Here is a 71,604-nt window from a genome sequence, read left to right as displayed (position 1 = left end):
TCCTCCTGGCCATTCTCGACATTACTCTCTAAATGAATACATTTCTCTTTTTATTTGAAGCTAGTTCTCGGAGTCTTGCATTCTTGCAGAAGGTATCCTTCCCGAACCCCAGGGGGCACCTCTTCACCCCCACAACAATAACTATTATTATTTTATATTATTTTAGAAATGCCATAGCAATAAGAAAAGAAAAATAATAATGCTTTAAGGTTTGCAGAGCAATTTAAGAATATCATATATCATTTTATCCTCACAATAATCCTGGGAAATAGGCAGTACCATTTCTCCACCTTATAAATGAGGATCCTGAAGCAGATAGAAGTTATATGACTTACTCAGCATCACACAGTGCCTGAGGCTAGATTTGAACTCAGGTCTTCCTAATCCTGGGTAAGTGCTATATCATCCATGCCACCGAGTCTACCAAGAAATTGAGAATAAACAAAGGCAAGGTTGAAACAAACCAAAAAATATTTGAGATTTCTGTATTCCTTCTTGGCAGCTGACGTGATCATTTACTTAAAAGGTCCCAGAGATTCAACTCAAAAGTCATTGAATCAATAAAAAGTTCGGTAACGTCACAGAATAAAATAGACTCCAAACAGCACTTTTTCCCTATACATCCTCATCAAAAGCCACCAGAAACAGAAAATGACTGCCGAATGGATAAGATCTTTAGGAATCCTCTTACCAATTCCCACAGAGAAATGAGATCACAAGTTACAAAGCCCTCTTTACAGAAATAAAGTATAACGAGGGACCGGCCAATGGAGGCTCCGTCCTTTGAGGATTCAGCGTGCTCAGCTTGCTGCCAAGCTCCCGATGGAGCGGGCTTGGGGGATGGTGGCGTCCTCCCTAAGCCTGTTTCCAGGAATGTGGACTAGAAGGAAGGCCCTTCCCTCAACTTCAGAGCACTCACAGGTATTCTTTGACTGTTTCCTGTCTATTTACTGGGGGGGGGGGGGAGGGGGCGGGGGGGGTACTTTTATTTGGCTGCCAAACTGGAACCGAGCATGCTTGCAAAAACAAAACAAAAACCTGCCAAGGGGAGAACCCATCCGCTCTTCCTGATAGTTTCCAAGTAGGAAAGAGCTGCCCTTAGCCTCTGCAGGGGGCGAGACACAGTTGCTGAACCTCATCCTCACCCTGGGGGCCTTTCCTAGGTTTCAAGGGTTTCCATTCCTTCCCTCGGAGGCCTGAGGGAGACAGAATGATCTTGTCAGCTTTGAAAGGTTGGAAAAACCAAAGGTCCACTAATGGGAGTTTATGGCAAAGACTTAAGAGTCACTATAGCTGAGTCAATAAGGAGCTAACCTTCAGAAACAACTGCATGGGGGTGGCTAGGTAGCTTAGTAGTTTGAGCACTAGTCCTGGAGTCAAGAGGACCTGGGTTCAAATCTGACCCGGGCACTTCCAGCTGTGCGGCCTTGAGCAAATCACTTAACCCATTCTTACGACTGTTATGTAGTATTGTTATGGTGAAAATCAGTGTAATCATTAAAATGCTACATGTAATATTTATCAATGGGTTTTGTTCAATAATATTAGTAAAAAAAGTTGTTGTGGTCACTGTTTATAAAGTTAACTCTTCATCACGAGGATGATAGTAGCTTTTAAAAAGTTCATTTACTACAAGTAGAGTATAGGAAAGAAATAAGGAAGGAAGCAGACACTGATTTCCTAGCCCCCACTCTAAAGTCTGGTCCATAGAGTTTTGGCTTGCTCCCCGACACGGTTCCAATCTCCACGTGCAAGTCCAGTAGTCTCTTCGGAACAAGAGGCTTAGCAGCCCACAAAGGGGTCATCTGCCTGAGCCACCAAGGCCAAATGGAGTAGAAGAATCAATCCCAGAAAACTCACGCCAAGGACTTGATCTCCTCCACGGTCTCATCTTTTATAGCCCGTTTCTCCATGGCCCTGCCTGTCTCTCTGAGCTGGTCTATCGTGTCTCGGGAACCAATCAAAATCTCTGCCCCGACCTGTACCTCTTAGTTCCAGCTCATGCTCTTAACCTGTGAACTCTGTTTGGAGCATTCTGGTCACACTAATGGGATGGGTGAGACAAGAAGAAAGTTCACGGCCCTGGGAGGAAGGGGATCCCTTTCCACGGTATCACTCTAAGTCCAAGAGTAAGATTTTTCAAGAGGAGCAGCAGCCAGCACAACCTAGCTAAATCAAACTAAGTCAGCCGAGAATCCAAGCCAGTGTGCCCAGAAATCAAGAGTGTTTCACCACATTCAGATGGGACCTTCATGGAGTTATGCTGGTAGCAAACTCTAAGTCTGAGTCTGCTCTCTCCCAGGGTCAATGAGAAGAGAAATGGGAAGATGCCCCTTGGGAAATGCTTTTGGGTTATGTTCCTTGCAGAACATAAAACATTTGTAAAAGCTAATGGATGCAAATTGCCTTTTTCCCCCAACCCCGACCTTCTGTCTTACAATCAATACTATGTACTGATTCTAAGGTGGAGTAGTAGGTAGGCAATGGGGGTTAAGTGACTTGCCCAAGATCACACAAGTAGGAAGGGGCTGAGGTCAAATTTAAACCCAGGATCTCCTGTCTCTGGGCCTGGTTCTCAATCCACTGAGTCACCCAACTGCCCCCACCAATTGTTTATTGAATATATCAGGATGTTCAAAAGTGGCCTTAGATACCTCCTAGCTGTGTGACTCTGAGCAGGTCACTTGACCCCCACTGCCCAGCCATTACCGCTCTTCTACCTTGGCACCAAAACACAGTATTGATTCCAAGATGGAAGGTAAGGGTTAAAAAAAAAAGAATTAAGACCTTTCCTTAGTCTCATTCTAGGCATACTTCTTTGTTTAAGGTCCTGTTATATTATTATGAAATTGACAAGCATCAACAAACATAAATATTTCCTTATTTAAAAAAAAATCCACAAAAATAATGTTGTGGAAGAGCTTTAAGGTAAAACCCTGGATCTGGATGGTTTGCCTTTGTTAAGAATGATAGACTCCAGGGGCAGCTGGGTAGCTCAGTGGATTGAGAGTCAGGCCCAGGGAGGTTCTGGATTCAAATCCAACCTCAGACACTTCCCAGCTGTGTGACCCTGGGCAAGTCACTTAACCCCCATTGTCTAGCTCTTACCCTTCTTCTGCCTTGGAGCCAACACAACAGTATTGGTTCCAAGACAAAAGATGAGGGTTTGTTTTTTTTTTAATAAATTTTAAAAAATGATAGACTCCAATAGCTAGCTCAAGAATAAAAGAGATTTATTCATTGAATATGCCAGATGAGATGGCTGAAGAAGGCAGAGTGGGTGGAATGCTGCCTCCTAGAAGAGATATGTTTGGGGCTATACCCTTTTGACACCAGGGCCTATGTGACTAGAGGTAGGATGATGGTGGTGTGCTACTGGCTCTCTGGAATCCAAGATTGGGGTGTATGGGGTGCTCAGGGAGGGGTAGTATCTCTGGTATGGAGGGCTTGTCGTGCCTTCCTAGGGCAGCTCTCCAGCCTCTGACCCCCACCTGACACCCAGCTCTCACTGGTGGCTCCCAGTAGCTCCTAGCATGCGGCAGCGGCCACACCCCGGGCAACGGCTTCAACAGGCCAGCTAAGCCTTATGAGGGCAGCCATCAGGTCCTCGCCGACCCCTGGTGAACCCGGGCTTTGCTCACCCAGCATGTGAAGAAAGCGCACAAAGACAATCTTCGTCCTCGGTTACCAAGAGACTACTAGTACTATTGGAATCCAAGATGGGTCAAGTGGTTGTGTCCTATGCCTCGAAGCCAAAAGGCAGTGAACCGTTCAGTTTAGAGGATAATCAGATATCTGGGATATACAGTAGAAGCTAGTCAGGAATAAGCTGGGAGGTCCCTCTCTGGGCTCATCAAGAATGAGGGGAGAGGCCAGACAGGATCTTAGCACTATAAGAAGGCGAGGAAAAATGGGTCTTTTATGTAATCTCCGACCTGGGACAAGATCTGGGGCTTGGGGGTGTCCAGGAGAAGCCTGTACCCCTATCAAGAAAGTTACACGTGAAACTGCGAATATCACGCACAACTTGTAGGTTTTAAGGTCTATATTAAATATACTAAAGGAATTCCAAACTACCCTTTTGCCTGAGCCTGTCAAACAAATGAATTTGAGTGAAAATTTCCCACAAAAATGATGCCTATGAAAATGTCAAGGAACGCTAGAAAGACTTGTGTGAATGGATATAGAAAAATGGACAAAACCATTTACACGGTGCCCAGATCGGGTAAAGAGAGCAGCTTTGAAAGAGGCAAAATTCTGATGAACCCAATAACTGATCTTGACTTTAGAGGCTGAGGATGAAACAACAAGCAAAAGATGCCTTCAATAAGGAATTAAACAACACACCGAAGAAAACAAGCTTAGAGCACATGCATAAATGGCCATCTTGCTACTACCCGCTTGATTTTAACATATTATTAACAACATACATTGATAGTTCCATTCCAAATCCTTTTATCTGTTATGTGTTGGAATTTGTCTTTGTTGAAGATTGTCAGTTTAAGACAAGAAAAAATGAAAAGAAACAGAGGATAAGACGGGAAGGGCTATATTTGGGAGGAGAAGAACCAAGGGCTGACTTGCCAGGTATAAAGCCAACACGCCCTTTGGACAATAGACTAAGTTTTTTCTCTTTATATTCATTCTTATAATTGCTGACCATTTTTTGGTTAAAATGAACTTTTTGTAAACTATCAGCATTAGAAGGGATGTTCGGCATCATCTCGTTGAATTTCCCACTAAAAGCAGAGCATTAGTCCATTGCTAGAAGTAATGATTTATTTCTTTTAACGATTATACATTTTAAAAACTTGATCTCTCTATTTTACTGGCTATTAGAATGGAAGGCAGTGTGTGGAAAATCTTTATCCCATTGTCTGAGGGAATGAAAAGGAAGGAAATAAGTTGGAACTCAAAAAAATTTTTTAATTAATGTTAAAAATGATGTTTACATGTAACTGGAGAAAAATGAGAACGGAAAAAAGGAAGACAATTAGAGCAGGGCCATTAAAAGACCACTATATTCCTTGCAGAAGAAGGCAGTGAGTCCTAAGAATGTTAATCCACCCTGGTTAAATACCTCAACTTCGCTGTTTCTAGGACCCAAAAATGTAAGAACTGCATTGCAGGCTTCTTATCAATGTATACGTGTCTGATCATCATAATGGCGTGGTTCCGTTCTCATAACTTATTCTCAAATATAGCCTTCCTGGATAACTTTCTTAGAAAGTTCTGGGAGAAAGCAAAGAAAACCCACTTTGAATGTAGGAAATGACCATACCCACCCAATGGACAGAAAACTAGATTTGGAGTTAGAAGAGTCCGATTCCGAGATTCGCTTTGCCAGTTTATCGCCAATGAGAACTCCTTCAGCCAAGATTTTCTCATTTGCCAAAGGAGTCGGAGCAGCTAGCTAATACTTTGTGGCGTCACGGGAGACATTACTGGGAAATAAACAAATCGCCCACTACTTTGGGCAAGGGAGGAAACGATCACCAGTAAGGGCTGTCCACCACAGCGCTTACGTCTTTTTAATACTCAGCGTCCAGAAAACGAATCCAGGATGGATGGTGGATGTCAATCAAGCAAATCGCCCCAATCCCAGTGAAAACAAATGAGGAGACACTCGCCCAGATTCCTCACCAAGGGGAGGGAGGGGTAAGCCCTTCTCCACCAACCGAAGGATTTCAGTTAGATATGCAAAGCTCTTGAGCACCCGAGTTTGATGGGGAAATGTGGCTGCGGAATGTAGTCAGACCCTGGGAGCGCCAGTTGGGCGGAAACAGAATGGAGTGAATGGTACAGCCGGAGAAAATAGTCCGCGAAGCGCTCGCTTTTCAGCTAAACAGGGTTCGCACAGGAGTCTTGCCTTCAGTGGTATTTCCTGCAGGGCATCTGGGCATCTGCCCATTTCCGAGGACTCTGAATTTTGCCTTTTAGACTCATCCAGGGAGACGCGCGCGCGCGCGCTCTAAAAGGGAGAAGAGAACATTCTTCCCGTGGACAGCAGGAGGCGCTCCTACACCAGGAGTGACATTCGGAGCCCACCACTGCGGCAGAACCCAGAAGTGGGCGTTTCCGAGAGTCTGGCACCAATCACAGACGAAGGGCCCAGGACCTGCACCGGCAGATTTCAGGAGAAACGAGTCCAACGGATTCGGTGTGCGCCCGCCCGGTGAGAGGATAGCGGAGAGGAAGGAATCGCCGTAGAGGGGGCACGTTCTTGGGCTCCTGCAAGTTAGCGAAATGAGGGAAGGGGGAGCTCCTGCTTCTTTCCTCGGAGACGTCTACGTTTCGTTCTGAAGGTAACGCGCCCGTTCATCTGCGCTGCTGGACTGCCAGCTCCGGCGGGCTCGCAGCTGTGCCTCCAGAAGCTCCTCCTCGCCCCCGGCCTGCCCCGCTCGGAGCAGCGTTCAGAAACAATCGAGCCAGCTCCATCCCGTGAACTGAGAAGTGCTTTGGACCAAGACAGGGATTTGGCTGAGCCTCGGATCCCGTAGAAGCCTGTGAAATCGGCCCGCGCGGAGAGCCCGCCAGTATTCCCACAGGGAAAATGCTGCTTCTGGGAGCTGGGCAAAAGCGCGCAGCGGCAGTGCCTGCACCGTTGAGTCCATGCCACTCCCCAAACCAGCGAGAGCAGAAGAGTCTACATTTGTTTGTACAGAAAGGCAGTTGGGATTCCTTATCATTTACAAAGGGTTGGGCGGCTCTTCCGACTAATCGATGTGCTGAGCACTGTAATAACAAGGGACCGCATCCCGATCGGTGGTCCATACTAACAGATCAGGCAGTCACCTTTCTGCAGTCTTTCCCTCCGCCCTCCCTCTTCCTCCCCTCCCCCCTTCCTTCTTCTTCTAGTTTCTCTAAATCTCTTAGGGGTGAGCTTAGGGTGTTTCACATGAAATCCTTTCTCTTCTCTATCTTAAGCGTTTATTTGGGGAAGACAGGGAGGGATGAGGAGTGGAGGTAAGAGGGTTGGGGATGTCCCTAATACTACAGCGAGTTGTTGGAATATGGTTCAGGTGGGAGAAATGGCTGATAGGTCTGGAAGTTCAGTCACTGTCACAACAGAGCAAGTCAGAGAGATAGCTGGACTTCTGTCCTTCTCTCTTCTGCCTTCAAAGTCACCAGACCTCCTCCTGTCTGTCTTCCAGGTTTGTCTCTTCTCTTCTTCCCTCTTTCCAGGTAACCAGGTTCCACCAAGCAGTTGGTTTGCCTCTGTTTCTCCTGGCACTGATCAGCCTCCACCGCTTCTGTCTTTTTGCATACTTTCCCAATTTTTCTCTTCCACAAATCCTCCCTTACCTATTACAGCACTTATGTTATTGATAGTTTAGTATGCTGTGTTAGTTTTAAAAGAGATTCAGAATTGCATAGTGTCTCATTATGCTTAGCACTTTCTTTTTTTTTTTTAATAACCCGTACCTTCCGTCTTGGAGTCAATACTGTGTATTGGTTGCAAGACAGAAGAGTGGTAAGGGCTAGGCAATGGGGGTTAAGTGACTTGCCCAGGGTCACACAGCTGGGAAGTGTCTGAGGCCAGAATTGAACCCAGGACCTCCCCTCTCTAGACCTGACTCTCAATCCACTGAGCCACCCAGATGCCCCCTATGCTTAGCACTTTCTATGGTCTTAATTTATGGATTTTTTTGTAAGAACAGAATCAAGAGATACCTTTCTGACTTTAAAGTTATTACTAAAATAAACTTTTGTATGGTTTTATTAATCTGTAAGCCAATCTTAAATACAAAGTAAAAATAATCATCTAAAAGACATTTTTATTATGAAATGAGCATATTAATGTATTGGCTGGGTGTAGTTGTCTGTGTAAGGATAATTTAGGGTTGTGACCTAATCTAAATTTGATTTTTCTATCACCGGGGGATATTCCAAATAAAATACCCAGGTCAGTTTGGAAATATATGGCGGTTTAATCAATATAGAAGGAAGAAATCAAGGAGAAGAAAGAGGGAAAGGTGTAGGATTTCTCCCGCTTGGCCTGTGCCAGGCGAGTTCAAAGTCCTCAGCCATGAGGTCCTTGAAGATTAGAGGCTTTCTCTCAGAGAATAGTGTTTGGAAGGTAAAGGAGAGAAAAATCAGCCTAAACTCCAAGAGAGCTCAGAGAAAACACCTCACCTGAACTAGGTTACTAGGCTTCCTCTAGTATGGTATCAAGGAAAACTCATTGCTAAACCCAGACAATAGCTGCTGCCACACCAAGATGCCGACATACTCAGCAAGCTGCCACCAGCCACCTCTCCACCATCAAAGAGGCTGGAGAGAGGAAGTGACACAAAATAAATAGGCAGTTCTTTACATCACTTTCTGCGTCTCACATGTACCAATGGTAGCTTAAGCTTGGCTTAGGATAGCCCAGGGGTCTGTCAGTTGTTTCTGATTTGTCACTCTAGCACATGTCTGTCATAGGCCATCCTCCTAAATACTTAATCCTTAAGTATGGGTATAGACATTCCCGATTTTGTTAGACTAAGTAGGGTGGAGTAATTTAAAGTTCACATCTGGTACAAGTTTCTCAAACTGTGGTGACTGATGATACTACTACTCACAATTCTTTTTTCAAAACATTTATCATTTTTTAATCTGAGCATGATCTCTCTCCCCCAAATTGAGCAAGAGGAACCCATAAAGGCTCTAATATATATACACATAGTCCTGCAAAGCAAATTCCCATTTTGACCATGGCCACAACAGTATATATCAGACTTTCACTAATTTTTTTTAAACCTTTACCTTCCATCTTGGAATCAATACTGTGTGTTGGTTCCAAGGCAGAAGAGGGGTAAGGGCTAGGCAATGAGGGTTAAGTGACTTGCCCAAGGTCACACAGTGTCTTGGGAAGTGTCTGAGGTCAGATTTGAACCTAGGATCTCTCATCTCTAGGCCTGGTTCTCAATCCACTGAGCTACCCAGCTTCCCCCAGACTTTTAACATTTTAAGTTAATCACCAATCTGTCAGGAGCTGAGTGGCATGTTTTATCTTCATTCTTTGTACTCCTTTTTCATCACTGCATTAATCAAAATTCTAAAGTCTTTCAAAGTTGTCTTTCTGTATTATATTATTATTGTATAAATTGCTCTACTAGTTCTTAACTCATTCTTTATTAGTTCACAGAAGTGTTCTTAATTTACTCGGAAACTGTTGGACTATCATGAGAACAGCTGCTATATATTTTTACATATAGTTCCTTTTCCTCTATCTTTAATGTCTTTGGGGCTGCATGCCTAATAGTGACGTAGTGAGGTCAAACATTTTTAGACATAATTCTACTTGTTTTCCAGAATGTCTACACCAAATTCAGAGCCAAACAATGTTCACTTATGTGCTTCCTTTCTCACTTGCACTCCAACATTTGTTTTTTTCTTTTGTCACTGCTACCAATCTAATGGGTATAAGCTGGGACCTCAGAGTTGCTTTAATTTACATTTCTTTAGTTATTATTTATTTAAAGCACTTTTTCATGAGGTTTTTGATCACTTGAATTTCTTCCTTTGGAAATTGCCTATATCAATCATTTGATCACTTTTCATTTGGGGAATGGCTCTTTAAATTTAAATTAGTTCTATTCTATTCTGTTCTGTTATATTATATTATATATTATATTATATTATGTTATGTTATATCATATCATATTATATCATATTATATGTACATCTATTTATATGATTGAAAACTTTATCAGAAAAACTTCCTTCAAAGGTTCTCCCCACCCCAAGTTACCTCTTTCCCTTCTAATTTTAACTATATTAGATTTGCTTATGCAAAAACTTTTAAATGTTAAACAAAATTGTCTGCCTAATATTGTATGATCCTCTCTATAGCTTGTTTAGTTAGACTCTTATATCCACAGATTTGACAGATAATACCTTTTATATGAAAGTCATGTACTCATTTGGAACTTATTTTGGAATATGGTGTGACATATTGTTGGTTTCAACCTAATTTCTGCCAAACTGGTGCACAACTTTTGTCAAGTTCTTTCTCAGGAAATTTAATCTTTGGAGTTTTTGGAAAATTCTATTACTAGAATGTGTTCCTGTATATTGTATGCCTTATCTATTCCATTATCTCTTTTCTTAACCACTATGAAATTATTTTAAAGATTATTATTTTGAAAAAAAATAATTTTGAGATCTGGTACCCTTAGAATCCCTCCTCTTTTTCCTAATAATAAAGATAATAAAACAGTAACAAAAAACATTACTCCTTATCTTTCCTCCTTAAGGAAAAGGACTTAAAAAGGTCTGTTCCACCAGAGGAAGAGCAACCCAAAACTTAATGAAAATTAATTTTAAAAAAGCTCTTCCTTTTCTGTCCTGTTTTCAAGAAAAGAGCTTCAACTAAGAACTATAGAGTCTATGTTGAAAGAAAAGGCATAAGTTAAAAGAAGGGTCTCTAAGTAAAATCTGATCCCAAAGGATAGGGAGAATATGACTTAATGGAAGAATTCTTTTCCCCTGCTTGTTATAAAGATATTTTATTTTACCAATTACATGTAATAAGAAATTTTCCCATAAGTTTTCCAAAGTTATATGATCCAAATTGTTTCCCTCCCTCCCATTTCTTCCTCTTTCCAGAGGTGGAAAGCAATTCAATATAGATTATACCTTATTATCATGTAAAACATATTTCTATATTGATCATTTTTGTAAGAGAATAATAATATAAAACCAAAACCCAAAACAAAAACCTAAATAAACTAAAGTGAAAACTAGTATGTTTTGATTTGCATTGTGACGCTAATAGTTGCCATGCAATTGGTTCCATCTGGAAACAGAGAGGCTTTATTACATCAGGGAGAAAGCAGATAGCTCATGCAGAGATTATCACAGAGTTACTGGCTACTATTACAAAACCAAAAGAATTGGCTGTAATATACTCGGGCCCCCTTCAAGAGAGGGATCAGATCGAGTTGGCTGGGGTCACGTGAAGAGGCCTCAATAAAAAGGAGCTGAGCTGGGAGTCCTGGCCCTGTAGGCTCCCTGGGGCACATAGTTTCTCCTGACCATCTAGCAGATGTTCTTTGGGCTGCCTGATATGGGTTGAATTGGACAGAAAAATTCCTCTTCCATCCCTTTAGGGAGCTCCCAACTTCCAAAGACGGGGAACACTAGCACTCACACGGCAAGACGGGATACCTGGTGGCTGGCTGCTAGACAGGGTGACTGATGGGACCTGCAGGAGAAAAGCAAAACCTTCTTTTTCCCTTTGCAGCCACGAGCTCTTTCACGCTCCACACGGGGATGTGCATCTATCCACAGACACAGGCGACCAGTCATCTGGAACAACGTTGTGTATCTTCAAATAGAAATGGGACCACAAGCCTGATCGCAGGGATCCCTCTGACGTACACATTGATTGAGTTTTCAGATGTGCTATCATATGGGCTTTAGTGTGTTTTTACTTTGTTTGTTAACGGTTCCCCAATGACCTTTTACTTTGGTTTGGCCACACCTGGGAGTGCTGCGTGTAGCCTGGGGGTCACATGTCAGGTACTTGGATTTAGAAGCCTTGTTGGATGTGCAGTTTACTGCCTAAACCTTCCCATATGGGGGGTGGGGGGAGGGATCAATGCCACCCTTTGGGACCAGAGTGAGGAAGCTCGAATAGCATTGAAAAAGGAAGAGAAACAGCCACAAGAGCCTGCAGAGGCAATAATACAAGTGAAAAACCAAAGATGCTACCTGGACACTGACCATAATCACGAGTCACTGTAGTCTTCTCCTGTTTACTGATTCACATTATGGGAGAACTTGCATGGAGAGAACTCTGCCTATCTCTACCCTGGGATGCTTCAGAGACGGGGTAAACGTCTTCACTGTTCTGCTTTGGGGCTGCCCAGCAAACTGCAATGGCTAATCCTAAGTGGTTGCCTATTCTTTTCCATTTATTTACTTGTTGTTTGTACTCCTTTAAAAGGAGCAAACATTCCTTTTTCTCCTTCCCAATTCTACTCCTATTTTTAAAAAAATAAAAACCTTGTAACAAATAGGTAGGGTAAGTCAGTGCATTCCCACATTAACCATGTTGTTATTATCCAGACAGAAAATAGGAGAATTTTAACTGAATTCTGAATTACCTTTACCATAGATCTGTGTTGGCGAACCTGTGGCACATGTGCCTGAGGGGGCTGCTTCCCTGTCCCTCTCCCCCTTACCTGAAGGCATTTCTCACATCACCTCCTCTCTGTCCAGCAGCCCAATGGGAGTGCTTCCTCCCTCCCTGGGGTCTGAGGGAAGGAAGAGGCTCACATATGGCGTGAGGGTTACAGTTTGGGCCCTTAGACTCTAAAAGGTTCACCATCATTGCAAGAGATAGTTAGATGGGGCAGAGCCAGTAGTTATTTGATTATGTATTATTGGCCTGGTGAAAATAGGTCATCTAGGAGGAAACAGACTTTTAAAAAGTGTAAAGATTAAAATTTAGGGGAGACTGAGGCAGGTAGAAATTAGTTTCTCTCTGTAAAGAATATTATATTTTATGAGGTTTATTAAAGGTTGAGAATTTAAGAATATACAAATAAGAAAAAAACACATGCCTAGGCCAGAGGCCTAGACAAGACCTCACCTACATTATGGAAAGAGCCACGCCTGCCCCAAAATGGAAGTCCAAAAGAGAGCCGCCTACGGGGAAGACCCTTTAAATAAAATTTTGTTCTCGTCCCAGGTGAGAATTCAGTGAGATTAGAGGGCATTCTGGGAGCGAGCAAGGACTCCTGGGGAATGGTGTCCAGAGTTCAAATCTCAATTTTACAAACATCAACGATAGGTATATATAAGTTTCCCAGGGGGAGTGGAAAAGGATAACCCCAGGACTCTGCTTGAATAAAACCATGAACACTGAGTCTCTGAATAAGAGAGTCAAGCTCACTGGTCTACCTCAGGATGAGAAGAAACAACACTCCATCCTGCATCAAGGCCCTGCTTTAGGATTAAGGAGGGAAATGCCATTCCATTGTACTGGACTTCCGCCCTGATCTATAGCCTTCCAATGGAAAAGGAGAAATAGCATGCCATGGCATCTCCTGCGTGGCCTCCTGGAGGAGGGGAGTAAGAGCATTTTTCAGCCCTCCCAGCTACCTTTGCCCCACCTTGAGACTCCTCTAAGCATCTGAAAGGAGGTCCCTGAGGCTAACCAATAGGGAGATCATATTGCTAATCTACTAGAATTCATTCTACAATGATCAAAAAGTGTACTCAGTCCTTCCAAGTGTTATCTACGGATCTCTGGAACACCCTCCTTTCCTCAGTAAGTTCAGCACTGGCTCAGATCTCTCTGTCCTCATCCCATTTCCAATTCCTCCAATATGCTTCAGCTATACGCCGAGCTGATCTCACCTTGATCTCATCATCATCCACAAATCTACTTCCTCCGTGGACACGAACTCTGAAATGTCCTTCTCTGACTTCAATCCATTACCATTCTGCCTCTTCCTCGGTGCTTGAACCTCAAGTCTTGTTCTCCATCCTTTCTAGGACCTCCAAGTCTCTCAACTCCTCGTTATTTCGTAGGCCATCATCCCTACATTAACCACATTCTCCTTCCTTCCCTAGCTTGTACTCTGTGAACGTGGTGCAAATCTACACTGTCCTCTTTTCGCAAGCCCCTCCCCCCAGTGTAAATCCACAGGGCTAGTGCTAGGAATAAAATGTAATTAGAAGGAAAAAAAAGACAGACTCTGTGCTCAATTCCTTATTTTATGATGGAAGAAGCTAGTAGGAAGTTGAAAAGGTAGTTGGGGATGTGCCCCAGGAGGGTTATGGTTAAAGAATGAGTCATGGCTGGCTAGACACCCTCCTTAAATGGAAATTTTAAAAACAATTGGGCTTTTTTTTTGTATTCTTCCTATGGATTTTTAGCACAATAATATTGTATATATTTATTTACCATCATTTATTCAATCAATTACCAACACAGGACTAGAAAGATTATTTCATTTCTTTGCAATTACAGACATCATATATTACTCTTTTTGTATAGTTAAGTCATTTTTTTCCTGTTTTATGACTTGGGGGAGATATCAGTGATGGGGCTGATGGGCTAAAAGTTGTGATTGGTTTGCAACTTCTACTGCTTGTTTGCCATATTGCTTGCCACACTATTAGCACCATCATCCCCCGCCAATTGTTCGATACTCCTTCAGCTCTATAAAGCGGCATCTTCAAGTTCTTTTGATTCACGTTTCCCTGCTTATTAGAGACTGTGAGCATCTTTTCTCCTGATTCCTGGTGATCTGCTTTGATTTCCCAGCTACATCGGCGAGCAGATCATTTCGAGAATCTACCACACCTCAGCACACCGGCCTGGCCCTCCGCTCATGGTCCAGGGCGGATTCACGGCGACCACTGAGGCTCTTTGCAGGTGATGCACTGCACGCTCCACCCCTCCACTCCTCACCTCCCAACCACAGAAGAGGAAAGAAAGTTCTCACCGCCAAAGGCCAACGTCAGAAGACTCAATATTCCTGGAAATGCTTCCAAGGAAGACGTTAGCTCCTCCCTTTAGTGGAAAGAAAGCTTTGGAGAATACAGCCTGCCTATTTGTATTCCCAGGATGCAGGCTGGTACCAATGAGTAAGCCTATTAATTAATCAGTTAACCAGTCAACTAATTCTGACTCCATTATTACTTTTTCTTACAGTTTTTTTTTTAACACTTGCCTGTAAGTCTTAGAGTCAATTCTAAGTATCAGTTCCAAGGCAGAAGAGCAGTAAGGGCCAAGTTACTGGGGTGAAGTGACTTGCCCAGGGTCACATAGCTAGGAAGTGTCTGAAACCAGATTTGAACTTTAGACCTCCTGTCTCCAGGTCTGGCTCTCTATCCACTGAGCCACCTACCTGCCCTTTCTTTTTTTTTTCCTTTTTATTAAAACCCTTACCTTCCATCTTGGAGTCAATACTCTGTATTGGCTCCAAGGCAGAAGAGTGGTAAGGGCTAGGCAATGGGGGTTAAGTGACTTGCCCAGGGTCACCCAGCTGGGAAGTGTCTGAGGCCAGATTTGAACCCAGGACCTCCTGTCTCTAGGCCTGGCTCTCCATCCACTGAGCCACCCAGCTGCCCCCTTACCTGCCCTTTCTTATAGTTTTTAAAAGATTTTTTTTAAAGCCTGTTTGCTGCTCCAATCAGTTAATGCTCCATTCAGTTTTGTCTGTGACATGCTGCTGCTTTTCTTTGCTACTTTTCCTTCCTACTTGTTTCCTGGTGTTCTCCTCTCTTTTTAAACACCGCTTTCTCCAATTCTAGGACATCGTATTAGCCTTTCAATCTAATTTAACAAAGAGTTGCCTGATGGGGCGGCGCATGGAAATCCTGCCTGCCTTAGGAGACGTTGACGTGCTGGCCCTGGTGGCTTTGCCCCGTGCCCATAATGGACCACCCGCTCGCTGCACTCGCTGCCTTTAGAAAGCCCGATATTTCAGGCCGGGACTCCTCCCCCACAGGCAATGAAGGCAGCTCCCTTGAACTTGGACGGTGGGTTTTTGAAGTGAAGAAACCTTCTTTAAGAAGGAGACATTCACAAATACTCTGGTCTTAATCCCTGCACTGGACATCACAATTCCTAAGTGGCAGGAACTTAATCAGTGGTGACGGCAAGTGAACGAGAGCCACCCTCTCCATTTGCCCCCTTTCTTCTTCGGGCTCAGTTTAAAAGGATTTCCAGGAGAAATAAAGGCTCCAGAGAGAGGAGGGAGGCAGGAATCCACGGAGACAGTCTTTCTAATTGGGCCCCTTCCTGTGCACTTATCATCTCAATGGGCACCTAAGGAGACCAAACAGTTCCTCTCCTTTCCAAGCTCGGTTCGGAAAAGAAGGACACTTTTCTCCATTTCCTGTTTGCGAAGAAGTGGGTTCTGCCAGTTACAGACACCAGCCGAGCTCCAGGAGCCCAGGAAATGACGTCATCGCTTGGTTAATGAATACACCTGAGTCACCTGGGCTGGGAAAGACGCAGCCTTCTGTCCTGTGGGAGAAAGCAGCCCGGAAGTTGGGGAAGTCAAAGAAAGTCGAGGAACCCGATTTGGAGGATTCTCTGGTAAAAGATGGAAAAGGAGAGCAGTTCCCCCTGGGAGATGGGCTTGCTGAGAACGTTTGACTCGGGGGAATTCATCAGCTGGGAGAAGATCGGCTCCGGGGGCTTCGGACAGGTTTACAAAGTGCGACACGTTCACTGGAAAACATGGCTAGCCATCAAGTGCTCCCCGAGCCTCCATGTAGACGACAAGTGAGTAACTCGCAAGCGCCTCGCTGGGGCCGCGGGGGTCCCTTCTCGGGCTTGATATTGACGCCCGAAATGTGCAGAGGGACTGGCCAAGCTTTGCCAGGGCTAAACCGGAGCCCCGAGCCGGAGCTTCTCCGAAAGCTTCCCCCGTTCAGCCCGAGTGGGGCGAGTTCCGGGCAGCCGCATTTTAGGGCTCGGCTTCCCGGGTTCGCGCTCGCTGAAAAGTAAGAGTGTTTCTGGGCTCTTCCCCAGCCGGGGTGGGAGGCAGCTCCGCGGAGGCTCCGCCATGGGCGTCCTGGGCGCGTTTGATTCGAGCCCCCCAAGACTCGTTGAACCGCTTTTGTATCCCCAGCCCAAAGCCGCCCCGCCGATCGGGAGCGTCTCCGGCTTCCGAATTCCACTTTCCCCACTGCTTCTGGGGCGCTTTGCCCCCGGATTTAGGACGCTTTCAGGCTGTTGCAGGGCAAACTTGCACCCCCACACGGTGCCCAGCCCATTCGAAGCACTTTAAAAGGAGGCAGGCAGGCAGGCAGGCAGGCAGATGTGAAACGATTAGCTTCAGCGTGTTGGAACATGATCTCCAAAGGCAAGTTGTGGCTGGGATGCCGAAGTACAATGACTTAGTGTGCTCGGGAATGGGAGCTCGAAGGCCTTCCCGGCTGGCCTCAGTTTGGGGGACCTCCTGGGACCCCCGCTGACGTACCGGGTTATGTCTGCACTCTCGGCTCTTTTTCTGTGTCTTCCCTTCCTTTTTAAGCGCCAATTTGGTACTGAGCTGCAGCTTGCCTCTGAAGTGGGCCATTGCCGTGTTTGCCGCGGGGCTCCCTAGCCGTCTGGAGTGGCTTGGGGTGGGGGAGGGGGGCAGCCGGGCAGCCGTGCAGCGGCTTTCCTTTGTAGCTGTGGCAGTGTCTAATCCAGATTCCAGATAGACGTCGTGCCTTTCCCCGGGGCAGGCAGCGACTTGGCTTCTAAAGGGCCAGCCCAGGAAATGGGGCTCGTTTGGCCTTTGCTGATGACGGGCTTGTGAAGAGACGGGCGGCCTTCGAGCCCTTCGCTTGCGTTGCGGTTGCTCCGCGTTTATCGGGGTAAACAAACCCCATTGAGACCCGAGCGAGGTTGCGAAAGGGCGTTAAAGCCTCTTCTGGCTGTCCCGTCTAGTGGCCAGTCGTTTGCCCGAAGCTCCGCGGTAGCTTACGGAGCGCACGAATTCTGTGCGCAAGCCCGCCGGGTAACTTTGGAATCCCCGCAGCCCGGAGCCTGACGCGTCCGTTCTTACCTGGGCAGCTTCTCGGGCTGACCTCGGCTGCTTTTAGCCGTCGGTCTCTCGGTCCTCGGGCAGTAAGCAAACGAGAATGGAAGTGCCTGCAGCCAAACAGGGGCCGGGAGCGGAGCGGGGAGGCTCCCAGGGACGCGCCGAGCTCGCCCCCTCCACCTCCAGGGCAGCTCGGCTCGGGTCGCTCTCCCGCTGCTCATCGCAGTTCCCGTTTATCCCGGGACAAAGGAGGTGTTGGCGAGCAGCTTGTAGTGAGCTGGGTTTGCTGAGGCACCTTAGGGCGAGTCCAGGCGCCGATGGGTGCTGTGGAACTTCCCATAGGTTCGCTCTCGGGGTGTTCGAGGAGGGGGTAGACAGTGGGGAGCGCGAGCCGGTCCACGAAGCAAGCACTTGCTCTGCTTAGCCTGAAAGCCAAGGATGTGCAGACGGGCGCGGAGGGATCCCTGCTTCTAAATGGGGAAGCCTATCCCCAAAGAGACCGAGGTAGGTGGACGGGGGCTAGAATGGAGTCTGGCCTGGAGGATGTGGCTCCGGCGGGGAATGGTCTGAGGGGAGAAGAGGGTCCGAGTTCATTCCATCTTGTTAGAATGACGGGCGGGTTTCTGGGGTTCTTGAAGTCCAGGATAGGAGCAAGATAGGGGAAATGATCCCTGGGCCCCCTTCTAGAACGGGGCAGCTCGGGGAGGTTCTCCCCACCCCTCCACCTTCCTTCCTCTGCAGAGACTCCAGAGTCGGGCTGCTAGAAGTGGCTCTCTGCTTTGGGGCCCGGAGTAAGAGCATAGAACATTATCACGTAGGTCTGATGCAGCTTAACGTGGCCCTCCCCGCCTGAGGACAGGGGAGTGCGGACTCTGGGTTCTTTTCTCAGTGTGAAGCGGCATCCCCTGCAGCCCAGGCCCACTGGGCCACTGACAGGCAGATGAGCTCTCATGCACAAATATGGGCTTCCAAGGCACCAGCACCTGGGGAAGCCTGCGCCTCTGGGGGGAGGTGACTAGAGAAGGGACCTGGCTCCACTCCTTCGGGGCTTGGTCCTAGTCCCCGCCTGCCTCTCCCAGCTGCTATCCTCGCTCTCGGGTCCCAGCTACAGCCCGAAGGCCAATGCCCAGTGAGCATGGCTACCTCCAACACTGCGGCTGGGCAAAAAAGCCCAGAAACAGCCCCCGAAGGCCCATTTCTAGAAGCCGGAGTCAAAGAAGGAGCCCGAGAAGCCAAGCAGAAAGTGTCCGTCTAGAAAGGCTTGTCTCAGGGCGCTTCGGGAACAGGGCCGTAATCGTCCGCGCTGTCACTACCCTGTTGTGTGCTTGTGTGCGCGCTTGGGAAAACTTGAACCCGCTCAGCTTCTAACCGCTTTTATGCTGAGATGTTCACCAGGAAAGTGTAGCGACCAGGACCGCCGTGTGGGCTCTTTAAGCGGCGGAGCACACAGAACTCGGAGCCTTTCACCTAGCTCCGTGCATTTCCTGGAGTGAGCTCCCGGGAAGGAAGGCAAGCCCCTGGGGAGCCTTCTGAGCATGCTCGGAAAGTTTCCTCCTTGGAGCTGAAAGTTCCTCCTGCCCTTCCCAGCTGGGCACGTAGTGACTCGCGCTGGCACCGAGATGCTGTGCAGCTTGGGAGGTCAAAAGTGTTCCTGAACAGGAAACACCCCACCTGCCGCTCGGTGAAGAGCAAACTGGGATGGAGCTGGGGCCTTTGTTTTGGAGGCACAGAGGCCGGATTGGTGGTCTGTTGGAGGAACGGGACGTTCGCGGAGGTTTTCTCGCTTTAGCTTCCTGGGGGGCGGCTTCAGCTTCACTAAAAGCCGAACTTGAGAGTAGCTGTTTCACTGCGTGTCCTAATTAGTTAGCGGATGGAGCTCCGCCAGCCCTGAGTTCAAGTCTTAGCACGCTGAGCAAACCCCTCAAATGTCCCGGGCTCTGGGCAGCTCTTAGCCCTGCGTTACAGACCAGGTAGAGCTCGCACTGCTACTTGGCGGTTCATTAGCTGGCAATGAAAGGTCAGGCTCAGTAGCAGTCCCCAGTGTGCCTGGAGGAGGGCCCTCTGGGGATACTGAGGTAGGGTGGGCACTTTACAACCCCACATGTATGTCAACCAGCAGGCTGCATCGCCCACCTCTACCTTGGAGGGGCTCCTCTGCCAAGGGACTACACCTTCCCTGCGCTGGGGGTGGGGCCTTTATCCAGCTTACTCTCACTCGCCTCTAGAGTACTTGTGACCACTTTGCCTCCCCGGAAGAGTAGCCGGAACCAAAATGGAGCTTGGCCGGCGGCTGCTCGTCCCTAGGGTGGCATGCAGGTGAGCCTGGCCACCCATAGCTGCTAAACTGGCTCCTGCTGTTCCTTCTGCTTCCCTCTTTCCCAACTCTGCCTGGGCTCAGTCCCCACCTTCATCTCACGATAAGGCTCGGACCTGCTCCCGCGGGCATGCCATGATTAATGGAAAGGCAGACTTGTGGGCGGGGCCTCTAGTGGAGCGCCCGGGGCAGGGTGCTGGGCACTGGGCTAGCTGAGCTGTGTTAAAGGCGGCCGAGGAAGAAGGCCCAGACTGGGTAGTCAACAGAATTGCCCAGCCATTGCCGGCCCTGCGTGGCGTGCAAGAAGCCTGGATGAGGAGCCACCACGCGGGGGGGGGGGTGGGGGGGGGGAAGGCTGTGAGCGAGCATTCAGGCGTTTGTTCTCAGCATCTGCACTAATAGGAAACTCCTGCAGGTAAAAAAAAAAACCATTATGGCTTAAGTGCTGCGTCTTTGCCAAGGGGGCCAGTGTAATCAGCCTGGCTAGTTAGGACAAGCCTGAGGAAACTAGGAATTGGAGCTCTGCTGTAGGCAGGTGGACAAACCCATTCCTTGGAAGTTTTTAAAGTAGCTGTCATGGGAACGTTTGGAAGGCTGGGGAAGAGTAATTGGATTGGGGGTGGAACAGAGAGCTAGCTGAAAGCCGGCTCCCCTGGGCGCCCCCCCCCCCTTGGGTGTGTGTATATGTTTTCTAGAGGTGGTTCCCAGGTTTTTTCTTCTAAATAGCTCTTTGTTATCTGACTCCTTTTTTATACACACCCCATTTGGTCTCTTCCTGTTTTTCCATAATACAATGCCCCAGGACTCTGTTCTAACCCCTTGCCTAAAACAAGCTAGGCCAGCCTTTCTAGAAACCGAATCTTACCTTCCTTTTCTTACTTTCCTAGATATGTCTTTGAGAACTAAAATAGGATCAGAAAATCTCTTGGGATTTCCACTAATTTATGTGATCTTTCTGTTGTGAGAACTCAGTTTCCTCATCTGTAAAATGAGGGATTTGAACTCTATGCTGTTTTAGATTCCCCTCTTCTTGCCCTAGAATTCTCTGATTCCCTGTATTATGCTGCCTTTTTTTTGGTGAGAGTATTGCTGACATCATACGTTCACTTTGAACATGAATTCCCCGGGGTTTACTAGAAATATATCCTTAAAGTTATTCTGTTGAAGAAGCCATTTCTTCATCTGGTTCAGTCAGTCTCACTTTATTAGTCCCTATAAGCTTGTTTGGATCACCAAGTCTTACTCTGAGGCTAGAATGTGAAATATAAGCTTTCTTGCTTTGAGTCAGAAATAATAGCTCTCTACTTGTGGAGTATCCACAGGTAGATTTGTTGTTCAGTCATTTTTCAGTCATGTCTGACTCATCATGACCCATTTTGCAGTTTTCTTTGGCAAAGATACTGGAGTGCCATTTCCTTCTCCAACTTCATTTTCTAGCTAAGGAAATTGAGGTAAACAGGGTTAAGTGATTTGCCCAGAGTCATGCAGTTCTGTGAATACCATTTTTTGACCTGTGTGCCATAGATTTGCCATCACTGGCTAAAAAAAAGAGGGGGAAACAGTTCAGCAAAACTAATCAACATATCAAAGAAGTTTTAATTATATGTAGTGTTCCACACTTTGTCCCCTATTTTTGCAACAACAACAACAACAACAAAAAACCCAGGAATGTGCCTTTTTATGTTTGGCTCTCTCTATTTTTTTTTTAACCTTTACCTTCTGTCTTAGAATTAATACTTTGTAAGTATTGAGTGGCAAGAGCTAGGCAATGGGGGTTAAGTGACTTGACCAGGATTACACAGCTGGGCATTTGAACCTAAAATCTCCTGTCTTCAAGCCTGGCTCACAATCTACTGAGCCACTCAGTTGCTTCCTTTCTTATGTCTCTTAAAGCCCAAACTGGTCATTATTATTTCATCAAATTCAATTTTGCTTGTTCTTTTTTTCTTTTTCTAATTTATATTGTTGTAGTCACTCTATGCCAGTGATGGTGAACCTTTTAGAGATGGAGTGCTGGGCCTTGCCCCCTCCCCAGAGCTTATGCCATGCCCCTCCCCCCCACTGAGCACTTGGGTACACACATACACACACACACACACACACACAGGGGAGGGAGAAAGTGCTCTCATTGGGCAGAGGGGCAGGTGAAGTAAGGAATGTCCTCAGAGAGGGGGAGGGGAGCAGCCCAAGTGTTTCACTCCCCTCCAGTTCTGCCACCTGTGAGCCACCTACCTTACTCCCTGTGTATTCCCATTGGGCTGCTGGGCAGAGGGGTGGGGGATGTGAAAAAATCCCCAGGAGCCCTGGAGAGGGGGAGGGGAGCAGCTCCCTTTCTAGTAATGAACTCTGGGGTGTGGGGAGTGTAGCTGCATGCCCACAGACAGTACTTTGCATGCCATCTTTGGCACCTATCTCACGGGATTTTGTGGATGAATACCACACTGTAGACAATGGAAATACAGTGCACCACTACGTAGCTCTTGCACAAGTTTGCCAATGTGAGATTGTATATGGCGTACTATTGGCTGATGGAATGAAAAATGACCAACCACAGTACTGTGTTCTATATCCTGGGCACTAATTGGCTCAGTGACTGTAGCATTGATCTGTTTGCTCTCCCACTATTTCACACGTTTTCTCCTATCACTGGGGGCTCTGAAACGTAACTCCTGTCCTAGGGAAGGGGATCACTATATACTTTGTTTCCAGTTTTTTGCTGCTATAAAAAAGAATACTATAGAGGACAACTAGGTGGCTCAATGGATTGAGAGACCAGAGATGGAAGGTCCTGGGTTCGAATGGGACCTTTTCTTAGTTGTGTGATCCAGGGCAAGTCACTTAACTCCCATTGCCTAGCCCTTACTACTCTTCTGCCTTGGAACACAGTACTGATTCTAAGCCCGAAGGTAAGGGTTTGTGTCTTGTTGGTTTTTTTAAGTGACACTACAAACATTTTTCTTCTTAGTAGGCTTTTGCTTTTGTCATTGGCCTTTTGGTATATTAGAATTTATGGATCAAAAAGTATGGATATTTTAGTCACTCTTTTTTCTTGAGTAAGTCCAAATTGTTCTTCAGAATGGCTGGACCATGTCACCATTCCACCAACAGTGGGGTGAAATTGATTTTTAACTAATTTTTTCAATGAATAAAAAACCACTGGGGTAGGGGAGGGATATAGAGATAATAAGCCCCTTACAATAAATATGCTGTCAAGAAAAACAAGGGACCATATTGACCAATGCAGCAGGTCTCATTCTCCATCCTAAAGCCATCATTTCTCTGTCCAGTTGATCATTATGTGATATGATCAAGGGTCTTTATTTTTGATAGTATTAGTGTATAAATATTTGTGGTTCTGCTCACTTTACTCTGCATCAGTTTATCTGGCTTCCTGGGGTTTTTCTGAAGCTGTTCCTTTTCCTTCACTAGCAAACAAGAACAAACTGATTTTATACTTAAAAAGAAAACAACCCAACTTCTGCTTACAAATATGAATCTTGTGTTTGCCACCCCCCCCCCCCCAGCCTTGCTTTGGCCTATGTGAAACAGATTTGAGGAATTTTAGGGACGATTGGCACACAGAATATAGCTTGAAACAATAATAAGCAGAGCCTGTATTCTATGGCATTTGGGTCTGCCTAATAGCAAGTATGCTAATACGGAAATTTGGCTCTCAAGTGTTATCAGCTCCTACAAATTTGCTAACCTACTTTATTCTGCATTTTGGCTATCAAACTAAAATTCTGAGTAACTGAAGCACTTTTTTATTTGCAGCTTTTTCAAAAAGAACAATAAAGAAATCTTCCGGGGTCCTTGAGCAAAATCCATATCGTTGTTTCTGCCAAAATGAAATGGAATTTTTTGTTCTTTGAGATGTTGTGAAATAGAAATCCACAGACTCCATTGAGACAATTTAGGTAAATAAAGTCCAAAAGCCAAACTTCTCCAAGTCAAGGCAGAAAGTTAGATTTTATTGGAAGAGGGCCAAGTCCTCCAATAAAAAACGTTCTCGGGCATGTGTTCCCGACCCGGCAAGAGACAGCGCCCAGAGGCTGAGAGCTGGTTTACATAACAAAATGAATACTTCCATATAAGGCTGATGACATATCACAAGACAGAACATCATACAGACCTGCTTTAGAACCAGTTACCCAATTACAGAGCTGAGTGCTTAGTTCGTTCCTGAAAGCCCATATTAGTCTGAAGGTCAAGTCAAATGACCACGACCTCTCTCTCACCCGATCTGGGGGGAAGGATGGCTATTTTCAAACAGGAAGGATGCATGTTTGTGCCAGCCATGTTGGGACATGAGATCGGGAGAGTCAGCATCTTATGAGAAAGGGAAGCCCAAACTTAGGGAGGGGGTAGAAGTCCCCTTGGAAGCAGTTTGTATGCTTTAGTTAGAAAGCCTTGTAAAAATCATGAATTGTACTGATGGTGTTAGGATTATAATGGAATTTATACGAATCCCTTTAGAGTCACAATATTGATGATCTTAAACCTGTCACTGTCACTAAAAACCAGTCAAATATAAGGGGGTAGGAGTCTATTTTCCAGACAGAGAAATAAATAACTTGCCTAAGAGAAAGTCTTCAACTGGCATGAAAGTCATGACGGGACCATCAAGTTCTATGAAGCCTTTCCTAACTCCTGCCTTCTGTCTCCTCGAGGCAATATTGGTCCCTCCTCCAACCTTCTTTTGGTGCTCTGTCTATGTTTGCATTCGAGTCCTTTGAGTCCCTGTCTCATTTCTCAAAACAGGGGTTCAGGGAAAGGACGGCAACTTAATCATTTAAGCATGTCCAGTGCTAAATTCTCTACCTCAAATGCATACAGTATATTTCAGAAAACCTTTCTTAATGAATGGGGGAGGGTGACAATCTTGCTACTCTCTTTTAAAAGTGGACTTGATGCTCTCAAGGTCCCATTGCCTTCTGAAAAAATTGTGCTTATTTTCAGCCACTCAGAACTTGTGCTTTTAAAATTATTCTTGAGGCTTCATTTATTTCCCAAAGATGATTTTATCATTTTCCTAAAGCAGTTCTAGGCTGGCCGAGTCGTTTTCAAATAAGTGCTTAATGAACCAAGTTCAACCTTCCTTGGACTCCCCCCCTCACTTGGTGGTGGTAAGACGAAGCGACATCAAATGGCAGGCTTTGACGGGTTGGCTGTCCGGGGGAGGTTTGGGCCCTACAATAACTGAGTGATCCAGCACACGTGACTTGGTTGTGCATAAGCCAGCAATCCTGGATGCGTTGAGTATCAAGAACATTTTAGACCTGTAAAGCAGGATTCCCAGTTTAGCACCCGTCTCGCCGCCGGTTCAGAAGAGATGAAGATTTTTTGTAGAACGTTCAAAGTACTATTTTTTCAAAATAAAATGACATTGAGAAAGTGCTCTTTTTTTCCAATGGCATTTCTGATCACCAAGCCTGAACTTTTCAACTGAAGCGTAGCAGTTGTTTGAATGAATTAAGGGAACATGGAAGACCCAGCGATGGGTTACGGTTGGAAGGGAGAAGGTCACTGCAAGCCTTTATAGATAAGGAAACTAATGAACTCGGTGACGTGTAGACCCTCTAATGAGGGTATTTCTAATATGCAAAATGCTACTGGGATGTTCCTTGCCTTTGATTGTTTATAACACTCAGAATACAGCATCCAGACGTTTTTAGAATATGGCCACAATGAAGAAAAAATTGTCTTCGGGTCATTCAGCTAATAAAGGGACTCAGTCTGGGGTTCTTGAACCCTCTCTATACACACAAGCACACGGACAGAGAGCCATGTCAGTAGAATCGCTTTCACTTTCTTTTGTCTTTATTCCCATCAATGGGCTCTCTCTGGTCCATTCAAGATGCTCTCCTTTGACTGTTGGGGAACTCACGATCGATGAATGTTGGGTTTCTCTGGTTCGGCCATTTCCTTCTCCAGCGCACTTTGTAGAGAAGGAAACTGAGACCAACAGAGTCGAGTGGCTGACGTGCCAAGGGACCTGCCACTAGTAAGTGTCTTGTAGGCAGAGTTGGCCTCGGGCAGCTGGCGTCCCGACTCCCCGCCTACCGTTCTCTTCACAGCTGGCTCTTGCCTTACTGAGGGGAAGAAAATCCAGGCTCAGTTTTTCCTGCAATGGGTCAGTGGAACACAAACCCCAGCTTTTTGTATCCCTCCTAGCAAGAATTGGACTAGCAAGGCCGGGGAATGTTTTAGCTTTGACTTCCGGTTCCGAGCTCCAGCACCACGTGGGCTCTTACCATTTTTCAGTTTGGGGTGTCTTGTAGCCGGCCTTGTTTTAAGTCGTTTGCCAGACCGCAGCCTCTGATTTGCTGGTGCCCAAAATCTTGAATTCGAACCCAGAGCATTTTCTCCTTGTTTGAATGGCTTGAGTTTGTTCGAAATGGAAAGTTTTGCTTTTCCTGCTGCCAGCTAGCCTGGCTTTGATTACATTTATCGTTTGCAGTCTACAATCTTGGCTACTTTTCTTGTGCCTGGTCTTCTGCTCGGGTGTTGGGGGAGGTCTTAGAGAGCCTGCTGGCTACTAGTCTGTGAGTTAGAGATAACCAGGTGGCTTCAGGGACCCATGCGAGGGGCCAGAGCGGGTGTCCGGAGCTACTGATGGGCTGAGAGGATGAAGAGTAACAGTAGCAATAATAATGATTCGAACTTCTAAGTACCTGAAAGGTTTCCTCCAAAGGGAGGGCAGATCCAGCAGGCTCGCTGTCGAGTCCTGCTTTTCTGAGACTGTCCATAGAAGCATTAAACAAGGAAGAAGCCCAGGACCTCGCTAGGGGTCCACTTACTAGGTAGCCCCGAAGGCCATGACCGACAGGAGGGGAAGCTTTGTTCGGGATAACAGAATTACTGGAAGTAACCCGAAGGCTGAATAGATTGTGACAGCTCAATGCAACGGATTGTACCATCCGAAATGGCAAAGATTGGAAACCTCAAGAAAATGGGAAAATCTATACGAAGACATGAGAGAGAAGAAAAGAGAGCAGGAACCTGTTCTTCACGTTTAAAAACCAATGGCCACCCGAGCAAGAGAAAAGCACCATCCAAAGGGAGCTCACCAAAGGGTTCATATTAATTGGCCTGTGCATGATTTCAGTATTAGCAGACCAGCTTGCGCTGTAGCACACGATTTTGTATGCATTGCTTTTTAGGGTTTTGGTGGTTATTAAGTACATAATAACAAAATCCTGCTGGACACATTTTAGCTAGATAGCTTGGTATTCGTGGTTCATTTTGGTTCACATCTTCTTTCCAAAGTCAGTGGGACTGTCGGGTTTTTGTAGCTTAGAAAATGGATTTGCGGGGATGCCCTGAATACTCTAATTCCTGAGTCTTGTGGCTCCGAGATGCTGGTAAAGTGGTCGCACACACGGTGAACGAGAGTCTCCTGTTACGTTTTTTAAAGGCAGCAGAACTCAAGGTAAGTTATGTACACTCCCTTGGCCAGTCCCATTCCCTGCTCCTTTAGCTCCAAAGGAAATGTTTTGCTGTTCCAGCTTTAGTCTGAGAAAAGCAGACGAATGAGAAAATGTTTCCTGTCTGGGGTGGGATTAACGTTAGAGTTCTGAAAGCTACCACCAAACTGGAGGAGGGATGGACGAGGTTTTGTGTTGCTGCTTGTTATTAATCAATAACTCCAACTGAGGAGACCTTGAAGTGGACGGGCTTGATCTAAATACCTTTTCTGAGTCTCATTGTAATTTTGAGTTATGGCTTCTGTGCCTTTCCATCTAGTAAATACTTCATAAATGTTGAGAAGATAATGTAGAGAGTAAGGGTAACAGGACATGTAAGGCAGCTTTGTGTTTTGCTGGATAAAGCCTGTTGTGTATGTTGGACAGACTAATTGGGTCGTCCGTGTACCAAGTAAACTTCTGAGAAAGAATCCCTTCATTCAGCATTTGGTTCCGGAACAAAACTGAAACTTACTCAGATTTTTATCGGTGGATTCTTGCAGTGAAAAGGGCCCTTCCTTCTTCTGAAATTGGAAGAACCTGCACTTCAGTCTCAGTTCTAAGAAAGTCAGTCAAATAACCTGATAAATTCGTTAACCGAATCTTAGTGTCTTTATTTTTATAAAATGAGATTAATGACTAACCTACCTCTTGGGATTTATTCTAGCAATCAAACAGTTGAAAAGAAACTTGTGCTGTCAAATAACTTGATCCACAAACACAAATAAAATGGAAGGCTGCTTGTGTACATATATTATATACTATTAATTTAAGAATGAAATTAAATTTCAGCAGATATCATCCGTAATCATGGCTTCTACAATGATTAGTTGTCGCTTTTGTTTGAAATTGATTTCAGTCTTTTCTCTTAATTAAAAAGAAGTCATTGTCATGATATAACTTCTATTTAGTTAAAAGAAAAGAACTGACATTAAAGTAATCACAAGGGGAAAGGGAAGGAAAAGAAATGTTTCTGTAACCTTGAGATTAAAGACCTTGGAAGACCCACTATTTTAATTATGTGAAATCAAAGCAATAGATATTTGTGTATGTGTCATGAATTCACCATTAATCACAGCCCAGTTGCCACCTGTAAACTGAAACAGGATCATTACATATTGGGAAATAGTGCTAGACTGCAAATACATTTGAGGCTTTGTATGTATTCAGAGGTGAAAATTAAATAACATTGTTGACATCTTCCTTGGGAAACTCCCTTTCTCCTGATCCTGTTCCAGTCGTCTGACCCTTCCTCCTCATTCTTTACTGGATAATGACCAGTGTTCTAATCACTTGCTTCTATTTTCTCTTCTTTAATAGATTTTATTGGTTTTCCCCTTTTTAAAACTCTGAACTTAACACTGAATATAATTTACATTTCCATATAGTGGAACAAAGAAAGGATCATATATGAAATTGTGCATGTCAGTTATGTAGAGTTTGCTTTTTTCTTTGAGTATATAATAAATCCAACATATTATTTTCAAAGCTGAACTGCTTATCGCTTATTCTTTGGGGCCTTCCTTCTCATCCTTTTTGGGGGAGCAAGTGGAACCCTATTCCAAAGTCTTCTCTCTTTGCCCTCTTCCATTGTTAGAGTCAAGCAAAGCAAATTCCTGCATAGGTCATGTCCAAAAGACGGATGTTTGATTCAGCCTGATGGAGTCAGTCCGTCACCTTTGGCAAGAAGTCAAGAGTCAGTCATTTATTAAGTGCTTTTACTATGTGCCAGGCACTGGGCCGAAAACAAAAACAAGTCTTGTCCTTAAGGAACAAACATTCTAATGACACACAAAAGAAAGTTGAAAAGCAAAATGGAATGGGTGAGGGAAGGGATCATCAAGTAAATTAGAGAAGTCCAAAGTGGAAAATGGAAGAGCTGTTTAAGCTGTTTGTCCTGTCTCCTCTCCTTAAATGTAGGAGTTTATAGCTCCACTCTTCCAATTCAGAGGCAGAGAATTTGATGATGTGTGATTACTAAAGCTGATTGTACCTTACACAAGGACAGGCCATCCCAGTGTTGAGTTTGCTGGAGTCATGGTAGAGAAGTCAAAGAAGGGGCAAATGGAGAGAAGATGTAGCATGCTTCATCATCTGTCCTCTAGTCATGGTTGCTCATAAATTAAATGATTAATTAAAATCAGAATTCTTGTCTTTTAGTCATTTGTCTTTACAATAATTCTTTTAAAATTGCATAGATTATTCTTCTCACTTCACTATGCGTCAATTGGTATAAATCATCCCAAATGCCCTTTTCATTATTTTTTATTGTGATATATTTATTCCATTACATTTATATAACATTTATTCAGCACCTCCCAAGAATGCTGGAAAATGTTTTCCCATAGACACTCATTTTATCAAGTTATCATTTTCTTTAGTCCCTATTGTCTATGCCAATCTGATGAATGTGAGGCCGAATGTCAGAGTTGGTTTCATTTGCATTTCTAACTATTGGAGATTTTTTCTATGTCTGTGGGTAGTTTGGTTTCTTCATTTGAATGTTATCTGTTCATATCTTTTGACTGTTTTTCTATCAGGAAATGATTCTAGCTAAACATTCGAATGAGTTCATTATCTCTGTCATTGTATTGGACCTTTATCAGATAAACTTGGTATGAAGATTTTTTCACTTGTTTCCTTCTAATTTGAACCATGTTAATTTTGTTTCTGCAAAAGCCTTAAAGTTTTTGTGTTCAGAATTGGTCATTGATAATTTTGTCTTTGTCTCTAGCCCCTAAGCTCCCTTTGTCTTGGTTTCTTCATTTGTAAAATAGACATCACAACACCAGCTACCTCCCAGGTGTGTAAAAACCTTAAGGTGCTATATAAATGCAGTTCTTTCCCCTTGTTTCAGTCCTGAACTCTTACTCATAGTTCCAAGAGTTCATTTCCTTCTTATTCGCCCAACTTGGTTATGGTGTGACCTTTTGCACATAGGTCACATGTCCATTTAGATGATATAGGATATTGGTAGGCAGTTTAACAGTTTTCCCAGACTTCTTTGTTGAATAGTGAGTTCTTAACACAACAATTGGAGGACTTTGGCTTTATTAAACAATATGGTACTCTGTTCTGAAAGTAATTTGTTCCATTCATCCCGGTGCTTTGAAGATGACTTCTTTTTACTTGTCCTTGAGTCCTGGTGGTGCGGGACCCCTTTCTTTTCCCACTTCTCTTCCTTGAGCATCTTGACCTTTTGATCCGCCGAAAATAATCTTTGTGATTCATAGTTCTGACCATGTCACTCTGTTACTCTTGAATCTTCAAAGATCCCTGTTGTTTATGAAATGGAGACTATTTAAAGCCCTTCCCAGGCTGACTCTTCTTTTCATAATGAATTCCTATTACTTTGCTTTACACGTTTTTTATTCCAGCCTTTACTTCATATTCTGCTCCAGGCTCAGAGACAGATATGGCCTTTCTTGCTCCGATTATTGTCTCTGTCTACATGCCCCGTAATCTTTTCTGCTCCTCTGCCCTAGCAAAGTCCCCATCATTACCACCCTCTTATCTCAAACCTATGGCTGTCCTGTATATTAAAAGAACCCTCACTTGAGCTCCTGCCATCCCCACCAGCTATTGTCCTCTATCTTTCCTTTCATTCCGGGCTAAAGGCCTTGAGAAAACCCACCATCTCCAGGTGCTTCTAAGCCCTCAGCAATCTGACTTCATAAATTATTCAAATGCAACAGCTATTTCCAAAGCTTCTAGGCATCTCTGGTAATTGAATTCTCTCCTCTTTAAATTTTCATCGCAGCACTGTTCTTATCTGGCTTTCATTCTATATTTCCTACCATTCCTTGAGCTTTTTCTATGGTGATTCATCGGAACCCACAAAGAGTCTGTTTTGGGCCTCTTCTTTTCACCCAATACTGTCTCACTTGGTGATTTCTTCTGTTTCTCAGGTCTGTCAGCCCACTGGCATATACTAAGCACTTTTTGTGTGCCAAACAGTGTTGCTAAACACCTAGAACATAAATACAAGTAGAAAGGAAGGAAGAAAGGAAGGAAGGAAGGAAGGAAGGAAGGGAGGAAGGAAGGAAGGAAGGAAGGAAGGAAGGAAGGAAGGAAGGAAGGACCGACCCTGTCCTCAAGGAACTTATATTCTAATAGGAGAAGACAACATTTAAAAAGAAGCAGAAAAGGGAGAGAGAAGGAACAATGGGTATCCAGGGAAATGGGGATAGAACTTGGAAGTCTCCAATGCCACCTGGAGATGATTTGGACATGGTTAAGAGTGCTACCTTTCAATGGAAATTCTGGGTTCATCAGGGAAAGATTGGCTAAAGAATTCAAGGGCTGGAGTAAGACTTTAGGATGAAGAGCTGAAGTTCATGGAGGGGCAGGTAGGTGGCTCAGGGAATATTCTAGGCCTGAAGACAGTCCTGGGTTCAAATATGGCCTCATACTTCCTATCTGTATGACCCTGTGCAAGTCCTTTAACCTCAGTTGCCTAGCCCTTACTGTTTTTCTACCTTGGAGCCCATACTTAGTAAGGTAAGAGTTTTTGTTGTTGTTGTTGTTTGTTTTTAAGGAAATTCATGCGTTCAGCTGTCCTCTTTCTATGCAGATTATTCCTAGATCTGTATCAGCCTTTGCACTCTTCTTACACTTTATTCGCTCCTACATGTTCTGTGACCCGGTCACTGGCCTACTTGCGATTACCAACACTGCCGTCCCATCTCCATGTCTCTGCATTGTCAGTCTTCCATGTCTGGAAACCTCTTCCTTCAAGGCTGAACTGCAATCCACCTTCCGTAGTAGCCCTTTCCAGGAGAGCCCCAGATACTAGTCTTTCCTTCTCAGGTGACCTTAGCTACTCTGTGTGTCTTGAATATGTCTCTTCCATTTGTGTGCAAGCTTCTTGAGAGCAGGGCCTTTCCCCCAAGTGCTGGAAGGCGCATCCCCAGAGCTTTGCCCAGTACTGGGCACATACATGTTAAGCACTTAGCACATCCTTGGGGAGGGCTGACCGACTTGCTCTCCCTCATTCGATCTCTCCTGACCTGCCGAATGCGTCCCCTCCTCGTTTTTGCCTCTTAGATTAACAATGGAACAAGACAAGCGAGGTTCGGGGGGCCGTTTCCCCTTTGTGCTGCTGTTAGTACCATGTTTGCCCATCTCGAATTGTCCTCTATTCATTATCTGGGTGCTCCACGGGTACCTCATTCCGCGTGACGTCCGTGAAGGCTTGGATTGGATGAGAGTTTGGATATTGTCAGGACCTACTGCAGTATTTTGTATTTCACTTGATAAATGCTTTCTGACTTCCATTGAATCCAAACTGCAAATGTCTTTTTCAGAGAGCGGATGGAGCTTTTGGAAGAAGCCAAGAAGATGGAAATGGCCAAGTTTCGCTACATTTTGCCTGTTTATGGCATTTGCAGAGAACCTGTTGGATTGGTCATGGAGTACATGGAAACTGGATCCCTTGAGAAATTACTGGCCTCGGAGCCGTTACCGTGGGATCTCCGTTTTCGGATCATCCATGAGACAGCAGTAGGCATGAACTTCCTGCACTGCATGTCTCCACCACTCCTCCATCTGGATCTCAAGCCTGCAAACATACTGCTGGATGCACATTACCATGTCAAGGTTTGGCCTCATACTGCTTTTAACTTGATAACTGCATTGTCCGTTTGGATCGAGCTAGTCTACTTTAAGAATAGTTTAATGGCGTCTATAGGGTCTTCTGAGGAATATATCCTGAAACTCTGTATAAAAGGAAAAGTATGCATTTTGGGGAAAAGACAATCTTTCTCTTCTGGGGGGGCACAGTGGATAGAGTACTGGGTCCTAAGTCAGGAAGACCTGAGTTCAAATCTGGACTCAGTTACTTACTAGCTCTGTGACAAGTCAAGTAATCCCTATTTGCCTCCGTTGCTTCATCTGAAAAATGGGGGATAATAATAACCCCTTTGTCCTAGGGTTGTTGTGAGGATAAAATGAGACAATAAGTGCCTGAGACATCCTAAGCAATATATAAATGCTAGTTTATTGGTGTTATTGTTAGGGGTTTCGATTATTTGAGGATTCAGTTACTGAGGAGAATATGTGGGTTTAGCAAGGACCCATTCAGGTTCCAAGAATAAGGCATAAGGATGTGGTTTGGAAAAGAGCTCCTTTGGGAACAGCTATTGTTTATTGCTTTTTTGCTAAGCCCTATATGCCTGGCATAAATATTGCCTCAAGACTCTCTTGACTTTCCCAGGTATGCTAGTCTGCCGCTACACTCCCAGCCACCATTGCTTTTCTTTCTGTAAAAAAAAAAAATCATTCTTTAAAAAACCACCTAATCTAGACCCTACCATTTCCCCAAAGTATCCTTGATCTCGGCTCCCTGTCTTAGCCGAACGTCAAGAAAAGGCTAGCTACCCTCACTGCCTCTCCTCTCACTCACTCGCTCGTTACCCTGTGGCAGTGTGATTTCTGAACTCGGTCACAAAGGATCTTGGAATTGCATGTTCTGACTGATCCATCCAGTCTCTAGCTTTCTTGATCACTTTGGAGCAGTTGGCTTTTCAGTATCTTCTACTAGATACTAATTCCTCCTCGGCCTCCTTGGCTGGTCCATCCCTTGTGACATCCTGTGGGGTTCCCAAAGCCCTTCCTTGGGTGCTCTTTCTCATTAGCTTCTTCAGCATTTATGATTTTCACAAAGCTGTAGCAGTGCACGTTTGAGAGGACCTTAGCAGACATCTGGTCCAGCTCAACCCTAAAGGAATACGATTCCACGACAAACATTGCCGCTAATGGGCGAGCCAGACTGTTGGAAGACCCCCAAGCTGGGACGGAGAGGCGGGAATCGACAACTTCGAAGCAGCTCTTTTAGATACCTCTAAGTGTGGTCAAATTGTTCTTGCTATCGAGCCCAAACTGGTCTCCTTGCCAGTTTCTTCCATTGTGCCTGGCTCTGCCTTCAGGGGCTAAACAAAAGAAGGCTCCATGTTTTTCAAATATTTGAACACAACCATCCTAGCCCCCCTGAGCTGTCTTCTCCAAGCTAAACATTCCTAATTCCTTCGGTCTATCCCCATATGTCATGGACTCAAGGTCCTTCACTGGTTTGGTTTCTTTCTTTTTTTTTTTAAACCCTTACCTTTTGTCATGGAATCAATATTGTATATTGGTTCCTAGGCAGAAGAGCGGTAAGGACTAGGCAATGGGGGGGTAAGTGACTTGTCCAGGGTCACACAGCTGGAAAGTGTCTGAGGCCAGATTTGAATCTAGGACCTCCTGACTCTAGGCCTGGCTCTCAATCCACTGAGCTACCCAGCTGCCCCTTTTGGTTTCTTTCTTATGGATACTGCCCAGTTTATCAATATTCTTCTTAAACTTTAGTAAGTAATTTACTAGTTTAGGTAACTTTTGAGAAGGGCAGAATAGAATGAGATCATAACTTCCACATTCCTGGAATTTGTATTTGTCTTAATCCAATGCATGACAGCATCAGTGCTTTTTGGCTGCTGCTTCATCCTGTTCATTCATTGAGTTTACAACCTACTATTTATGACTGCTGCTTAGTACAAGACGCCCTTCTCAGATTCTTGCCCTGGTCACTTTCCCTAAACTGCATAATACTGTAAAGGGGTTCTGTTCTATGGCAGAACACTACCTCTTACACTCATTCTGAGATGATTAGCTACTCCTCATTTCTCTACTATGGAACCCATAGCTACCATTTTTAAAAATCCTCTTTAACCATTCTCTACTCTTTCTATCCCCCCTCAACTCAATTTCCTCAATGTTTCATTTTAAAACTACCTATCACTATACATTTAACTTATTTCTCTAGGTATTTGAGGACCTTTATTAGAGAGATTTGTTGTAAAAATCTTTTTTTCAGGGGTCAGCTGGGTGGCTCAGTGGATTGAGAGTCTAGAGATCTAGGAGGTCCTGGGTTCAAATCTGGCCTCAGACACTTCCTAGCTGCATGACCTTGGGCAAGTCACTTAACCCCCATTGCTTAGTCCTTACCTTTCTTCAGCCTTGGTACCAATACACAGTATTAATTCTAAGATGGAAGGTGAGGGTTTAAAAAACAAACTTAACTTTTTTCACTGTTATTATTACTGTGGATTACCCTTCATCCTATTTTTAATACCCTCCTTTTTTAATCCTCCCATCTCTACTTTAATTCTGCCTATCTTCAAAAGTGTTTTATTTCTACCTACTGCCTCCTTCAATTTATAATTTTCTGAAACAGCCTTTTTTTTTTTTGCTTCCTCCTTTTCAACTCTGGGGATAGCTGTAAATCCTTCTTATCACTGTTTACCCTCCTGTATTTTTGGCACTAATATATACACTACTGACAATTTCTAGAGTGCCCTCTTGTCAGATGAATGTTAAGATTTAAGCGATAGATAATTCTTCATCTTGACATTCAAATCTTTCCTGCTTAGATGGAAAAGACAAATTAAGTGATTACAGATCTCTTCCAAATGGCTTTACGATGTTTTAGAACTTGATGCAAAGTCAAAACAATGGTTTACCCAAATAGGAACATCTGGAGGACCTGATGATCCGTGGGGAATTCTTCTTAACGTGATGGACTCCTGCTGGAACTCTTCTATTACAGTAATTAATATTTTTGTCGTGCATATCTCTCTTTGTTTTAGTCTTCATCTAATGCTGATTATCAGAAGGTCATTGAACAGGGTTTTTTCTATTGTTACATCTACAAAAACTAGAATGATGATCGTGTTAAGTACCTTGTAAAAGAATTTATTTATAAGGTAGTATTTTCGTTCGATGGAATTGAATGCTTTTGCATAATTATCAATAAGCATAATGAAATCTTAAGTGTTCTCTGTATCTTTCAGTCAGTTGTGAGATCGTTGAATAATATTGGTGAAAATGCAATTATTCCCCATTAATATCTTAACCGATGCCATCATTTCTTGTATCGATGATCCCCGTAAAGATTTTTTACATGCACGAGAAGGCACGGTTAAAGGGCATTAATATTTTCTCCATCATCTTTTTGGTTGGAATCAATAAGGTATCAGGCTTTCCCCCCAGTTTTGATATCTCCTTTAATGCCCTCACAAGGTATGTGATTTCTAGCATGAATGTCTTCTACTTGTACTTCATGCAATCTGACTGTTTTCTCCATCTTTGTTCACTTTAAGGTCATTTTGTTTTTAAAATATGTTTTAATTTTATTTAAAAAAATATTTTTCCATGTTTCCATTATTTTTTTCTTTTCCTGCCCACTTCCCTGCCCCCTCCCAGAGCCAACAAGCAATTCTATTGGCTTGTACAAATGTTGTCACTTGATACCGATTTCTACATTATTCATTTTCATAAGGTTATTTCCACTTATTATGTAAGCACACTTAATGATTGTGATGTTAGCATAGAGTTGTGGTGGTTCACTAGCCTTGATGAAGAAAACAAGTTGTAATAATTTTTGTAAATCTTTTCCTCTTGCATTCTTTCCCATTTATGTCCTTGAATTCCTTTGAGATGTTTTGATTAATTGAAGATATCATTTTTTTCCCATTTAAATAAGTTTATTTAGTCAATTTAGAACATTATTCCTTGGTTACAATAATCACATTATTTCCCTCCCTCCCCTCCACCCACTCTTCCCTCAGCCAACGTGCAATCTTTGGGTATTATTTGTGTCCTTGATCAGAACCTATTTCCATATTGTTGATGTTTGCACTTGGATGTTCATTCAGAGTCTACATCCCCAATCATATCCCTTTGACCCATGTATTCAAGCAGTTGTTTTTCTTCGGAGTTTTTACTCCCACAGTTTTCCCTCTGGATGTGTGGATAGTGTTCTTTCTCATAGATCCCTCCAGGTTGTCCTGGATCATTGCATTGACCCTAATGGAGAAGTCCATTACATTCAATTGTACCACAGTGTATCAGTCTCTGTGTACAATGTTTTCCTGGTTCCGCTCCTCTCACTCTGCATCACTTCCTGGAGGTCATTCCAGTCTCCATGGAATTCCTCCACTTTATTATTCCTTTTAGCACAATAGTATTCCATCACCATCATATACCACAATTTGTTCAGCCATTCCCTAACTGATGGGCATCCCCTTGTTTTCCAGTTTTTGGCTACCACAAAGAGCGCAGCTATGAATATTCTTGTACAAGTCTTTTTCCTTATTATCTCTTTGGGGTACAAACCCAGCAGTGCTATGGCTGGATCAAAGGGCAGACAGCCTTTTAGCGCCCTTTGGACGTAGTTCCAGATTGCCCTCCAGAATGGTTGGATCAATTCACAACTCCACCAGCAATGAATTAATGTCCCGACTTTGCCACATCCCCTCCAGCATTCATTACTTTGTTTTTCTGTCATGTTAGCCAGTCTGCTAGGTGTGAGGTGATACCTCAGGATTGTTTTGATTTGCATTTCTCTGATTATAAGAGATTTAGAATACTTTTTCATGTACTTATTAATAGTTTTGATTTCTTTAACTGAAAATTGCGTATTCATGTCCCTTGCCCATTTATCAATTGGAGAATGGCTTGATTTTTTGTTCAATTGATTTAGCTCTTTATAAATTTGAGTAATTAGACCTTTGTCAGGGGTTTTGGTAATGAAGATTGTTTCCCAATTTGTTGCTTCCCTTCTAATTTTGGTTGCATTGGTTTTGTTTGTATAAAAACTTTTTAACTTGATGTAATCCAAATTATTGATTTTACATTTTGTGATTTTTTTTCTAGCTCTTGCTTGGGTTTAAAATCTTTCCTTTCCCAAAGGTCTGACATGTCTACTATTCTGTGTTCACCTAATTTACGTATAGTTTTCTTCTTTACGTTCAAGTCATTCACCCATTCTGAATTTATCTTGGTGTGGGGTGTGAGATGTTGATCCAAACCTAATCTCTCCCACACTGTCTTCCAATTTTCCCAGCAGTTTTTATCAAATAGTGGATTTTTGTCCCCAAAGCTGGGATCTTTAGGCTTGTCCGAGACTGTCTTGCTGAGGTCACTTACTGCAAGTCTATTCCATTGATCCTCCTTTCTGTCTCTTAGCCGGTATCATATTGTTTTGATGATCACTGCTTTATAGTACAGTTTAAGATCTGGTACTGCTAGACCCTCTTCCTTCACATTTTTTTCCATGATTTCCCTGGATATTCTTGATCCTTTGTTCTTCCACATGAATTTTGTTATGTTTTTTTTTTTCTAATTCAGTAAAAAAATCTTTGGTAGTTCGATGGGTATGGCACTAAACAAGTAAATAGGTTTGGGTAGGATGGTCATTTTATTATGTGAGCTTGTCCCACCCATCTTCTAATCATTTTTTGCCTTTTAGCTGTTTTGATACATAGGGTTAAACTGCAAGTGGTAATTGTGGAAAGACTAACTGTCTAGATTAAGAAGGCAATGTTTTGGAACAATCAGAGAAATAATTATTGTCTAGTTTGTAGCTTTTATCATCTGTACACAAAATAATAATAATTGCTGAAAACAATGTGCTTGCCTGTCTTACTGACACATCCCCCAAATACTGAGATACAAGGATTCTTTTATTAACAGATCAGTTATTTACAAATTGTTCTAGTAGCTTATTAATATCTGTGGCAAAATACCAACATACCCACAAGAACAAGTTGAAGGACTGAATTAAATGTTAGATAACTAAGTTCCATTTTCTGTTATTCAGTAGGTGTGTGTGATTAGTTATTAAGTCTTTACAAAATACTCCACGTCCCCAAAGTTGAGGCAGAATATCAAGAATATGGCTCCTCCTTTTGATGTTAATGAGCTTCCGTGTTTCAGAGAATGTAAATTAAACTTTGAAAATCTGGGCACCCTTGTGACGGCTCATTTTTAAGAAAAGAAGTGCCAGCTTGAGAGATGAGATATTTGCTAAGCTTTTAAAGCATGAGCTTGGGGTAAAGGAGCCAGCAGAAAGGTGTCCTGGTATTGTGATATATGTACTAAGAGCGTCGAACATTTTACAAATACTTTCCTTCTGATAACGGTCTAAAGTGGGAAATGATTTCTATCTTACAGTTGTGAGGCAACTGAGACTCAGAGAAGTAAAGCAAGCTGACCAAGGCCCAGCTAAAATTAAAGTAGTTCTGTCGGTCCTAAGTCAACCGGCATTTATAAGTGCTAGCGGATGGTTCCTGAAGGGTGAAGACTGTTGCTTTTTTTTTTAACCATCAGCACTTAGTGCCTAGCACCTAGTAGGAGCTTAATAAATGCTAATTAATTGAATGAAAAAGAAAGGCAAGTCCCTGTTGTAAAGAAGCTCAGAGTCTTAATGGGGGAGATAACATACAAACTAGATATATGAAGGATAAGCAGTCAAGGAAAAGACTTGATGATGATGATGATGATAATGATTATTATTATTATTATTAAAAGACTATGAAGGGGCCTGGGAAGTGCTTCTTGTATAAGGTGAGACATTAACTAAACGCTGAAGGAAGTCAGGGAAACTAGCATTCAGAGATGAAGAAGGAGAGAGTTCCAGGAAAGGAAGAAGGTGAGAAGATCGCTTCCTCCACAGTGACAGCATTGTCATGGGAATAAGAGGAAGATAGAAACACTAGGACGAGAGAACTGACTGGGTGGAGAGGAATGATCTGAAGTGGGAGCCTACGTGATTTGGAAGATTGTGGGTACCGTACACAATAATAGAGAAATTAAAAAGAGGGGAGGATTTTGAGGGAAGGACAATGAATTCCGTTTGGGAAGAACTGATAGTGATCAGCATAGAGATGATCATTGAATCCATGGGAACTGACGAGATCCCAAGTGCAATATAAAGGGAGATGAGGCGAGGGCCTAGGACAGACACGTGTGGGACATTCATGGTAAGTGCATGTGACCTAGATAAAGATCCATTAAAGGAGGAAGAGCACTCACTCCCGGAGGTAGCAAAAGAACCAGGAAAGATCAGTGTGGTAAAAACCTAGTGGGAAGGGATTATCAAAGAGATATTATTGTTATTAAACTGTTCCACTGTTATTAAACAGTGGAAAAACCAAAGATGTTCCGAAGGATAATGGTGATAAAAGGTCATTCAATTTGGTGGCCGAAGTCGCTGGGAACTTTGGCAAGAGCGATTTCATTTGAATGATGAGGTTGGAAGCCAAATTATAAAGAGTTAAGAAGAGAGTGAGTGGAAACGTGGTGGAGACAGCAGTTATGGACAGCCTTTCTCAAGGCGTTTAGGCTCAAAAGGAAGGAAGGTAAAGGATAATGCCAAGTGGGGATGGATGGATCAGAGGGGGACTTTTTGAGGGTAGTGGAGCCATGAGTATGTTTGTAGGCAATAGATGGTAGTGAGAAATTAAGTATTGATGAGCAAATGGGGATCATAGAGGGGGCATTCTGCTGGAGAAGCAGGACAGAATGAGATCACTTGTGTATCTATAGAGGGTTGACTTGGCAAGAAGAAGGGCCATCTCTTCATGGGAAATAGGCAAAGGAGAAGATAGGGAGTTCATCTTAGAGGTATGATATTTGAGAGTGACAGCAAGGTTCTCTGAGATGGTGAGGGAGGGAAAGCCCTAGGCTGCTGAGGAGAGATGACGAGATTCAGGAAAGCTCTATGATCCCTGGGATGGTGAGTTGAGTAGGGAGTTGTAAGAGTTGGCTTGCTTCCCGTTGAGGTTGTTGCAAAGTCTTGTAGTGGACCCAGTTGTCAGAACTGTGATTTGCTCCAGCCTAATTTGATAGCATGTGAATAGAAGCAGACAGTGGAGTGTTGGAGTAATCCAAGGCTGCTGTTTGGAAGGGCAACACGATACTCCATAGGCAAAAGAGGTAAAGAGTCTGAGAAGAGGACGGTGTAGAGGGAAATGAGTTCAGTGAATTGGTCAGTTGGTAAACATTTAGTGTCTATTATGTGCTGGACTCTGCTGTGTTGGGAATACAAAGAAAGAGAAAAGGCAGTCCCTGCCCTGTGAGGAAGACAATATGCAAACGAGTTCTATACGGGGTAAACAAATCAGCAAAGGGAAGGAAGGGTCTAGAATTAAGAGAGCTTTGGAAAAGCTTCTTTTAAAAGGAAGGACTTGAAGGAAGCCAAGAAAGGAAAACATTCCAGCCAAGGGGAGACGGCCAGAGACAATAAATACTAGAGCCAAGAGACGGAGTTCTTGTTTAGGGAATGGCAGTTTTGACTATCCGGAATGATTCAAGAGAACCTGAATAGTAGCAAAGACCGTGAATTGTGGGAGTTACTCAAAGCTGGGATTTGGTAGGCCAAAGGGCCGAAGGAGAAGATAATAACATGGAGCAGAATTAGTTGATTAGGTGGTCAAGATGGGGGAAAGAGGAGAGTATGGCCAGTACAGAGATAATCACTCGGGAAGGAATTGAAGGACCAAAGGATTGGAGGTTGAGATGAGAACCAAGAACAGAGGCTGACGTCACAAGGATGAGGGGAAAAGTAGAATGACAGTAAATCCATTGATCAGATGTGGGCATTTTAGAGCTCCTGAACAGGGACATGAAAAGCATGTGGGTCGAGATTAGGAGCAGGACTTGTAGCGAGTTCAGGTGGAGGAGCTTCCCTCTCAAAGCATCTTAGGATGCTGATTTCGGCAATTCAGTTTACAGAATCCTAGTCTGTCCAAAGAAAAGGGAAGTTCTGGCATGTTATTCCCAAAGAACTTGGCTAAGTAAATAGTCCCAACAAGCTGCTTTCTTAAACTTGTGGGTGAGAAGCAAATCATTTCTCAGCAATTCAATACAAAATCTGGTATTAAGATGGGGAGGAATCGGACACAGTTTGCAGCCCAAACTTCTGATTTCAAAACAGAAATTGTTTTCTTTTACTTTCATTTGTAAAACTCGAGTGTTCAGTTTGGGCTGCTAATACAACTTCATCTAATTGACCCAAACTTTTCATTTCTAGGAATCATAGTCATTCACCGCCGAAAAGAGACTCCAGTCATAATTCACACTCTGATTGAGTCTCGTGTCTGTCAGCAGCATCCTCAGATTTCAGCAATACAAAGAGAAAGGGAGACTTGGCTGCCAATGAGTAAACCACAACCCCCCTCCCCCCCCCCCCAAAGAGTTGCCAGCCAAGGGTTTTCCAGGCACTCCATTGCCGGGAGATAGTGGACTCTCTGGTCTTCCCCCTCTCCCTCTCCGCCCCCTCCAAGTACTCCGCCAGCGCCAAGCCAAGGTGGTGTACAAAACAGCTAAAGGCTGGAAGGCTGGAGAACAGTAACTTCTGATGGAACTGAAGGCTCCATCTGCAACCAGCTGGGGGGGTTTTCCAACTTCAAAGCTCTGAGGTGGGGAAAAGCCATCTCAGCTGCATCTACAGCTTTTTACAGCTGAATCGGGAAAAAGACAGGCACCGGGATTTCTTCGTCTTGTCATGATCAGGGCTCAGTTTGGTTCCTTTTCTGGCCTTCTGAAACAGCTTTGGGCAGAGCATCTCCCGCCAGGATTTCAGGCTCGCCTCTTCCCCACCATTAGGAGCCCATTGGTAACTTGGGAAAACAGCTCAGCGTGGAAGATGAGCTGAAAAGTCACACTACAAAAAGCAGTTTCTAATTTGTTGGTCCTTCCTTCATTCTTTGTTCCAAATTCTCTCTCACCGAGAAGGCAAGAAAGCAATCCTGACATTAACCAGAGTCACAAATTTGGAAACGAACGATTCAGTCTGTGTTCTTGAGTCCTGCAGCGCTAACTACCGAGAAATAGTGGGGTTGGGTTTCCCCTTGAGTCCTCCTAAGTCTTTCCAAGCTAATTGTCTGGTCTGTTCAGTGTTCTTGTTCCCTGTACTTTGTGTCAATCCCCGTAGAAGTCTTCCCAGGTTTTCTGAAAGCATCCTTGTCCCTGTACCCTAGAATGAAGTCCCACTTCTGCACCATAACTTGTTCACTCACCTTTGCTGAGTGCTCTCTCGGTTCCAATTCTTTTGTCACCACAGAGAGATGCTATAAATGTGCGCTTCCTTTTCCTTCTCCTTTGATCTCTGGGCTGTCAACCCACTAATGGTATTATGTTGGAGGTTTCCTTTTGAAATGCTTTGCAAAATGGCTGGACCAGTTCACAATGCCTCAATATACCTATCTGGTCATAGTCCCTCCAGCATTTTTTATTTCCTTTTTTGGGGGGTCAACATTGCCAACTTAATGGATATGAGTTATTTCAAGTTACTTAAATGTTCACTTCTCTAGATATTGGTGACTTAAATCTTTTTTTTTTAATGTGGCTATTGACAGCGTGAATTTCTTCCTCCAAAAAATGCCTGTTTATAGCTTTTGATTATTTATCAGTTGGAGAATGGCTCTTATCCATGTGGTAAATTTGACCCAATTACACACATATGTATACTACAAATGAGATCTTTATCAGAGAACCTTGCTATAAAGATTCTTCCCCTCCCCGATTGTACCATTTCTCTTCCAATCTTAGTTGTTCTCTTAGTTCTCTTCTAATCTTGGTTTTGTGTAACCCAAATTCAGCATCTTACCCTCCAGTATGGACTTCCATAGATTTGACAGACAATTTCTTCCCTGCAAGTCTAACTTTTCCTGCTGTCACCCTTTATTTATAAATCATGTACCTATTGCTGAGACGCTCTAATGTATGAAGTAAGATCGTATAATGTCACTTGTCTGACTGCTTCCAGTTTTCTCAATAGTTGGTGAATTATCGTCCCATCAGTTGAAATCTTTGGGTTTATTAACTAGTGAGCTAGAGTGAACATTGGCTTCTCTAGACCTGCTCCTCTCCAGTAGCACCAACTTATATGAGGATTGTAGTGTTGGGTATACTTTGGACTCTAGTATTGCTAGATCCGCTTCCTTTCTACTTCCCCCCACCCATGCATTCCCCTGATACGTTTGTCCATTTGTTCCTCCACATGTGAAGTTATTCTTTGGTAGTTGATTGGTGTGGCATTGAACAAGGAAGCCGATCAGGTGACAATTAGCATTATTTTGCTTGGCTTCCCTATAAGCAATCAATATTTCCCCAATTAGTTAAATCTGTATATTTGTGTAAAGAGCATCTAATTCTGTTTGGATAGTTCCTTTGTCTTGGCAGGCAGACAGACTCTCTAGTACTTTTTAATGGCTGTAGTTATTTCGAATGGAATTTTTCTTTTTTTCCTTATTCTTATGGTAGTATACAGAAATATTAGGGGCTCACAGTTTTACCAAAATTGTTCATTATTCCCATTGGGTTTTGCGCTATTTTCAGTAAACCACCATAATCTGCAGAAAGGTGATAATTGTGTTTCTTCTTTCAATTCATTTTTCTTGTCTTAGTGGAAGAGCCTCCAGCTTATCTCCATTACCCATAATGGAGGTTCCTGCATTATATAGCTGTCACTTATCAGTTTATAGAAAGCTCCGTTCCTATGCTTCCTGGCTTTTTTAAAAATAGGAATGCATTTTGTCAAAAAATGCTTCTGCATGTAAAGATATCTTATTTAAGTTTTTATTAATAGGATCATTTTATTTCTAGTTTTCATAATGTCCAACCAGCTATACATTCCTGATTAGGTTCATAGATGTGGTCTTTAGGATATATTACTTGCTGACACTTAAATGGCATATCAGTACTCATTTGGGATGGTGGTCTACAGCTTTCTTTTTTCTATTTTGACTCTCTGATTTAGGTCTTTAGACTATATTTGTGTCCTAGAAGAAATTTCGTAGGATTCTCTTTTCTTTTTTTCTCCTAAAACTAAAGAATTGATATAGTTCTGGGAACATTGTTCTTTAATTGGGTTGGTATAATTAACTGGTAAATCCATCTGATGGGTTTTTTTCCTTTGGGAATCCATTATGAATTGTTCTTTGTCTAAGTACTCTATTTCTTGTTCGGTTAAACTGGGAAATTTGTATTTGTTAAATATTCTTCCAATTTCATTTAGATTGTCAGTTTTATTGACAGGTAGTATAAAAAAGGCTTCTGATAATTGCTTTTATTTCTACTTCATTGGTTGTGATTTTTTTTTTTTTAATTTTTGATAGTGGGACTTGGTTTGCTTTTTTTTTTTTAATCAAATGAGTTGATCAATTCTGTTGGTGTTGTTTTTTAAAGAAAACAGCTTCCAAGGGGGCAGCTGTGTAGCTCAGTGGATTGAGAGCCAGGCCTAGAAATGGGAGATCCTAGGTTCAAATCTGGCCTCAGAAACTTACCAGCTGTGTGACCCTGGGCAAGTCACTTGACCCCCATTGCCTAGCCCTTACCATTCTTCTGCCTTGGAACCAATATATAGTATTGATTCCAAGACAGAGGGTAAGGTTTAAAAAAAAAGAAAAAAGAAAACAGCTTCCAGTATTATTTATTAACTCAATCAGTTTTTTTCATTTAGTTGTTAATCTGTCCTTTGACTTTTGGGATTTCTGTTTTGGTATTAAATGGAGGGGTTTGCATGCCCAATTTGTTGAACTTCTTTTTTTTTTTAATGATGAAAGCCATTTACAATTTTTTAAAAAATTCCACTAAGTACACTTTGATTCTCTCCCCCAAACTGTCATATGTGGCCTTGTTTTTGTCTGTATCTTTAATGAACTTCTGGTTTTATTAATTTTCTTTTACCCACCCATTCTTTCTGATACTTATTTTCCAATTTTTAATCATTATTTCAGGTTCCTTTGTTGGATGGAATTTATTTTATTATGGTCAGTAAAAATGTTTTGAATGTTTTTGAAGTTTATAGACATGGTCAGTTTTTATAATTATATCATGGATAGCTGCAAAGCAGTTATATTTCTTTCTGTTCCCATTTAATATTCTCCAGAGGTTCATCACAGCTCACTTTTCTTTTCTTTTCCTTTCTTTTTTTTTTTAAACCCTTACCTTCTGTCTTTGGCTCCAAGGCAGAAGAGTGGTAAAGGCTAGGCAATGGGGATTAAGTGACTTGTCCAGGGTCACACAGCTGGGAAGTATCTGAGGCCATATTTGAACCTAGAACTTCCCATCTCTAGGCTGGGCTGTCAATTCAACCCACAACTCTTCTTTTCTAAATTAAATATTACTATCAAAGGTACTCTTATCTTCCCAGTTACCTAGGCTCTCAAACTAGGTGTCATCCACTACTCCTCACTTTCTTTTATTCCCTCCTCTCCCTGTGTACATGGCCCATTCAATGTGTTGCCATTAGAGGGAAGCTGGACCTGAGAAAGAATTGAGGGGTGGAAGAATTGGTGGTTAAGGTAAGGGCAGAGAACAGAGTTGAAGAGTTGAAAGGCAGAAGGTAAAGTGAAATGAAGATCGATTTTCATAAGGCAAAGGAATTTCAGAATTCATAAACATAGAAATGGAGCATTTGTGAGTAATGACAAGATCAAGAGTGTGTGAGTGCATGTATGGCAATGGTAGAGTGCAAGTGGAAATAATTGGAAATGAGCAATTTGAGGAATTCAGAGGTTAAGGTGTTCAGGGAGGCACTGATAGGTTTTTAAGTCCCTTAGTATTCGGATAAGAATTGAGGCTCTAATTGAAAGATTATAAGCCAGCTACTGAACTCATTCAAGAAAGGAGAGTGTCTTGAAGGTTGGTAGATTATAGTTACCAGAATTTTGATTATGTAGTAAAAATGAATTGAGTAACCCTCAAAGGAAGGTTAATTAGTGGTGGTGGTGGTAGAGGGAGAGTCGGGAAATGGCACTGGGGAGCAAGGTATATCCCAACTACCCACTTGGATCAGGGGGAATGATTTACATTCCAGTGCAACCAGAGGTACAACTAGGTGACTCAGTGGATAGAGAGCTAGGCCTGAAGATGGGAGGTCCTGGGTTCCAATGTGGTCTCAGACACATCCAAACTGTGTGACCCTGGGCAAATCATTGACCCCAATTGCCTAGTCCTTACCACTCTTTTGCCTTGGAACCAATACTTAGTATCAATTCTAAGAAGGTGGTAAGGATTTGGGGGGGGAGCAGTGGATGTGGGTGGGGTGGTAAGAAAAGAAGGTGCAACCAGTACTAGAAAGGGAGGCTGTGTCAGGAGAGAGCCAGTAGGTGAAAATAGTGAGAAAAGACAAGATTTAAAATGAAAGCAAGTACTAGGAAAGCATGTGTTCCAGAGATCCCAGGGGAAGGGCTAAGTAGACGGAGAACAGAACTTTTCAGCAACCATAACTAGTAGGTGTTAGAGATGGATCTTGAACTGAGATTGTCTTGATTCTGGGGTCAGAACTCTTTTGAGTCAGCAGAGTCCTGAGATTCTAGTTGAACCTTCACTTTGGAGAGCTTTTGTTGAAGAAAGACTAAGTTTGAGAAAGGGCCAAAAGCAAATTCATTTCCTGAGAGAACCGTATTCGACTTGATACATAAAGCAAACTCTTAGGACTTCGGCTGGTATTCTGAGAAAACGAAAACAAATGATATTCTAGAAATGGAGTCAAGTGATAGGAATGATTCTCTCTTAGGGCTGAAACATCAGAAATTAGAGTTTGGTTTTTGTTTTCTTGTTTAGCCAGTTGGGTAACAGACTAAGAAGCCTCGGAGAGCTGAGGTTTTTATAGTTCATTAAGTAGGGTTTTTTAAAGAGGGGGTGGGGCAGGGGGCTCAGAGCTATTTGATTAATGAGATATCCCAGTGTTAGGAAATAATAAGGAATATCTAAACCCACGTCCTCAAGATAATGAGAATGAGTATAATATCTAATTAAGTAGCTTACCGAGGGGTGAGCGCTCTACCTAAGTGACACGTAAAGACGTCTGGCCCTGAAGCCTTATTAAATATATGTGTGTGTGTGTGTGTGTATATATATATATATATATATACACATACATACATATGCATATGAATAGCAGCCTTATTTCTGTACATATATCTATCAGGGCATTTTATATTATGTCTGTAGAGTACATAACGACTGGCTACAGGAGAAATCCTTTTTTAAATTTGAGAATATTTTTCCATGGTTACATGATTCATGATTTTTCCCACCCCTCTTCCCTCCCCCTCCCAGAGCTGACAAGCAATTCCACTGAGTTATACATGTAACATTATTCAAAAGCTATTTCCATGTTTTATGTGATATGTTTTCCCCCTGTGTTTCTGCTCCCACAGTTCTTTCTCTGGTTGTGGATACATTCTTTCTCATAAGTCTCACTGGATTGTCCTGGGTCATTGCATTGTTACTAGTAGCAAAGTCAGTTACATTCGATTGTGCCACAATGTATCCGTCTCTGTGTATAGTGTTCTGGTTCTGCTCCTCTCACTCTGCATCAGTTCCTGGAGGTCCTTCCAGTTCACATGGAATTCCTCCACTTTATTAATTGTGGGAGAAATCTTAAGACAAATTATGTTGATTTATGTAGTTTGAGTGTTTTAAAAGGTAGTTGCAAACAGGTTTCCACACACAAAGCTTGCTTCTACTCGTTTATTCACTTAAGCAGGCCATATTGTGTAATCCAATTCACAGTATTTTATGCTCTCAGTTCCTCATGTCATCCCTTTCATTTGGAGGGGGAAAGTGATGATATTTTCATTGTTCATTTTCCATTCTGCCAAGTAGGATAAATGTGACTTCACAGAAGTAATATCATTTGTTCTTTTACATATTAACTTCCTTCTGCATATGACCATGGAAAAATGGATTGATTATATTTTGACTTTGTGTAAACTAAGCTTGTAAGTAATGAGAAAAAATGAGGGAAAAAACACCTTTGGACAAGTATTTTATGGAAATTCATAAGCTCAAAGATTTCAACTTGTACTTTTTAGAAGTACTTCAGGGGGCAGCTGGGTGGCTCTGTGGTTTTAGAGCCAGTCCTGGGTTCAAATGTGGCCTCAGATGCTTCCCAGCTGTGTGACCCTGGGCAAGTCAACCCCCATTGCCTAGCCCTTACTGCTCTTCTGCCTTGGAATCCATACACAGTATTGATTCCAAGACAGAAGGTGAGGGTTTTTTTAAAAGTACCTGAGATTACCAAATGGAGATATTCTATAATTTGTCTTTGACATCCTGACTCATTATTTTATTAAGCATTCAAACAAGCTCTATTTGTAGTTAACAGTTTTGTCTGCTTGTTTTTCAGATTTCGGATTTTGGATTAGCCAAATGTAATGGCTTGTCTCATTCCCAGGATCTCAGCATTGATGGATTATTTGGTACAATTGCTTACTTGCCTCCAGAACGTATAAAAGAGAAGAGCAGATTCTTTGACATTAAGCACGATGTGTACAGGTGGGTGTAAACACTCCCTTTGCAGAGCCAGTCGGATCGCTTGGTACAACCAGCTAAGAATTTCTTCCCAAACTGAAGAAGCCCTTCTTGAAAGATATCTGGATTTCCAAACCAATTTCCTCTTGCTAAATGCATCTGTATTTACTTCGTTGCTCTGAATAAGTCATTTCTGCCCAACTTGTGGAGGGATTCTTTTTAGACAGTGACTGGCTTAGGGCTTTTCTCAGGGTATGGAAGGTCGTTCTTTGTTTCCATTTTAAATGCTGCTTAGTTGCAATTGTTGCAAAATACTTAATGGTTGGGGACGTGTCCATGAGAGACACTTACGCTACAGGCTGACGAGTTACGGCTTTTTTGGAAGGTCCAGCCCTTTGGCAAACTGCAGATTTGACGTGTTGAGTTTGTTGCTTTACGTGTTCCTGTGTGTGCCAGCATATGGCTGTCCAGGAGATAGTCATTCTTTCGGGTATTCTTCACAGTTTGCACAGTTGCTGTAGCTAAGTCCATGCAGGGACACATATGGATGCATTTGGTGGGATTCTTAGCCAGCATCTGCTCTCCTTTTCCCTTTTCCAAAGCTTGCTGCTCCGAGTTATCCGGCCTTTCTCTGATCTCTGGCTTAGGACCAACTGACTCACTTTTGACTTTTTACCGATCGATCGTTGTGGAAACTTTTAGAACTATTTCCTCTTGGAGCGTGGGTGACTGCTTTGACCGTGTGTCTTCTTAGCTGTGTTGGTTGTATCCCTGTTGGCCAGTCAGACTCCTGGTACTAGCTATAGCTTGCAGAATTGGGAGACCAAGAGGACAGCTGAGATTATTTCAAAGCTTTGTGCTGCGAACACGTCTGCGTTTGCAGCTCTCACTTGCCTAGAGTCTGAGTCCTCTTCAAACCCTTCTCAAGTTCCCCTGAGCTCCGATCTCGATGCTCAGTGCTGGGCCTTCCTTTCGTAGTTAGTGTCCATCCAATGCACACGACCTGGACTTTTGGCAACTGACTTAAATGGCCCGTCTCCATCTTTGAAAACTTCACTTAGTTGTGAACAAAAATGCCTTCTAAGTTCATTTTCTTTTCTTGACAATTATCGTGGACAAAGCTTAGAGTTTCCAGATTCTAGAGTTTCTCTTCGCCCTCGGGCCAGTTACTGACCATGTTTCCTAAGATTAAGCTCTTGAGTCAGGCCGCTCACCAACACGTTTTTCTTTTTCAGTTTTGCCATTGTTATCTGGGGAGTACTCACACAGAAAAAGCCCTTTGCAGGTAAGCGGAGTCTTCTCTTGATTTGTGCTGCTACGCGACTTCCTTGGAGGGGCAGTGAACATGGCCGCTTTGGCTCTTCTGGGGCTTTGAGCTGCCAGCCCAGGAGAGGGCTATAGAAATCTCTGAATACGCTAGAGAACCCCTCCTGCAGAGCTCTTCACGTCTGTTTGAGCATTAATGAATAAGACCAATAAAAATAGGGGCCAGTCATTCTGCGGCTTAGGGTGTAGTGTCCTACTTTCTTACCTCATTAGCCTCCTAGGAATCGGTACCTAATGGAAAGGAGGGGGGAAAGTGTGTCATCGTATTACAAGTTAAAGGCCATCTTGGCAAATTCTTCCTACAAAGAGAAATGGCCACATTGGTGCGTAAACAAGAAAGCAATCATTTGTCTTCCTCTCACCGCTCATCACCCATCCTTTGTAGGCCTCTTTCCCAGCCCTTCTGGTTTTAATGAGACCACAGTCGATATCGTCGAAGAAAGTTTTGAGAAGCCGAATGTCAGACGTTGTCTTGTGTAGACGACAGCTGGAGTTCCAGGTGTAAATGCCAAGAGTACAAGTCACTTGGGCTGATTGCCTGAAGATCTCCAGCTCTGGAAATGCTTGATGCTTTTCCCTTCCCTCGCCATGCAATTTGGAAAACTCTCTCAAAGGGTGGATCTTAGAGATTCCACAATCCACGGAATAGTGAAACAATCTTTTCCAGGTTGAAATCGAACCCCAGTGCTGCGTGAAGTGGAATGAAGTGCCAGTCAGAGAATACTGACACTGATTTCCAACTGAGTAAATCATCCACATCTGCAGTAATGGACTTTAAGGGCTTTTTCAAAGAAAGGCTCGGCTTGGGCTTTAAAGCAATGTCCCTAGACTGTGTCACGAATCTGCTTCCTTGTGTCAGTTGTAATTGCAGTCACAAAGACATCGAGGCTGGAATTGCATTGGGGAGTCCATTCCTCAGCTTGAACCTCCCCCTCCCGTAAACATTCGAAAGCCATGGCAGCAGTCAGACTCGGATGGCATCCACTGGAAGAAAACATCCAGGAGATCTGCATATCCTGCTGCTCTTGTCATCCTCCCGTTCCTTCTGAAGACTGTTGAATGGTATTAGTCAGTCACTGTGTAAGAAGCTGGCTGGATCAGAGTCTTTTAACGGGAGATATTAGGGGGTTCAAGAACTTGGGCAGAACAAAAATTACAATTTTATTTTCAGTGGATTAAAACTAAAATTGAGCATTTCATTCAATGATGAATGAAGCCAACAGACATTCTAAGAAGGGGGCCCTGAGGCTTGCCAGCCTCCCACTCAAGTGTTGTCCCGGTAACTAATTATACTATCATTTCAACAAAGGGAGTCGCTCACAGCAAGTCATCTGCAACCTCTTGGCCATTGGTTGACAAATGGGTTTTTGGTTTTGGGGGGGCGGGGTTTGGTCACAACTTCCAAAGCCCATCTTTAGTTGGTTAAATCAACAGTTCTTAGCTGCCTGGTTTGCTAAGTGCTGGAAGAAAAGAAGAAGAAGAAGAAGAAGAAGAAGAAGAAGAAGGCCAGAAAAAACCTCCAAACAAAAGTGTCTGCCCACGGCCTAATGGGGGAAACAGCATGCAAAAACTGTGCAAACAGAATGTAGAGCACCAGCTAGAGGTAATAAAAGAAGGACGGCACCAGGGTTGAGGAGCACTAGAAGAAGGTCTTAAAGAAGGTTCCTGATGCACGTGGAAGGACCAGAGAACCTTTGGGGGAGCCCAGCAGCGGAGAAGGAGTCAACCAGAGCTAGAGGCAATGGCATGGCCATTTTTATTACCATCAGAGCTCTAGTCACAGTTCCCTAATCTCAATCCGATGCTTCTCTGCTTTTTCCGTCGTCGTCGTCGTTATTTTTGATAAGAAATTCTCCTTTCGCTTAATTAGATCTGCTGTAACTTGTTGGCTTTCGCTTTTCAGATGAGAAAAACATTCTGCATATTATGGTAAAAGTCGTCAAAGGCCATCGCCTGGAGCTTCCCCCCATTTCCAAATCCAGACCTCGTGCCTGTAATAACTTGATTCGACTCATGCAGAAGTGCTGGCAGGACGATCCCCAAAGTCGGCCCAGTTTTCAAGGTAACGCGTTCCCTGGCTACACCTCTCCCATCCCACCCAAGGAAGACCCTTCCTAGCACTCCCTTCACAAGATTACTGTCTGACTGCTCCACTGAGCTCCAGGTGGCCAGGCCTGGCTGCTAAGTTCCTGAGGACCCTCGAGGCCATCTGCTCTGGTCCTTCATTTACAGCTGGGACCCCGAGGCAGTCACGGAGCACAGAGGAGAACAGACAGCAATGGCGCGTTTGGGGTGTGAACCGTTCATTCACACTGCACAATGCAGTCAGTCAGTCAGTCAGTCTACTCGTACTTACTAAGCACTTACTGATGGTGCCGGGGACTCTGCTACGTGCTGAGAAGATTGAGGCCACATCTAATCAGAGGAAGCCGGGAGCCCCGTAGTTGTGGTCTTCTCAAGGCCAGTCCAACTCAGGAGATAAATGCTGTTATTATCTCTTCTGTAGTTGAGGAAACACGTTCCGTAGCTGGCCCAGGGCTATGTACCGTGTAAGTGACCACTCGGTCACCTGGCTATCACTAACTGCAGGGCTGGCAACAGCTCAGCACAGGACGTGCCCACGAGCACTTTATACAGTGTGCGTGTGTGTATGTTGTTGTAGTGTACGGTATATGTATTTATTGTATATAGGTAGTATTCATCGCTAACCAGATCTAGGTAGTGTCTTCAGCACAGGATCTATGCTGTGCAAACAGTTTTTTTAACCCTCACCTTCCGTCTTGGAATCAATACTGTATTCCTAGGCAGAAGAGTGGTAAGGGCTAGTTAAGTTACTTGGGGTTAAGGGACTTGCCCAGGGCCACACAGCTGGGAAATGTCTGAGGCTAGATTTGAACCCAGGACCTCCTGTCTCTAGGCCTGGCTCTCCATCCACTGGGCTACCCAGCTGCCCCCTGTGCAAAGAATTTTTAATAGTTGATGTTCACCATATATTCCCTCACAAAGTAGAAAGCTTCATGTTGTTTTGAGTATTTTATATTATCACTAAATACAGAAATTCATATCTGTTATTATCTTGAGTAAATATGCTTTCTCTCTCTTTCAAAGAAATCACTGCTGAAACGGAAGACCTGTGTGAAAAACCTGATGACGAAATCAAAGAAACCGCTCAAGAGCTGGATATCAAAAACCCTCAGGAGCCCAAAGCCGAGGTTAGTAACTTCTCTTGACGTTTAATCATTTGCAGTTGGCTTCCCAGTCCTGGTTTCTCAATGCTGCCATTAGAGCAGTTTCATTGCCTGAACCTTTGGTGTGAAGCCCGTCAAGGATAGTTGAGTTGTTTTGCATGCTATTGACCGATGGCTAAATTCTCGCTTTTTAGCTAATGCAGAAATGTGCTGTGCATGACTTCAGATGTGGGTAGGGCATTTCTTCTCTTTTCAATGGGGGAGAAGGGGCTGAAGGGAGGGAGAGAACTTGGAAGTGGAATTTTATTTTGAAGTTCTTGTTATAACTCCCTAAAATGCCAATTACTGTGGAAAGGCCACCCTGGCTATAGAGTCAGACAACTGTGTTTAAATTCTAGCTCTGATACATAATTTGGGGAAATTGAACAAGTCACAACTTCTGGGCACCTCAGTTTTTTCCTCTGTACAGTGAGAGGAAGGGGACTCACCTCTAAAATCTTGTTTGAATATAAACATTATTCTATGCAAGTTTACTGAAATTCTCCATTTCAGGAAACGAAACAATAAGATCCTGCATCTTTTCGCCCCTAAGCCAGGGGTGGTAACTCTAATTTCTCACTTGTCTGTGTTTCCCATTGTTCCTTTTCCTTGCCTTTGCGAGTATGACATTAATGATGTGGGTGCTTGGCCAATTTCAAGCAGTAGAACATTGACATTTTGAAGCCCGAAGCCCCAAGTTTTTCTTATGAGCTTTCTTAATATGGTTAAAAGACCAGATGACTTGTTTTTTTAATGTCTACACTAGAATAAAATGTTTGAGATATGATAAAAGATACGTCACTCATTCTTAAATCAATCAATTATCAATAAACATTCAGTAAGTGCCTACTATGTGCCAAGTATTGTACTAAGCACACAGTATCATAAGGTAAAAAATGTGGGGCAATAAAACTAAGTGGCTTATCTGATATTAGGCAAATCATCCTAAATCCCTTGAGTATAAGGGAAGGGTTTACAAGATAATAGAGAATAATAATAGAAGATTACATGCCAAGTGTTTTATAGACATTATCTCATTTGATCTTCAAAATGATGTCCCCATTTTACAGATGCTGAAATTGATTCCAAGAAATTAAAAAATAATTTGCTTTAAGCTATTAAATGTTGGAATTGGATTTGGATCTCGGTCTTCTCATTCTACATCCATGACTTTTCCCAGTAATACTAAAGAAGTGAGGCGGTCTTGTCAGTCTGTCTATGTGTCTATATTTCCCTTAGAGCTCAGAAGAGATTTTACCCTGTTTGTGTTCTTATGTAGTTCTCTCATTATTGGAATGTATCTTGGGCCTTCTTAGCTTAGACTGATGCATTAGTATCCATTGTTAAGGGTTTCATCATCCTTTGAGGAAACTAGCCTAGTGAATAGAGGGCTAGACTAAAAGTCCAAAAGACCTTCACTCAAATCTGGCCATGTTGAAGAACTGGCTAAGAAACAATCCAAAGGAAGGGGAAGCTCAGTGATAGGGCCCTCCTCACACAGAATCTTGCAGCTTCAGCCCAGACTTTCTCGTGAACTTCTGTCCAAGTAGTGGTTACAAGTCTAAGCTTGGTGACTTTGAGTAGGTTACCTTTCTGGACCTCAGTTTCATTTGTCAAATGGAGATTAGATGATCCTTAATGCCCTTTCTCTCTCTCTCTTTTTAATTTTTAAAATTTTATTTAGTCAATTTAGAACATTATTCCTTGGTTACAAGAATCACATTATTTCCCTCCCTCCCCTACCCCCAACCCTTCCCATAGCTTATGCCCAATCCCACTGGGTATTACTTGTGTCTTTGATCAGAACCCATTTCCATGTTGTTGGTGTTTGCATTAGAATGTTCATTCAGAGTCTTCATCCCCAGCCATGTCCCCTCGACCCATGTGACCAAGCCATTGTTTTTCTTGGGTTTCTACTCCTACAGTTTTTCCTCTGAATGTGGATAGTGTTTGTTCTCGTAGATTCCTCTGAGTTGTTCAGGGTCACTGCATTGCCACTAATGGAGACGTCCATTACATTCCATTGTACCACAGTGTATCAGTCTCTGTGTACAACGTTCTCCTGGTTCTGCTCCTCTCACTCTGCATCACTTCCTGGAGGCTGTTCCAGTCTCCATGGAATCCCTCCAGTTCCTTAATGCCCTTTCACATTCCCAATCAATGAGTTTTTGAGGGAGTAGAAGAATTATTTGTTGTTCAGTAATATTCACTCATGTCCAACTTTTCATGACCCCATTTGGAGTCTTCTTGGCAGAGATACTAAAGTGGTTTGCCATTTCTCTCTCCAGTTTTTTAAGATGAGGAACTGAGGCAAACAGTTAAGTGATTTGCCCAAGGTCACACAGCTACTTAGTTTCTGAGGTCAGATGAACTCTCAAAAAATGAGTCTTCCTGACTCCAGGCTTGGTACTCTTTATCTACTGTGCCACATAGCTGTCTAAGGAATGTTATTTCTAATAATAATGATAGATGCATTTTCATATTATTTCCCTAGCCTACACTTCCCAACAACATGGTTTCTTTGGGGTCTAATTTCCTTTTTACTAATTTAAAAAATAGGTTTTCTAGATGCTTTTGGTTTTTATATCACATTCATTTCTGTAAGTATCTCTTCCTACTCTGCCATTCTGGAATTGAACTCCCTTTTCAATAATGACAACAACAAAAAACCTATCCTACTTTATTTCAGTCTTTTGCTCTGTGGACTCCCTAAGACTGACTTGCTATTGAAAAACAAATTAAAGTTTAACAAAATATGGGTGATGATCTAAGCTCCCTAGAAATGAATTAAAGTATCTCTTCTCCTCTATGGTATCCTGATCTTTTCCTTTCCTTATCCCTCTAGTATTACTCTATGGTATGATACCTTTTTATGAGAGCTGAATCAAGCAGGTGTGGATGTTGACCTTTTATTTATTTGATTTTTCTTCCTTTCTTAAATAGGCAACGTCTATCCCAGCTCAATTTAAGGGTGTGTCTACGCCGACATTTGATAAGGACTACAGTCTTTCAGAGTTGCTATCTCAGTTGGATTCTGGCATTTCTCAGACTATAAAACATTCAGAAGAACTGAGCCGTAGTTCCTCTGAATCAAAACTTGCATCTTCCAGCAGTGGCAAAAGACTTTCTGGTGTGTCTTCCGTAGATTCAGCCTTTTCTTCCAGAGGATCACTCTCTCTTTCTTTTGAACGAGAGAATTCCACAAGTGGTAAGTAAAGCATCTGAAACACAGAGGTCAGAGGACACTTACAGTGTTCAGAAGCTGTGTAGTCTTTGAACAACTACACAATGCCACATTTAATCGCTAGGTATTTAACACCAACAAAATGTGCAGTCATTGCTTTCACCTTCCGTCCATGTCATTTACATTGGTACCCTAGGCAACCAAGAAATATTTTAGAAATGTAGTCCCTGTCCTTGATGAGCCTGTGATGTGTTGGTTGGTTGAATATAATTATTGAAATCACTTCTGGCTGAGTTGAGACGATGAGGGCAAGTCTTGAAGGATGGATGGGATTTCAACAGTTAGAGGTCGGGTAGGGGGCAGATTTTTCCCAGTTTGGCCAATGGCCCAAAGGTGGACACGTTTTTATTGGGTAAAGTAAATCGTTATGGGAGCTCTCTTTGTGATGGCAAAGAACCAGAAATTGAGGAGATGTTCATCAATTGGGGAATAGTTCAACCAACTGTGGCATGATTGAGATGCAGTACTAGTGCACCATCAGCAATAATGAAAGGGCTAAAGACGGGAAAGAACTCCATGAGAAAATGGGTAGTGAAATGAGTAGGACCCAGAGAACGGTCTACACAGCTGCATATTTAATACTTGGAGAATAACTGTGAATGGGCTGAAGAATGAAACCGTGAAAGACACAATTTGCATCCGCATCACTGTTTCCTGATGTGGGGTGGGTGGGGTGCGACTGACACTTGAAAGGAAATTATATTCGTTTTTAAAAGGCATCGACTTAGTGCTTAAGAACAAAACACACCACAGTGACATTAGTAAAGCTTAGTAAGGGTCTTCATGTACCCAGTATCCAGCGGTAAGTTCTAAGGGGAACACAAAGACAAATTGTGGTCCTTCTCAAGAGGCTACTAATCGAATAAAATCAGCTACACGCATAAATACATGGCGTCATTTCTAAGAGTCCTCGATTGCCGGGGAGGAAGAAGTAGGGATTGAGTGTTAGGTCAGGGGTAGGCTGGTAAGCAGCTGATTTTAGGGGTAGAAAGTGTTGCAAGCTTAGGGAACAGCAAAGACAAAGGAGTAGCAGTGGGAACCTGTGCCATGGGACGCATTTCGAGGACATAGAGTTAATCAGGGAGAGCACTGAGACTCCATTGAAGAGGGATGGATCTGCGGACACGCTCTTTACGAATCCAACTTGGCCTTCCATATTGTTTGTGTGCGGGAGCACGTCTTAGTTTGGGGCTCAGCTCAGAATGCTGTTCCTGAAAGCCTTCCAGTCTCTTCCCATTGGAAGTCATATTGCTCTCGGCTGATTTCGGACTTTTCGAGTTGCATTCCGTTGCCTAATTTGCCTCATTTATTGGCATATAAATCATCCTATTAAACTGTATTCTTGAGAATAAGGAGCAAAATTTGCCAGCGGAGTAAACTCAGCTGGAGAGGGGAGGAGCAGCTTTTTCAGCTGTACCCTGTGGCTTAGTACCAGTTCCAAGGTAGAGAATAGTAAGTAAGGGCTTTGCGGTTTAAGGTCACACAGCTGGAAAGAAGGATGGGAGGCAGCTAGTGGGGTGGCTCAATGGATTGAAAACCAGGTCTTGGGCTGCCCCAGGTACTTGCTAGAGCTGTGTGACCCTGGGCAAGTCACCTCACCCCAATTGCCTAGCTCGTACTGTTCTTCTGCCCTGGAGCCGATACTCAGGACTGTTATCAACTGTAAGACAGAAGGTACAAGGTTTGTTTCGTTTTTTCAATTGAAGGATGGAAATCTCAAGAGAACTGAGTAGGAATTTAATGTTGAATGTAAAATTCAAAATGGTCGATTGCAAGGCACAAGCTGGTTCATTTTTCTTACTGAAATAGGAAACCCGTTGTCTGAAAGAAAACAGCAGTGGTGCTTTTGTGCCCTTGGAGAGGAGAACGCTACCCTGGTCAGAGGGAATTTGGAGCTTCTCGGGCTTTCAGAAGGGGACTGTCCTTGTCGGGGTTGCGGGATTCAGCCTTTCAGTGTTTCAGTTTATTGCCCACGACTGCTCCCTCCTTGAGCCCTTTGTCTTTAGCATGTCTGGAAAAGATGCTTTTGAAATGGAAGATTGAGCATCACTCGTAAATCACGCTGCCTTCTCTAAACAGTTGTTCCCCTTCCCCTGGCCTGGCCTGGCCCTAACAGGGAGTCTTCTTGTGTCTCCCTAATATGCTTAGCAGAGTTTGCCTCATCGGGCAGCTTTCTGTGGTTCCTTCCTATCCCCTTCAAACTCCCTGAGGGCCGAGACTAGGAAATGCGGGGAGTCAGAAAGGCCGAAGTGAAAACCTAAGACGAATTCTAGCCTTAGCTACTTAGTCGCTGGGTGACTCTCAGTAAGTCACGTAACCTCTTAGCCTTAGTTTCCTCATCTGTCAAATGAGGATCGTATTATCACCTGCTTCACAGAATTATTTTAAGAATCAAATGATATGATAGATGCACAGAACCCCATATTTGAAAGCACTGCATGAATGAGGATTGTTGCTACTAGCCTCCAAAGAGCTGAGTTCAAATCTTCTTGTCACTTACTAGCTAGCTTTATGGGCTCTGCGCAGGTCACATATTTCTTTAGACCTGTTTATTCGTCTGTAAATAAGTTGGATATAAACACCACCACCAACCTCAATCGATGTTTATGAGGAAAGCATTTGCAAACTTGAGATTATTACCCCAAAGCGAGACACCGAAACTTTACCTAAGAACACTTTGCTGTCCCAGAGAAGAGCCCTGATGTGCTTTTTGCCTTTGAAACATTTAACATGGTAAAAAAAAAAAATCCTTGCTTGTCGTGGAATCTGTATTCCTTCTATATTGTCTACAGATATAGATATATAGACGCCCTCTCATACATGATAACCGATGCAAACCCATTTCCGTTTTTCCCCAGATATAGGCACAACTGATATCCAGAAGAGAAAGCTCGCTGAAGCCATCATGTCTGGTGATACGAGCAAGCTGATGAAGATCCTCCAGCCTCAGGATGTGGACCTGATCCTAGATGGGAATTCCAGCCTCCTCCATCTGGCAGTGGAAGCGGGCCAGGAGGAGTGCGTCAAGTGGCTCCTGCTCAACAATGCCAACCCCAACCTCACGAACAGGAAAGGCTCGACCCCTCTTCATGTGGCCATAGAAAAGAGAGTCAAGAATGTCATTGACCTTATCCTGGCCAGAAAGATCAACGTTAACGCCAAAGACGAGGACCAGTGGACAGCCCTGCACTTTGCTGCCCAGAACGGGGACGAGTCTAGCCTCCGGCTCCTGTTAGACAAGAATGCCTCGTTTAATGAGGTGGACTTTGAGGGCAGGACTCCTATGCACATCGCCTGTCAGCATGGACAAGAGAACATCGTGCGTATCCTCCTGAGGAGGGGTGTCGATGTGAGTCTCCAAGGAAAGGATGACTGGATGCCTCTGCACTACGCTGCCTGGCAAGGTCACCTGCCCATCGTGAAGCTCCTGGCCAAACAGCCAGGTGTGAGTGTGAATGCACAGACCCTGGACGGGAGGACTCCATTACACCTGGCAGCCCAGCGAGGCCATTACCGTGTGGCACGAATTCTCATTGACCTACAGTCAGACGTCAACATCCGAAATCTCTTTCTGCAGACTCCCCTCCACATTGCTGCAGAAACCGGCCACACGAGCACTTCAAGGCTGCTTTTGAATCGGGGAGCCGAAAAGGAAGCCATGACAGCGGAAGGCTACACGGCCCTCCATTTGGCTTCCCAGAATGGACATCTTGCCACCGCTAAGCTATTGATGGAAGAAAAAGCTGATCTCTTCGTGGGGGGGCCCCTGAACCAGACAGCCCTCCATCTCGCTGCTGCCCATGGACATTCTGAAGTGGTGGAGGAGCTCCTTACTCCGGACAACATAAACCTATTTGATGACGAAGGGTGTACCGCCCTGCACTTGGCAGCCCGGGGCAGGCATGCGAAGACTGTGGAGGTCCTGTTAAAACATGGGGCGCACATCAATTTTCAAGGACTCAAGTTTCAGAGCAGCCAGCAATTGGTGGAACAACGCGGCACTAGTCCAATTGCTACGTTGTTACGTCGAAGTAAGACTTAGATTGGTCCCTACTAAGTCTTTGTTTTATGTCTCTTCTGTAGGGTGAGGAAGGGCCTTATTCGGGTCCTTGCTACATTCTTTGGTTAGTAGAACAAGAAAATGTTAAATAGCTAGCCCCGGCTATAAACACCTTGTCTCAGGAATTCAGGTCTCATTGGCCAAGGATGGATAAAAGAAAATGAGCGTCGAAGACATCGATAGTGTCGTCACCTTTTGTTTTTCATTTTAAGCTTCTCTTTGGACAAGTAATCTATTCCCAGAGAGAAGCTAGTGGAGCCTCGTCTGAAGTCATGTTGGTCGGCGTGGCTTTTGCCTCTTCCCATTTAAGCCGATCAGTGTGCCGTGTGGATAAGAGATGACGTAGGATCAGTTTTTCAGTAACGAAACGAGTGACTTCAGTTACACACAGCCTTAAAATGCTGAAAAGATGAACTGTGATCCCTTGGGGGAGACACGAGGCAGGGGACGAATGACAGATGATTTGGTGTCAAACCACATAAGTAAGACCCAGATCTTGGATACGATGGAATAAGCATCTCTGTGGATGGCTCTTGTTTGCTTTCATTCTGGCACACCGGCGTCCACGTTGCAGAGAAGGAAGTCCCCTCGCCTGGGAGTTTCCTAAACTGATCCCTCTCCCAACGTCATATTATAAATAGCAGTTGTACATTTTGTAAAGATTTAAGGTCGGCTTCAGTAAGCATGTTTGACATTGTTTTTAGATGAAGAAAGAAAAAAGTGGAAGAATTTCCGTTTTCTCAAAGTAGAGGAGAACCCAAGAGCTACTCGCCGTGTTAAGTCATTGTGTAAAGTAAGGAGACTGAAAGCAAAAAATCAGAACTTAGATTCCCAGGAGCCGCCCTTCAAAGTTAGGAACTCCAGGCAAAGCTCACAGTGGCCCATTGATACGTACGTACGTACTCCAGTGGGGGGGGGGGAGGGGGTTGTGATGCGAAAACATCTGCAAACTAGCACCGCTTTTCTCATTGACCTAACTTTCTTGGAAATGAGAACAGTATTATCCACTTGTTCCATCCAGTGTGTTTGTCTCCATATAATTCCTGGCTAAAGCAAGTGCTATTTTATAGGGCTTTCAATCTGCTTCCGAAGGCTGCTTCAAAACTGCAGCACGGTTGGAATAGTGTAACGTCGCCCGAGGCAACTCTTTCATGTAACAGTTCGTATTCGGACATGTGCGTTTGGATATTTCTTTAAAGCTATTCGAATTCTTGATCTCAGTCTCATCCGATTTCTGTTATACCGAGACCACGTGGTTCTAGAAATTGCCTCAATGTGTATTCCTCCTGATTAGAATGAACTGGTGTGCAATGTATGGATAAACACGAATATACTATGTATACTTTTCCTGGCTGTATGCATATTTTCTGTGATAGAAAATATCTGAACTGTTTAGAACTGGCTATGTTTTAATATGCCCCCCCCTTTTTGTTTTTTAAAGCTCAGATACCAATAAAGTTTTTAACTGCTTTCTTTTGGCGTCCCAGTGATTGCTTACTGAGAAAGCTCAAATGATGTGCCTTTGCAGCACCGGTGATTGGACATGGTCGCTTGGTCAGTTTTGGCCTTGTTCTTTTGGTGAAGCTCTAGAATAGCATAACATTTGGGAATGGAAAAGGTCCTACAAATTAAGGGCTGAGCCCAAGAAAAGTGACTTGACATGTAAAGTCATGTAAGTAATAAGCACCTTCAATAGAATTCACATCCAAGGGGCTCCATTGCACTGCCATTGTACTGCGTGTTTCCTTGCAAGTGAATTGGGCAAATAGGGAATTTAGAAGGTAGGAGGAATCTCAGTCCTCTGTACTGGAAATGCCTCAGTCTCCACAGTTGCTTCTAAACACGAAGCTCATAAAAGATGACCAGGACGTTTGACTCCAGCAACAAGGCTCTATTTCACGATTCGCAGCACTTGAGAAGGGACCAGCTCCTGAGGCCGTCTGCGTTCCTTTTGAGTAGATCAAATGAGGAAATATTGTCCCCTATCATCAAGCTGTGTACCTTCCACCCATTCCTCCTTGTTCTGACTGCTGGAGCTGACCAGAGCAAGTTAATTTTTCTGCCACATTGCAGTCCTTCAAATGCTTCCAAAGAGCTCTCATATTCTTTCTTTAGAATATCTTTCCGCTGACTTCCACATGACACGAATCCGTCCTTTACTCTCTTCGCTGCCCTCCTCTCCACCCTGACGAGGGCAGCGTGTTACCATCACTCTCTCCCTCTAATTTGCGCCCCGAGCCCCAGATAACTTGTAGCGCTGATGTCCAAAGCATACATCCCCATCCTCCTGCTTGTAGAGCCGATTCTGCCAAAGCACAAGGTTTCGCTCCGGCTTCTGACCATTACAGTCTATCCCGGAGCTGTCAGACACACACACGCTCCCCAGCATTTGGGTTATTTCAAACAAGATTATCATGTGGGAATACCAAAATAAAGGCAATAAAGTGGAGAGAATGGCACATTGCACATCTAAGCCAGTATGTGGCCATCAGGATCCTTGGGTATGGATGGGTGAGCAGTGATCACTGCTCAGCCTCTCAAGGTCCCTCTGCATCACCCAGCACACACACGTCTGTCTATCTGTCTCCCTAGGAAGTGATCGGGATGCTGATGACTGGTATGGGGGCCAGCTGAGAGCAGTTGGTATTGGTTAGGATGCAGCTGATTCTGGAGGCAGACGAGGCTGGCTAGAGACAAACGATCGTAAAACCTATTTAGTTCAGCTGTAGAGGCAGCCGGGACAGGAGGATCCAATGTGCAGGATGTAGGGGAGCACTTACCAAATCCATTGATCCCCAAACTAATCAATGCTAAATAAACCCGAGCCCAGCTGTCCCGCTGCTTCCCTGATGGAGGAGCTCCCTCCCTACCTCTCCGATCTAGCTATCTGCCTAACTGTGCTAGAATAATAATTCCCCTCAAACTCCTGGAGGTATGTATGCATGCAATAGGGTTACAGCTTAACTATGCATCTGCCCAGCCTGCCAGATTCCATGCCAGCTGTGACAGGCTCCACGCATTCTCTGCTGTTCTCTGCTGCCCCCTGTGGCCATTCCAGAAGCGGCTCCACCACTCTAGCCGAAGAATGTTCTCCCCCGCCAAGTCCGGGGCCGAGACTGCTCCGAGCCCACAGCCGAGCGAGGCACCCTCTTCACGAGGAGGCCCCCGAGCGTGCCCGCTTGCCAGCCACTTTCCCAGGGAGTGCTGGCCATTCTCGCCCCATAGCTTGCTGAACGTTCCGCTCTCTGGCTGACAGTGAGCTTCGCCCTCTTTCCCCGGCTGGAGGACTTCCCGCCAAGAGCCTGGTCTCTAGTCACTCGTTACGGATTCACTCGCACGGAGCCTGGTGGCCCGGCAAGTTTGAGAACTGCGGTAGTAGGCCAGTCCCGACGGGGGCGGGGGGCGGGGGGCGGGGCCTAGCTCCGAAGAGCCGGGACAGGGCGACAGAAGGAGCATTGAGCGTTTATTCAATTGTGTTTCTGGTTGGAGGGCCGTTGATCTGCTGCACTCTCCTCCGCGATTGTCTGCGCTTCCCTATCCCAAATGTGAGGAGAAAGTTGCGATCGCTGCTTTCTCCCTCGCTTAACCGGGATTTTAGCTCTCCATCTACTTCTGCCTTCTCTTTGCTCCCTTAAACCCACCCAATCCATTCTCCGAACTCGGTTTTTCTCATTTAACTTCCTCAGAAGCTTTTAAAATGTCGTTTTGACGGGCACTTTCCCCCCTTTCCCTTCTCTTAGTCCCACATTGTCATACAAATCTTCCAAACGTTCAAGTGAATTTACTTTTCTAGGGTGTTGTTTTTTTTTTTGGGGGGGGGGGGTTCAAATTCATCAGAAAACCTTGAAAATCATCTGTCCCATCCAACAAAAGTCACTCCCCACCCCCACCCCACCCCACCCCCACATACTCACGTTTGCAAAGTTCTGGCAAGGTCGGTTATTAAGGTTTCATTTGCTAGTCCTTCTCTTTGCTTTTTGGAATATTGTATTACAAGACTTCCTTATTAATGACAGAGGCTAGTCTAGTGGGATTCTTTCAGTATGTTTTCTGGATGCTGGCAGAATTTTCTCATTGATGTGGAAGGTTGGCAGTTTGTCCTGTAATTCCTAGAACTATCCTTTTGAGGTTCCTTTCAGAAGACTATCAGTAGATTCCTTCTACCTCCGTTTTGCCCTCTGATTTTAGTGGAAGTTGTAATTTCTATTTCTTGAAATATAGTATCCAAAGGGGGGGGGGGGGATAGAAACATAGTCCAGACTTCTTTTAAAATCATGCTTTCAGAGAGTACAGAAATTCTTTTTTTTATATGGAAATGTACATTTTTTAAATTGTTTTCCATGGTTACGTGATTCATGTTTTCTCCTTCCTCTCATCCCTCCCCCCTCCTGAGGTTGACAAGCAATTCCACTGGGTTATACATAAATGTATTATCACTTGGACCCGTTTCCATATTATTCATTTTACACCTTTAAAACCAAAAGCTCAAATCACATACTTATATAAGCAAGTGATGAATCGCGTGTTTTCTTCTGGATTTCTACTCCCACTGTTCTTTCTTGATCTCTGATAGCATTCTTTCTCCTAAGTCCCATAGAATTGTCCTGGATCGATGCAGTGCTCTTAATAGCAAAATCAGTTACATTTGATCATCTCACACTGTCACAGGCTCCGTGTAGAACATTTTCCTAGTTCTGGTTATTTCACTGCACATCAGTTCCTGTAGATCTTTCCAGTTCTTATAGAAATCCATCAATTCAAAGATAGAAATAGATTTTGAGTAATAAGATATGTATAAATCAGTGGAATTGCTTGCCAGCTTCAAAAGGTGGGAGGGAATGGGGGGGGGGGTCGAAAACATGAATCATGTAACCATGGAAAAATATTCTAAAAAAAAATAATGTGGAATTAAAAAAAAAACTATCAATTCATAATTCCTTGTAATACAATAGTATTCCATCATCATCATATGCCACAATTTGTTCAGCCATTCTCCAATTGAGGACACCCCAGTCATTTTCCAACTTTTTTCTACCAGAGAGCACAGCTATAAATATTTTTGTACAAACAGGTCCTTGCCCAGTTTTTTTTTTTTTTGAGTGCAGAAATTCTTAAATCATTTTGACCTGTTTTTAGATAACTTTTTTCACAAACTTTATAGTTTTTCTATTTTTTTCAGCCTTTTGATTTTGTTTTAATAATTTGAGTTGTCTCATAGAGTCATCGATTTCTTTTTCTTCTATTCTTTTTCAGATAGTTTATTTCTTAATTAAGGTTTATTACTTCTCTCCTAAACTTTTTTCCTTCCCATTCTTTCCTCCAGAGGCTTAATTTTATAATGTCTTTTTTATTATTATGATTTCCTCTAAGTATCTACATAATACTTATAGAACATGCAATTTTTCTTTTGATTCTCCATAATTGTTATAGTGCCTTTCTTTTTGAGGATCTCTAGATTTAAAATAATTTTTTAAACTATTGGTTGTTTTTATTTGTTTCTGCTTGTCTTTTGTCTAGTCTGTTCCACTGATCCCAATCTCAACTTTTTAACATTAGATTTTTTCATGACTGCTGCTTTATATTGTAGTTTGAGGTCTGGAAGGGGTATTCTCCCTTTATCTGTACAACTTTTCATCATTTCACTCGGTAGTCTAGATATATTTTTCCAAATTAATTATTATTTTATCAAGTTCTACAAAGTATCCATTTGGTAATTTGATTGATATAGCATCAAAAGTGTAAACTTCAGAAATATTGTAGTGTTTTAATACTGATATGGTCTAGCCATTGACATTTAATATTCCTCCACTTATCTAACTTGCTTTTTAAATTATTATTGTTACTTTAAGGAATAGTTTGGAATTAAATGTAAACAAATCTTCTGGGTACAAATCTTTTGAATCTTTAAATATCTTATGTGTTTTTAAATGTAAATTTATTTGTTACATTAAAATACCCAAATAACTCCTTTCCTTCCCCACATTAGAGAAGGCATTATTTGACAAAAAGATATATCTATATAAGACTATTTCTTGTTTATTTCTATTGAGTAGTTCTTTCTCTGGAGGTATATATACACAAGCCATTCTTCAAACAGTATTTTTGTTTCTTTATGTAATCTCTTAGTTGTGCTTTTTTCACTCTTCATATTTTATGTAGGTCTTTCCATAAAAAAAAAATAACCTATTTGTTATTTCTTATGGCACAGCAGTATTTCATCATAATTGCATGCTCTAACTGGTTTAGTCATTCTTCAATTGATGGGCATCCCTTCAATTTTTTGTCCCAACAATTAGAATGGAATTTCTCTTTCTGTTTTTTCTACTTCTATTTTGTTATAATTTAATAGAAATGGTACTGATTTTTGAGGCTCTTTTCTAGCTTGCAACTTTCCTGGAGCTATTAATTATCTGAATATCTTTATTGATTCCTTAGGATTTTCTTTTTTTTTTTAGATTAATTTTTTTTGTTTTTTGATTTGTTACATTAAATTTCCCATCCCTCTCCCTCCATATCCCACCCCCACTGAAGAAGGCATCATTCGACTATATAAAATTATTATTATATCATGCTTATCAGTTCTTTTTCAGGAGTTAAACATTCATAATTGTTCTTCAAACAATATTTCTGTTGCTTAATATAATCTTGTTCTGCTCTTTTTGCTCTTCATAACTTCATTAGGTCTTTCCATTAAAAAAAAATAGGTGGCAGCTAGGTGACTCAGTGAATTAAGAGGGAGGCCTAGAGACAAAAAGTCCTAGGTTCAAATATGACCTCAGACACCTTAGCTGTGTGACCCTGGGCAAGTCACTTAACCCATTGCCTAGCCCTTACCGCTCTTCCACCTTGGAACCAATACACAGTATTGATTCTGAGATAGAAGGTAAGGGTTTCTAAAAATATAATTTAACCTGTACTTCATTTCTTACTGTGTAGTAGTAGTAGTATTCCATCACAATCACATGCCATAACTTGTTTAGCCATTCCTCAACTAATGGGCATCCCTTCAATCTCCAGTTCTTTGCCACCACAAAAATGCCTATTTTTATACTTTTTTTTTTAAAGAATGGTGCACTTGGTCCAAGGCTTTTTCTTCATCTATTGAAATGATCGTGTGGTTTTGTATGCTTTGGTTTTTAATAAGCTTGGTTAGTTGCTTGTTTTCCTGATGCTGAACTATCTTTGAATCCCTGATATAAATCTCATTTGACCATAATTAATTTCTTTGGTAAGTGTAATAGATAATCTTGAGGGGGAATATTTGATGGGTAAATGATAACTAACAAATCAGGTAGTTATCTTCCTTTTCTTACCCTCCTCCCTCCTATACCTCCCTTCCTCCCTCTTCCAACCTCTTCTTCAGCCTCCCTCTTCTTTCCCTCCCCCCTTCTTCTTCAGCCTCCTTCTGTCACTCAGGGTGAGTTATGATGTTTCAAATGACACCATATTTATCTTCTTTTATCTCAAGAAAGGAGTTTTTTGGGGGAAGACAGGAAAGGGTAGAGAATGGAGGTAAGAGGGTTAGAGGTTTCCCTATTATCTACAGTGAGTCTTAGGTTGGAGGATATTGAGAGAAATGGCAATTCAGTCACTATCATGAAGCAGAGCCAGCCAGAGAGAGATATATGGACTCTTGTACTTCTTCTTCTGCCTTCAAATCAGCCAGGTGAGCTCCAGCTTGATTATCCCAAGTCCCAGAGACAAACCCAGCTTCTTCCTTCAAAGTCACCACCATCAGCCAAGAAGCCCAGAAATCAGTCAGCAGTTGGCTCTTCTCTTCAACTTTCCCAGTAACATTCCAAATGGAATCTTCCTTTGATTGACAGCTGAGCAACCTCCAGCCTTCTTGTCTTGCTGTATGCTTTCCCTCTGGCTATTGCATGCTTTCCCAATTCCTCTTTCACATAAGTCACTGTGGTCTGACAAGATTAAAAAAAATGCTTTTAGTTATTATTCATTAATGATATTGGCTCAAGTTTCTCCCATGTTTTGTTTTTCCTTGCCTTAAGAACTATGACTACATCTGTCTCATAAAAGGATTCTAGTAGGATTCATTCTTAATTTATAGAGGTCCATCCAGCGGCCTCTGAGGATCCAGGGTCTCTCTGCCCAGGTGTGGCATCACGGTTGAGTAATGAAGATGAGAACCACCGTGCATTCAACCCATATCTGCAGGCATCACACAGTGCTCAGCCGTCGTATCGTAGTCTGTTTATTATATGGATTTTTAGATATATACCCATAATCAATTCTCTACGTATGAGACATTCTACAGTTTGATTGGATATTATCAAATCACCTACACCGCACTCTTGTGATGTGACTACAACAAATAATTCTATGGTCATTTACTAGGTTTCTCCAACACTCTGTGATAGAGATGGTTCATGTGAATAAAGCCATTTGTAGGTTGGCACCCCTTGACCTGCTGAGCGGATCCCTGTGCTTTTGGTCAGCTTTCACCATCCATCATAGTTGCTTGGGAGATGAACAACAACACGTCTTCCTATCTAGGTGTGAAGACTTAAGGCAGACTAGTTTTGGGTTTCCCTCAATTTACAAGTTCTGGTTTTCTTGTGTTGCTTTGAAGTGCCCAGCAATGCTGCTTGGCTTCCGTTCCAACAAATTCATTCGAGTGTGGTAGCTGTAGGAAAAGATTCATTATAGTACTCAAGCTTTGGGCCGGTGTTTATTGTAGGGCCTTGAAGTGTGTCTTGTGCTTGAGAAAGGAGGGACCATGGGCAGTAATCTTTGGGCTTTAGTTCTGTACCTGCAATCCTTTGGGGGTACTAACCTAGGGGGCTTAAAGTAGGGTATATATTTATTGATCCTATAAGTATTTGCTCTCATATTGTTTCTCCTGTATTGGGGAGAGAATAATCATCATAACAAGTCCACTAGTAGGGAAAATTTGGGGAAAGAAGTCACAAAGGGGGATCAGCAGGGGGCCCTCATTCTGGGGTCTGCTTTGCTGACTTTCCTTCTCGGACTGTGACCTTGTCAATTGGTTGGGGTATGATGGCCTCCGGCATCTCCTCCCTTTTAAATAATGACTTCATCTCAATTTGGACTTGACATATGGTGGATCCTAGGCATCAGATGATAATTGGAAAGCAAACAAGAATGAGAAAAAATAAGACAAGCAAATCCACAGGTAATAAGGGTGTGAATGAGACTGTTATGGGATACATAGGAAGAAACATTATCATAAAAGGAATTTGCAACAGATGAGGCCAAATAAAGGGAAGTACTGGAATGGCTAATACATCTTGGCTGCTTGATATTGTGAATTTTAGATTTACTCCACCCTGCTGAGTCTTTAGAAATTTAGCAACCAGGAATGTATATACCCCCACTTAAGGATTAAGTGTGGGGGAGAAAGGTCTATGACCCACGTGTACTAGCAAGTGACAAATCAAAAACAACTGACTGACCCTCTGGGCTGTCCAAAGCCAAGTTTAAGCCACCATTGGTACATGTGAGACACAGGAAGTAATGTAAAGAACTGCCTTTATATTTCATGTCACTTCCTTTAAGAGGGGCTTGGCAGTGGGACTTGGTGGTGGAAATTGACTGTGGAGAAGCTCGAGTGTGAGACTGCAGACTTCTTCCCTTAGACTGTCACATCGTGAGTGCAAGGCTTACTCCCCTTTCCTTGGCTTTTTCTGGAGGCAATAGCCTCTGGAAAGGCCCCTTGGCTGAGGCCTCTGAACTCCTGCTGGGTTCAGACCAGGCTGGGACACCTATCCTTCCTTTTTTCCTCTCTTTCTCTCATTCTTTTTTTTTTAAACCCTTACCTTCCGTCCTGGAGTCAATACTGTGTATTGGCTCCAGGGCAGAAGAGTGGTAAGGGCTAGGCAATGGGGGTCAAGTGACTTGCCCAGGGTCACACAACTGGGAAGTGTCTGAGGTCAGATTTGAACCTAGGACCTCCCATCTCTAGGCCTGGCTCTCAATCCACTGAGCTACCCAGCTGCCCCCTCTTTCTCTCATTCTTAATTTCTTCCTTCTACTTTAAATAATTCTACTTTTTTTCTCTTATTCTAGATTGTCCTTCATTTTTTATTACATTTTCTTTTAAATTTTATATGTATTTTTTCTAATGACATATTTAAAAACAATTTTTAACATTCATTTTTGAAAATTTGAGTTCCAATTTCTCTCCCTCTCTCCTTTCATACTCCCTTCCTTGATAAGGCAAGCAATTTAATTCAGATTATACATATGCAGTGATGTAAAGCATTTCCATATTAACCATATTGTGAAAAAACAGAACACATCATCTATTGTATTCTCAAATCAGTTATCTCTTTATGTCTCTTGCAAGATTTGCCACTACAGATGAAAGTTTTTCTATTCGGGCAATAATTTTTGATGTGGAAGCCATAAATTCTG

The 71,604-nt window shown here is 43.2% G+C and overlaps 1 protein-coding gene across 2 annotated transcripts; it reads left to right on the top strand.

The window, feature by feature from the left end:
• The first annotated feature begins 14,877 nt into the window (after positions 1-14,877).
• Positions 14,878-62,679, top strand: RIPK4 (receptor interacting serine/threonine kinase 4). Of its 2 annotated transcripts, none has more exons than XM_007493064.3 (8): positions 14,878-16,240; positions 32,576-32,867; positions 49,228-49,376; positions 50,588-50,637; positions 52,582-52,740; positions 53,787-53,890; positions 56,849-57,113; positions 60,008-62,679. In XM_007493064.3, the coding sequence occupies exons 1-8, from the start codon at positions 16,059-16,061 to the stop codon at positions 61,189-61,191; spliced, it is 2,385 nt and encodes a 794-aa protein (XP_007493126.1). In that variant the 5' UTR covers positions 14,878-16,058; the 3' UTR covers positions 61,192-62,679. The 2 variants fall into 2 exon arrangements, with proteins under 2 accessions (XP_007493126.1, XP_016288602.1); XM_016433116.2 differs by lacking the exon at positions 14,878-16,240 and adding an exon at positions 17,308-17,993.
• The last annotated feature ends 8,925 nt before the right edge of the window (positions 62,680-71,604 follow it).

This window comes from Monodelphis domestica, chromosome 4 (genome assembly GCF_027887165.1).
Source record: "Monodelphis domestica isolate mMonDom1 chromosome 4, mMonDom1.pri, whole genome shotgun sequence".
Classification (NCBI taxonomy): domain Eukaryota; kingdom Metazoa; phylum Chordata; class Mammalia; order Didelphimorphia; family Didelphidae; genus Monodelphis; species Monodelphis domestica.
This window is presented reverse-complemented; position numbering and strand designations above follow the sequence as displayed.

What these genes read in the sequence shown, in the direction of transcription:
- RIPK4 (XM_007493064.3), top strand. Translation starts at nt 16,059, where the DNA reads ATGGAAAAGGAGAGCAGTTCCCCCTGGGAGATGGGCTTGCTGAGAACG. An exon ending in AGCCTCCATGTAGACGACAA is followed by an intron (nt 16,241 to 32,575) that starts GTGAGTAACTCG and finishes TGTCTTTTTCAG; the next exon opens with AGAGCGGATGGAGCTTTTGG. An exon ending in ACAGAAAAAGCCCTTTGCAG is followed by an intron (nt 50,638 to 52,581) that starts GTAAGCGGAGTC and finishes TTCGCTTTTCAG; the next exon opens with ATGAGAAAAACATTCTGCAT.